This window comes from Lepidochelys kempii, chromosome 5 (genome assembly GCF_965140285.1).
Source record: "Lepidochelys kempii isolate rLepKem1 chromosome 5, rLepKem1.hap1, whole genome shotgun sequence".
Classification (NCBI taxonomy): Eukaryota; Metazoa; Chordata; order Testudines; family Cheloniidae; genus Lepidochelys; species Lepidochelys kempii.
Window position 1 is genome coordinate 98629756 of NC_136384.1, and position 60948 is coordinate 98690703.

Genomic DNA, 60948 nt, shown 5'->3' on the forward strand with positions numbered 1-60948 from the left:
TGTGAGCTTAGAAAGTGAACATGGAATTGTAGCAATATGAATCTCAGGCTATCAGCCCAGATAGCTGTACTGCTTGTCGTGTCCACATCCAGTGTTAACAAGGTTGGGAGGTATAATGGCAGAATAGGTTAGCACAGTAATGGGGTAGGCTACCATGCACTGACAAGCACGATTACTTACCCCATGGCTGAGCAGGAGAGTGTGTTCTCCTACTGGGTTAAGGAAGCAGCATGGCTGTGAGTGCTGGCAATTGTAGACTTTCCACTGAAATCTTCGTATGCAGAAGGAGCACTACTGCAATCACCATGGTTACCGACTCCCACAGCCAAAAATAGGGAATGCTACCCAACACTGGAGTATAATTGGCCTGTCCCAGTGATATTGTACGTTACACTTGTGCTTGACAACATTATGATTCCAATTGCTTTATTGCATAGGTCTGGTTTTAGATGTGGAAAAACATAGAAACTAATCAAATCTTTGCTGACCTGCAGATAGAAATAATGAAATAGAAGAAACCAAGTCCCTGAGCACCACTTATGCCCCTAATGTAGCTCTCAAGTGGTGCATAGAGCATTCTGCAAGCCCTCTGCACTGGGGTGAATGTCACCCTATAGCCACACTTTGTAACACAAAATAATTTGTTAGACCACTAGCTGAGGTAGTCCAGGGTCTTGTCTCTGACACTGGCCAGCACAATATCTTTCGGGGGCAAAGGGCATGAAAACCCACGATGGAATAACCTGTACCAATTAAAAGGATCCAGAACACAAGCAATGCATCCCCATTAATAGTCACTGCCTATGATTAGCAACTGCATGATTAGAAAAGTATCCGGAAGGACACTAAGGATGCAGAATGGTGAGGAAAAGGGAAAGTGTGAGACAAGAGCATAAGTTTGTTGTTTTCTTTTTTCTATCACCCAACCAGACTGATGCCTTTTTCCCCTCTTTCTCTTTTCTCTCCCTATAATTCTGTTTTCTCCTCTGAAAAGCAACCTGTGACTAAGAGGGAGTCAAAGACAGTAACTCTAAGAAAGCAATTTTCTTCCGTTCTAATTCAGTTTGAGCTTTGAAAGTTCTTGAGAGTCTGCATAGAAGCTAGTTGATGCTTTGGAAAAAACAAATATCGTTTAAAGCCTGATTAATATATTCGTACAGCACGTTTGCCACTCGTCTGTAGAAGTAACAAAATTCTCCCAGCCGACTCTGTGATCTGGCCTGCCTACTATTTTGCTATGCTAAATGCTATTAAAAACATTTGTCCATCCAAAATGGTCCTGTTGGATCATATTAAAGAAGTTCTGTATTAAAATCACAAATGAGTTTGATTCCCCATAGTTTCAATTCCAGGGTATTACTAATTAAGAGGTCTCTTGGTTTTTGGTACTGTTTCTCCCCCTCTATGTGTGAAACTTGCAAGCTGCTAATTGCGTTAGTACATTCTAAGACAGAGTCTATTCTCAAAGCAATTCACAGAGAGAGAGACTCAAAGCAATACTCTAACAACAGAAACAGCACCCAGAGACTCCCCACCCTTTTGTTGTATTAACAATTATGATTAAAATAGAGATAGAGGATGTATGTGGATGGATGCTTGGTGTGGATAATAACTGAATGATCAGGGAGGTGCCAGCCTAAGAATCCAGTGTCCATCGGCTGAAGAAGGCATCAAGTGGAAATAATCAGAGGACCTCCCCCGGTGGGCAGACTGGAATCCACCCAACAGCCTCAAGAATGGGAGAACCAAAGAACAAGATAACATCTTGGAGCCGTCAGGAATGTGCTATCTGCTGATTGATTCAGCAACAGCATGATGAAGCAATTCCCATAGACTGGCATAGGAAGAAATTCCTATAAAAATAGACTCTAAAAAGTGAGAACTTTGGGGTCTGATTCTGCAAACCAACTTCCAGGAGCATCAGATGAGTATCTGACAAGGCCCTGCTCCCTCCTCATGTCCAGGCCACCTGGCCAGTGACTTGGCATGAGCAACTCTAAAGCTGGTAACTATGATAACAACCTTGCAGAACCTGTGTGTGTGTGTGTTTGTATGAATGAATGTGTGAATAAATATGAGATTGAATGGAATGTTATAGCTATAACTAACTGCTTACTATGATTCTTTCTGTATTCACAATAAATGTGGTATTTTGCCTTTTTCCCTTTAATAAGATCCTGCTGGTTTTTATTTTATTGGTACAACATTTTGGTGGAGAATGCGGGCAAGGGGGAATATTGGTAAAAAACCTCAGTTATTGTAAATATTGGTGTGCACACCGCCAGCTCTAGTGAGCTAGGCATTTCTATTAGGTTAACCAGACCTGCTGGCCTCCGAGAAGGTAGCAGGGGACCTGCTGGCCTCCGAGAAGGTAGCAGGAAAAACAGATTAAACCAGACCTGCTGGCCTCCGAGAAGGTAGCAGGGGACCTGCTGGCCTCCAAGAAGGTAGTAGGGAAAACAGATTAAACCAGACCTGCTGGCCTCCGAGAAGGTAGCAGGAAAAACAGATTAAACCAGACCTGCTGGCCTCTGAGAAGGTAGCAGGGGACCTGCTGGCCTCCAAGAAGGTAGTAGGGAAAACAGATTAAACCAGACCTGCTGGCCTCCGAGAAGGTAGCAGGGAAAACAGATTAAACTAGACCTGCTGGCCTCCGGGAAGGTAGCAGGGAAGAACAGGTTAACCGGACCTGCTGGCCTCCGAGAAGGTAGCAGGGAGAAATAGGTTAACTGGACCTGCTGGCCTCTGGGAAGGTAGCAGGGGACCTGCTGGCCTCCGGGAAGGTAGCAGGGGAAAAACGCATAGATTAAGCTATGATTTCAGAATCTAGGCTGTGTCACTTGCTAAGTAATACCAGCAGTGACAAAGAGATTGAAATATCCATGTTAAGATGTTTAAAAGAAAACAGGGTAAGCCAGTACTAGAGGGAGGAATGGAGTCAGAAGGAACTCCAACCTCACCTTTTGTTAAAGAAATTACACCTTTTAAACAAATCCTTCAAAAATTTGGGCACAGTCCTTGGACTAAACAAGCCCTAGCTGATGTCTGCACTATTTCGGACCTAGAGGATAGATTGGCTCAGTATATCCTCATATACAAACCTTCTAGTGCTGCCAAAAGAGATGCAGCAGCAATTTGGTTGTTGTGGGAGGCATGTAAGGATTCTTCCCTCCGCTTGTCTTCATGTAAAGAGGAAAAGGCACAAATGGAAAAGGGAGCAGACAATTGGAAGGTGCTGGCTACAAATATCCAAAGCCAGCTGAAAATAGTGAAAGAGGCACTCCAGGAATACAAAAAGAGTGAAAAAGTTAACTCTGCAGAGGCTGGAGGGAAGCTATTGGACACTAGAGGTTGTACCGAATGGACTCCTCAAAAGTGGGTGTGCCTCACCTTGCCTGTTGCCCCAGAACCTTGTGGTAAAGATACATCACTAGGATCATGTATGTGGCATGAATTGGAATCACAAACTCAAATTGCCTCACAGTACTTTCTCTTGAATAGGCTACATAGAAAGTGACACTGACGATTATAAATCTTAGTGCCAAAAGGGGGATTATGTTGGATCATATTAAAGAAGTTCTGTATTAAAATCACAAATGAGTTTGATTCCCCATAGTTTCAATTCCAGGGTATTACTCATTAAGAGGTCTCTTGGTTTTTGGTACTGTTTCTCTCCCTCTATGTGTGAAACTTGCAAGCTGCTAATTGTGTTAGTACATTCTAAGACAGAGTCTGTTCTCAAAGCAATTCACAGAGAGAGAGACTCAAAGCAATACTCTAACAACAGAAACAACACCCAGAGACTCCCCGCCCTTTTGTTGTATTAACAATTATGATTAAAATAGAGATAGAGGATGTATGTGGATGGATGCTTGGTGTGGATAATAACTGAATGATCAGGGAGGTGCCAGCCTAAGAATCCAGTGTCCATCGGCTGAAGAAGGCATCAAGTGGAAATAATCAGAGGACCTCCCCCGGTGGGCAGACTGGAATCCACCCAACAGCCTCAAGAATGGGAGAACCAAAGAACAAGATAACATCTTGGAGCCGTCAGGAATGTGCTATCTGCTGATTGATTCAGCAACAGCATGATGAAGCAATTCCCATAGACTGGCATAGGAAGAAATTCCTATAAAAATAGACTCTAAAAAGTGAGAACTTTGGGGTCTGATTCTGCAAACCAACTTCCAGGAGCATCAGATGAGCATCTGACAAGGCCCTGCTCCCTCCTCATGTCCAGGCCACCTGGCCAGTGACTTGGCATGAGCAACTCTAAGGCTGGTAACTATGACAATAACCTTGCAGAACCTGTGTGTGTGTGTGTGTGTGTGTTTGTATGAATGAATGAGATTGAATGGAATGTTATAGCTATAACTAACTGCTTACTATGATTCTTTCTGTATTCACAATAAATGTGGTATTTTGCCTTTTTCCCTTTAATAAGATCCTGCTGGTTTTTATTTTATTGGTACAACAGTCCCTCTGTCGTTTGTTCTCTTACCTAAGCAAAGAGTGATTTACACAGGAAGTAGACGTTTGCTACTTCCTGTTTGCTCACCTGTGCAGAGGAAACCATTGAGGGGCAGAGCAATAGCACAGCAGACTGGTGGAAGTTTGAAACGCAGGGTACGGTTACAGAAGACTGGCGCACACACACTGAGTGCAAAGAGGGCATGGTTTAGACTCTTTGGGACATTTCCCAAGCCAATTCACCCATCCCTACTTTCTTTTTAATCATCAATTTCATGGTACGTACAATACCTGAAGTCCAAATTCATTCCTATCTTCATTCAATGGCCCTTTTTAAAAGAGGAAAAGACACATTTTTTAAAAGTGTTGGCCGGTTCTTATGCAATGAGGTAAAACCCCAAACGTTATTTTGTTCTACACACTCTACACCAATGTGATGTCCAATGCTATTTCTCGCATTCTGAGGTGTTATTTTCTAGCCCTTTGTGTCTGATCATAAATTAGACTTAGCTTGTAAAAACATGCAATTTTAATCTTACCTTTCTGGCAGTTGACATTGAGGAGTTATGTATCTCAAAGGATCATAAGCATTGTTGACATTACACTAGAAAGTCAAAGTCAACGATCCTGAAAAGGAAACGCTCTTTCAAAGTTTAACAAAGGAATAATCACATACTCAATCCAGCACGTTGCATAATCAGATTTTTAGAAAGCATTAAGCACATCACTTACCTATTTAAAGATTAGGATTTACACTGTGCTAACTGAAATATTTATGTACTTTCTTTCGGTACTAATAATGCCATGGAGTCTTTAATTTAAAATGTTTGTAAACTTAACTTGTCTGTCCTCATTTATGCGGTTTATTGCTTTTGACGTGATGAAAATGTGTTTATTTCTTAATTCACACGCACAAGCAGAATGACATCGTCATGTGTGATGATCATACATCTGATCTGGACACCTCTGCATATTCCATAACATAATGGAACAGTGCTTCTGATAGCTGAACTTCTGCTATAATACCCACTCCACAAAAGTCAGCTAAGTCAAGGCATGTGCTGAATTTTTTGCACAGTGGTTACTTTTTGGGTGGTATATCTTCACCAGAGATCTGAGTGCTAATAAATGTATCATTTGTTTGAAAAAGCAATATCTTAGATTTTCACATAATTGTTCATTTACAAATGTCTGATATCAGATGAATGCGTTGAATTAGAGTCTCCCATCAAATTGGAGACTGTTATAAATACAGAAATACTGTGCTATTGTTGCCATAGGGATGGTGTGAGAACACAGCAAGAATTGTGACTGGGATGTTGGGAGAAGAGGGAATCCACGTGACCATGTTGGGTTGAAAGGATGAAATTCACCCCTGTGCTGACAACCGGCCCAAACTCAGACTTGGCACTGCAAAGCTGCCCTATTAGGACAGCTGGAGATCCCCCTTGTCATAAGAAAATCACCAGTTGCCTGAAGCTGGCATACTTTCCAGTAAAGGGAGCATCTGTGGGTGTGGTCAAGAGTGGGAGGGGCATGGCCAGAGCATAGTGTGCTCTGCTTATCCTGTGCCAGCAGGAATGGTGCCCATTCCTTCCCAAAGTGAAAAGTCAGCGCTGTGCTGTTCAAGCAAGTACAAATATTTATTTTTTAAAAAAGTGAACATGCCAAGTGAATCTGAACAGGCTGGTAATACTGATTCAGCTTGGGTAAGTAGTTACCTCCATTGATCACAGACCATAGCATAAAACAACTAAGTTGTGAAGGGAGCAAAATAAGCAAAGTACCACATTTTCAAAAAGTAGCGTGTAAATTAGCACCTTCTACATTTCTACACACAGGTATCTGTGAATGTAAATCCCACTGCTCATGCAGAAAATGACCATCCTTTCACTCCAATCTCCCCCAAAAATACACATCTGAGAAGCCAGTGAAAGATAGCAAGCTCTCTACAGATGTCGTGAAAGGAGAGCTAGGAGCCATACTATCACAGTGTCTTGGAACTGATTGGTCACAGATAGCTCAGTGGTTTGAGCATTGGCCTGCTAAACCCAGGGTTGTGAGTTCAATCCTTGAGGGGGCCATTTAGGGATCTGGGGCAAAAATTGGGGATTGGTCCTGCTTTGAGCAGGGGGTTGGACTAGATGACCTCCTGAGGTCCCTTCCAACCCTGATATTCTATGATTCTATGGTTGCCAGTCTCACATGCATCTTGGCCTATAATAGCTGCAGAGAAATTGTAAGCACAAATTGAAAAGGAGAAACTAAGTATGGCATATGGATGTACAGATTTTATGACTTTCTCTTTGGTCATAGCCTCAAAGCAGAAAAAAACACCTAGGATACAGCGACTACTTTTGAAAAGTGAAAGTATGATCACAGACAGACACTGTTTTTGACCATGAGACTGAACAGTCTGTTACAGACAAGGACTTGTCTGATGAGGGTTTGCAATGCAGCAGATTGGAAAGATTGCTGAAATGCCCTGAGAGTCTGATTGAGATGTTATGTTTTGTGAAAGCGACTTGCAGGGCTGTTAGGTTAGTTATTATATTGGTCATAGGTGATTAGCTTAATTTAATAGTGTTTTAGTTCAGTAAAGGGATCTAAAAAAGGGAAGATGTGCGATAGAGTAAATCATGTAGGTATTGCAAAGATGCCACACTTCCTGTACACTGTAGATGCCGTCTTTGTTTTCCCTGTCACCCTCCCTGCTGGGCCCAGAAACAAAGAAGCCCAGGATACGGGAGTCACAGGCTGCAGCTACACAGAGCAGTAGGAAGTTTGTTACCTCACTGTTCGATAGGGAAGCCTCTTACACTGGACATTCTGGTACTTCCGGGACTAGCATGTGCCTGCCTCTGCTGGAGTAATCTCACCCCTGCCAGTGATCTCACATGCACCGTAAAAATCAGTTCTCCTAAAGGGCATCCCCCATCAGATGCGAGCCAAAATTATGTCTTGTTTTGTCTCAGTACCAGAAGGGGGCGGGGGGGGAACAAACCGCTCAAAAAGAGGAGTGTCCCAGTTCAAAACGGAACGAGCAGTCGCTCCATTGCTATATATAGGTCTGTTCATAATAAAAGGTTTATCTTGACACTGCTCTGCTCATCATAAAGTTCCTAGTTTTAACCTGTAGAGCCCGAAATGGCTGGAGTCCCAGTGACCTGAGACATCATCTCTTTCTCTCCCTGTGATGTATTGCCACAGAGGTGGCTCAGCTGGAGCTTCCTCAGTATACGTGAGGAGCTGCTGGCAGCGTGTTCTCTGGGAGGTCTTTTGGAACTTGCTTACCACAGTTGCTTTGCCAGAGCCCAAATTCACAACCAGCTGGGCATGTGACAAAGGCGCTTGAGGGTGTAGGCTGAAGTGGGTATATTGATGGGCAGTCCTTTGTTTGGGCCTGCAAGGGTTAATGAGCTTCTGTGGGCCCACTCAGCCCTGCCCTGTTATACCTGAACTCACTGTCAGGTGATGAGGGGGTGGTTAAAAAGGGAAAAGGGCAACTCAGCAGGGGTTGAGTGCAGGTATCTTATCCTTTGCTCCTTGAGGAACTGCTCCTGAGACTGTCGGAAGGAAGGAAGGAAGGAAGGAAGGAAGGAAGGAAGGAAGGAAGGAAGGAAGGAAGGAAGGAAGGAAGGAAGGAAGGAAGGAAGGAAGGAAGGAAGGTAGGCAGGCAGGCAGGCAGGCAGGCAGGCAGGCAGGCTGGCTATAGAAGTATTATGTTTGTTTGTATGTTTCAAAAGACTACTGGGGTATTCTGTGCTACCTGGGTCTGGCCTAATGAGACTGTATGGGTAACCCTGACCAAGGAGGTGGGGAACTCCCTCAATAAACTCTGTGGAATTTTGTCCCCTGCTTGAATTTACCCTGTGATTCCTCTTAGAGCCTGAAGAGCATAGACATAAAGTTCATGCTGTGATTATTTTTAATTAAGGAGATAAATGGCTAGAGCATGGGCACAGTACTTTTTGTTGCATTTAAAAAAATCTAATAAACTGCCTTCCTGGCATGTGAAGCTGCATATGTGTAGGGAGAGCAGAGTCTGAGTTGTCTGACAGATCTGAGTATTTTGTCACTTCAAAATCAAATATAACCAGCTAGCTTTAAAAGGATACTTTGTTTTTAATCTGCCTTTTCAAGCTGTAAAACAACATAAAGCACAACCTATGATATGGGCGGGGTGTTGTGTTAAAAGTCTCTAAATTGCTTGTTGGATGTCTGTTTTCTTGGGTGCTTAACCTGAGGCCCCTTTAAAGGGCCCAACTCTTCAGAAAGTGTTGAATGTCCACCTTATGAAAATCCGGTTCCTTTAAGATGTCTCCAGTTTGAAACCCAGCAACTGAGACACCCCAAATCACTAGTCACTCTAGAAAACACTGGCCTTAATTATTGTATACAATTAAGACCCCTCTTTATTGCAAACTCTTCTTTGTTTTAGCGACACCTAGTGTCCTAAATGAATTTCTGTGGAAGTCACTAGTATAAGTGTGGATAAATGCAAAACCAACAAGGCTTTTCAGATGGTTTTGACTTTTTTTTGTTATAACCTGTAAGTGCAGTAAAGAATTCTCCTATTGAGCAAACATGGCCTCCCAGCAATACACCACAAAACTCTCTAAGCAAATATAAATATGTACAGTACTTTAAACTGAACCATTTTTTGGTTAGATTTTATTTTTTGTTCCCCAACATACTATTTCCTATTCCCCTTAAATAGAAAAGAGACCTCCCTTACCTAACCGATCCAGTCTTCCTTTTGTTTAGCATACAGTTCAAAATCATAGAAAGGCAGTGAAGTCTAGTGGATGAAGTATTGGACTGGGAGTCAGAAGGGCTCTGTTCTGCTGCTGACCTGTGGATGGACCATTGGGCAGGCTACATGTTTTCTCCTACTATTTGTGTCTATGCAAATAGTTAACTCCTTGGGGTAGTGACTGTCTCTCCATATATGTTTGTACAGTGCTGAATACAATGGGATCCTTACCTTGATTGGGACCTCAACTTGACTGATTAAATTAAAAAAAAAAAAGTGTGGAGAATTATTACTTCTATTACAGTAATTGGTTGAACACCAGAAAGCAGATTAAAGGTAAAAATCTTGCTGAAATCTCTTGATGTTACTTCAGTGTTACAGCCAGTTAACAACTTCTGTAACTCTCCCCAAGATGAGTAAATCTAGTTATATTTTAAAGTATTTTACCTTTGGCAAAGTGAAAAGCAGTCCCAGTTGTACAATTATAACATGACTCTATAGGGCTATTAAAGCAATTACTTTCTTACAACTGAATTTTGTTTGACAATGCTACAGCTATGGTTCAGCATGGGTGAAATTACAGAAATAAAATAAATAAACCTGTTGAGCCAGTCTGATGACCTAGAAGTAACACAGTACACTGTTACCTAGAGGATCGAGCTTAAACTGGGTTCTCACTCAGTGGAATAATCTGTTGTTGTTTGTTTGTTTTTTCCCCCCCGATGCATTGTCCCTTGGAATCCAGCAAAAGAACCACTAGCTATTGAATCGCTTCTCTTAGTTGATCCTCTCTGAAAACAGCTTTTTAAAAAATTAATATCCTGGAGCCTGCTTTCAATGCTTGTAAAATCTGCTGGGGGGCAATAGATGCTAGCTTGTTTCCAGGCGGATTATGGCAAGGACACTGGGGCATATATTATGCTTATGTGTATTGCAACAGTACCTAGAAACTCCAGCCTCATTGTGCAGTTGAAGGGAGGTAATTTTGTGTTTGTTCTAGTGCTATCAGCAAGGTTCAGATCTACTTACAATAGTCTGTTTTTTATGTATCTTAGTTATAATGAATAATTGTGCGTCTAAAGCACAGAACTTGATGACTTTTTTTGATTTTGTTCTTGACTGCAGGCAGGTCACTTGTGCCCCAGTTTTCTTACTTGGGTGCCTAAAGTTAGGTACCAAAATCCATATCTAAGTAAGTGGTGCTGCAGGTGCAGAGCACCACTGAAAATCAGGACATTTATTTAGGTGCCTACAGATTTAGATGTATAGTCTTCAGCAACAAGTATGAGTACTTGGATCAAAGTTCTGACATCCTCCAATCCAGGCCTTTCTTCATGCACTGAATTCTGGATCTTCTTCCCATGGCTATCAATAAGAACTTTGCCATTGATTTCAGTGGAAGTAGGACTATCTATAACTTTTAACGGGTGAATCCGCTGCCTGACTCTTCAGTGGATTTCATTTTCAACTCCCCATTACAACTGACTGTAGTGCAGTTGGCATGATGCTTCAACATTGAGATACAAAAGCCTATTTGTGCTTTTGCACTTACAGCTCTCAAGGTAGTTAGGCAGCTATCATCCAAAGTTTGACAGAAGTACCCTGGCTAGAAGCAGTGAATCCATAATTGATTCTGTTAGAAAAATTCCTTTTCACATAAGGTTTTTTTTAAATTATTTTATTCAAGTCAACAGACTAATTGATGTGAATCACTGCTGTCTCCATAAATTATCCTATTGTAGAAGGGAGAGTCACCCTGCATGCCAGACTTCTGGCCTATCATTTTAAGAGCTCTTCACAGTGCTCTGTCTAGTCAAGGAATTGATAAAACTCACCTACTGTACAAATATCTGGTTACAGGAATTCAAGTGGCTGCAGTACCATGGCACTCCAATTTTTCATATTAATTGATAGGGAAGAAAAATATGGATTTGAATAATGCACTGGACTTGACTCACAAGATCTAGGTTCAGTTACTGGATCTGCTGAAGACTCCAAACTCATCACTTTGGGCAATTCACTTGGTGTGTATCCATTTTCTCATCTGAAAAATGAAAGGGATTCCATGTCTGGCTGGAACACTGGCTTGGCTTTAACCTTTTTCTCTTTGCTAATGTAAGGATTTTCTGACAATGTTTCAGTTGACTAATAAATCCTGGTCTGAAATAAAAATTTTAAATGAATCCACATGTTCCATAGAATCTCTAGGGACAGTAATTCCATAAGAACACAACAGTAGGGATCTATTATCGACCACCTGACCAGGACAGTGATAGTGATGATATGCTATCAACATAAAAAACTCAATAATAGTGGGAGATTTCAATTATCCCCATATTGACTGGGTACATGTTGCCTTAGGATGAAATATAGAGACAAACTTTCTCGATATTTTAAATGACTGCTTCTTGGAGCAACTGGTACAGGAACCCACAAGGGGAGAGGCAACTCTCAATCTAGTCCTGAGTGGAGCGCAGGATCTGGTCCAAGAGGTAACTATAACAGGACCGCTTGGAAATATTGACCATAATATATTATTTAATATTCCTGTGGTGGGAAGAAGACCTCAACAGCCCAACACTGTGGCATTTAATTACAGAAAGGGGGACTATGCAAAAATGAGGAGGTTAGTTAAACAGAAATTAAAAGGTACAGTAACTAAAGTGAAATCTCTGCAAGCTGCATGAACACTTTTCAAAGACACCATAATAGAGGCTCAACTTAAATGTATACCCCAAATTAAAAACCACAGTAAAAACTACGCCCTGGTCTACACTAGGACTTTAGGTCAAATTTAGCAGCGTTAAATCTATGTAAACCTGCACCTGTCCACACGATGAAGCCCTTTATTTCGACTTAAAGGGCTCTTAAAATCGATTTCCTTACTCCACCCCGACAAGTGGATTAGCGCTTAAATCGGCCTTTCCGGGTCGAATTTGGGGTACTGTGGACACAATTCAATGATATTGGCCTCCGGGAGCTATTCCAGAGTGCTCCATTGTGACTGCTCTGGACAGCACTCTCAACTCAGATGCACGATTGTTTGCTGTTGCTCTGACACAGGGAGGGGCGACTGACAACACGGCTTGCAGGGTTGGCTTACAGGGAGCTAAAATCAACAAAGGGGGTGGCTTTACATCAAGGAGTATTTCAGGCAGGACTTCACGGAGGGTTCCAATAAGAAATGGTGCACCTAAGTTATTGTTCTTATTGGAACAAGGAGGTTAGTCTGGCCTCTGATTGATACATGGCTAGATTTACCTCGCTGCACCTTCTCTGTGAGTGACTGTAGTGTGACCTAGAGGAATGAGTCCCCTAGACGGGGGGCGAGGGGGAGGGTTGCAAATGAGTACAAAACAAATCTGGTCTATTTTTTGTTTTGATACACTCCATCTGTCTTTTACATCTTTGGCTGGCAGCAGACAGTGCAGAAGGACTGCATGCCATCCACATCTCATGGCTGCTCGGTAGAAGATGGTACAATAGGACTGCTAGCCATCCTCATCTCTTGCCTGCCCAGCAGAAGATGATGCAATAGGACTGCTAGCAATCCGTATCACCTGCCTGCTCACGATAAGATGGTTCAATAGGACTGACTGCAAGACTAAAGAGAATGACTTGATCAAGTCACTCCAAATTTAGTCCCTGCGCCCATGTCTGCCCAGGCGCTCCTGATCGACCTTACACAGGCGACCAGGAGCACCTCGGACATGACGATGGCGGCTACCAGTCCTATTGCACCATCTGCTGCCACAAAGCAATGGGTTGCTGCTGCTGTGTAGCAATGCAGTACCACGTCTGCCAGCACCCAGGAGACATACGGTGACAGTGAGCTGAGCAGGCTCCATGCTTGCCGTGGTATGGCATCTGTACAGGTAATTCAGGAAAAAAGGCGCGAAACGATTGTCTGCCCTTGCTTTCACGGAGGGAGGGAGGGAACGGGGGCCTGACGATATGTACCCAGAACCACCCGCAACAATGTTTTAGCCCCATTGGACATTGGGATCTCAATCCAGAATTCCAATGGGCAGCGGAGACTGCGGGAACTGTGGGATAGCTACCCACAGTGCAATGCTCTGGAAGTCGACTTTATCCTCGGTACTGTGGAAGCACTCCACCGAGTTAATGCACTTAGAGCATTTTCTGTGGGGACACACACACTCGAATATATAAAACCGATTTCTAAAAAAACGACTTCTTTAAATTCGACCTAATTTCGTAGTGTAGACATACCCTATAAAAGAGCCACCGTGGCTTGGCTTAACCATGTAAAAGAAGCAGTGAGAGATAAAAAGGCATCTTTTAAAAAGTGAAAGTCAAATCCTAGTGAGGTAAATAGAAAGGAGCATAAACACTGACAAATGTAAAAATATAATAAGAAAAGCCAAAAAGGAGTTTGATGAACAGCTAGCCAAAAACTCAAAAGGTAATAACAAAATGTTTAAGTACATCAGAAGCAGAAAGCCTGCTAAACAACCAGTGGGGCCTCTGGACAATCAAGATACAAAAGGAGCACTTAAAGACGATAGTAATTGCAGAGAAACTAAATGAATTTGCTTCAGTCTTCACGGCTGAGCATGTTAGGGAGATTCCCAAACCTGAGCCATCTTTTGTAGGTGACAAATTTGAGGAATTGTCACAGATTGAAGTGTCACTAGAGGAGGTTTTGAAATTTAATTGAGAAACTTAACAGTAACAAGTCACTGGGACCAGATGCCATTCACCCAAGAGTTCTGAAAGAACTCAAATGTGAAATTGCAGAACTATTAACTATGGTTTGTAACCTGTCCTTTAAATCAGCTACTGTGCCCAATGACAGGCAGATAGCTAATGTAAGGCCAATATTTAAGAAGGGCTCTAGAGGTGATCCTGGCAATTACAGACTGGTAAGTCTAACATCAGTACCAGGCAAATTAGTTGAAACAATAGTAAAAAATAAAATTGCCAGACACAGAGCGTAAATTGTTTCGCAAAAGTCAACATAGTTTCTGTAAAGGGAGATCATGTCTTACTAATCTATTAGAGCTCTTTGAGGGGGGTCAACAAACATGTGGACAAGGGGGATCCAAAGGACATAGTGTATTTAGATTTCCAGAAAGCCTTTGACAAGGTCCCTCACCAAAGGCTCTTGCGTAAATTAAGTTGTCATGGGATAAAAGACAAGGCCTTTCATGGACTGAGAACTGGTTAAAAGACAAGGAACAAAGGTTAGGAATAAATGGTAAATTTTCAGAATGGAGAGGGGTAACTAGTAGTGTTCCCCAAGGGTCAGTCCTAGGACCAATCCTAATCAACTTATTCATAAATGATCTGGAGAAAGGGATAAACAGTGAGGTGGCAAAGTTTGCAGACAATACTAAACTGCTCAAGATAGTTAAGACCAAAGCAGACTGTGAAGAACTTCAAAAAGATCTCACAAAACTAAGTGATTGGGCAAGAAAATGGCAAATGAAATTTCATGTGGATAAATGTAAAGTAATGCACATTGGAAAAAAATAACCTTAACTATATATACACAATATGATGGGGGCTAATTTAGCTACAACTAATCAAGAGAAAGATCTTAGTCATTGTGGATAGTTCTCTGAAGACGTCCATGCAGTGTGCAGCGGCAGTCAAAAAAGCAAACGGGATGTTAGGAATCATTAAAGGGATAAAGAATAAGAAGGAGAGTATTGTATTGCCTTTATGTAAATCTATGGTACACCCACATCTTGAATACTGCGTACAGATGTGATCCCCTCATCTCAAAAAAAGACATACTGGCATTAGAAAAGGTTCAGAAAAGGGCAACTAAAATGATTAGGAATGGGTCCCATATGAGGAGAGATTAAAGAGGCTAGGACTTTTCGGCTTGGAAAAGAGGAGACTAAGGGGGGATATGATAGAGGTATATAAAATCATGAGTGGTGTGGAGAAAGTGAATAAGGAAAAGTTATTTACTTGTTCCCATAAGAAGTAGGGGCAACCAAATGAAATTAATGGGTAGCAGGTTTAAAACAAAAGGAAGAAGTTCTTCACTCAGTGCACAGTCAACCTGTGGAACTCCTTGCCTGAGGAGGTTGTGAAGGCTAGGACTATAACAGGGTTTAAAAGAGAACTGGATAAATTCATGGAGGTTAAGTCCATTAATGGCTATTAGCCAGGATGGGTAAGGAATGGTGTCCCCAGCCTCTGTTTGTCAGAGGGTGGAGATGGATGGCAGGAGAGAGATCACTAGATCGGTACCTGTTAGGTTCACTCCCTGTGGGGCACCTGGCACTGGCCACTGTCAGTAGACAGGATACTGGGCTGGATGGACCTTTGTTCTGACCCAGTATAGCCATTCTTATGTCTTGAGAAGGCTGCCTGATCTCACTACAAATACTTAGTGAGATGCACTGGCCCCTGAAAAGGGCAAAAGTCTCTGACCAGGAGTCTAGCTCAGCAGAACCACTGGACAGAGCTCACTGTGTGAAACAGCAGTGCTGGTGCCCAGAGGCTGTCTTGGAGCCATTGAGGCCACATGGCCAACCCTGGGGGAGTCTGTTACACAGAAGAGGTTCCTCCAAGGGACTACTTAAAATGTAGTGTGGCACAGATCTTATGGATCAGTGACATGAGTATAAATTAATGTGAGGCATAGCTGCCATCACAAAATTATCTCCACGTGTAGGTACCTAGACACAACTGCCATAGAAAAAATCTGAAGACTGTCCCTTCTTTTGTAATCCTAATCTGGTCACTTCAGAGGTCTTGCACAAGACTTACACTTCAAAGAGGAGAGTGTATTTCTCCCCTTCTTTGCATCCTTGTCTAAATTTACTTGGAGCCCCATAATGGTGTGTTATACCTGGAAATACCCAGGTATAACCAGTTGCCTGCCTCCCTCCCTTCAACTAAACAATTTCTTTACAAAGAATCCAACTCCTAGGAAAACTGCATTTTTAGAGACTCTTGCTTCAATGTACTCAATTCATACTTCAGTCTAGACTAACATGGCAATTAGTCTGGTTTACTTTTTCTTTACAAGATTTTGAAATGATGATTTTGATGTAAATGTATCTATCCTGTTAGTCTCACCTAGAGTGAAGTGGTAACTTTTCAGATCATGTCTACCATAAGGAATTTTTATACTGTGGATAGCAATTTTGGGAACTGAAGCATGATAGCTTTGGTTGTGGCAGTTTTCACACCATTATCAATAAACCCCCATTCTAGGCAAGTCTAATCAACAAGGCATGGAAAATGGTTGCCAAAGCTGTCTAAATAGCAACTCCCCACACTTTCAACACTAGTGCAATGAAATCAGTGCTGGCAATGGTGTAAAAAAAGCCTCAGTGTAACAATGTATGTCAGATGGTATGGCCTAGGTGAGAGTCAAATGTAGCTTCCCAACCATAAATCAGTTAAATGTTTGAAAGAAGTAGAACTAAAGAACAAGTCCTCTTTTTTTTTTGTATTCTTGTTTTGCCCTGTCCATCACCCATCGGCTCACTGGGGCTTGTCCCCAGCATTGATAGGCTGTCACCACAAGAGCAGAAACCTTCCACTAATTCTCAATCTTGTGGAGACTGCCAGTTCCATGACGTACTTTCCTACAACTTCAGGATTTCCTCTCACCTTAGGCTAAAGGGCCAGACCATTAGTGAGTTTTTTCCCAACAATACTGTTGCCTACTGAAAGGATGTTTTGTCATACTTAAATCACTCTCCTGAGTGAATTTCATATCCAATGAACTTCCTTGTTTCCATTTCAAAAAACCCTATTCTGTAATTAATTCCAAATTACCTATGAAAACTAGGGGGTTTTCAAATCCTTGTTTTCTCTATACCTGTATTGCCGTCAGTAAGCAGGAAGGAAGGCAGTGTCATACTGAAGCAGACGTCAGTGCTGTCAATGGAGGGACGTCCTCTGACAACAGTGTGGTTTGACCTATAGCCCAGACTTCAAACACCATCTACTCATTTCCCATTAGACTGTACATCAAAAGTTTCAAATCTGTTTTCCACTTCTGCCACACAGTCTTCGAATATCACTGTGTGCTGAATATTTTTCTTAAACTACAGAGTTTGTAGTTTATTTGTAAAACCATTACATGAAAGAGCTCTAGTGGAACAGAAAATAAAGTAAGTATTAGTGCCTTGGCTTTGAAACACATTTTCAAACTGTGTGGTGTTTTTTTTTTCTTTAAAAAGGTTACTGACAGTAGATACAGCTTCATGTTCTGTTACTCGCCCACTATGTATATGAAGTTCAGTGAAAGATTCTCACACTCAGTCTGTTCTCTTTTTATGCTGGGTAAATGGGTCAGAGCAGAATAAAGGGCCCTTAAAAACTATAGGGAATATCCCCCTAGTGTGTGCATTGTGAAAGACAGCCATAAGACTTCCATAATACACCTGGTATAGGGGGCATGCCAGAGTGGCAGAGGGACACCTAAGGAGTGTATACACTCCTTATGTAGTGTAACACACATCCCAGTCTGCAATCCAGAAGGCCTAAGAAGGCTGCTGTATCTTAGACGCTCCCAGCATAATTTAGGCAGGCCCTCGGTCTCTCCAGCTCTAGAAGAAGCCCAGGTTCAGAGGGTGCAAAGTGGCTTAAAGCTGTCTTAGCCCTTCATCCCCTAGACTGAGTTCTGACTTAAAACCTCTTCCACAGGGCCTGATTCAGCTCATACCAGTGTGAGACCACTAGAAGTAATTCCATTCACGTCAGCGGAGTTGCCTATTACACTAGTGTTCTTGACTAAATTCAGAAAAGAGCTCATACTTCACATGTATCTGAAACAGGCACTCTTAAGTTTAACCCCAGCAAATACCTCATATTTTACTGTCCTAGATGCTTAAGATTTCTTTTTCTCCTGCTATAAGAATGTAAAGTAAATGGGAGTTAGTCATGTCAAAACATGCAATTACGATCTCCAGATTTTCAAATGCAACACACACACTACAGAATATCCTTTTAAAGACAACTTTATGTAGCTGCGTTTAAAAACATGTTTTTTTTACTGCAGACAAATTAATTACAGGGCATCTTCATAACTCCAGCTGCTGGAGTTATGAAGTCAGAGTGTATGATTAATTCTCACACTACTTTATCCAAACCTGATGCTAACCATCAAATGAGCCTGGCTCCTGAATTCAGCACAACTCAGGATCAGACCCAAGTGATCTTTTGCATGAGGCAATCAGTCTTGTGATTGTTAGCAGTGGTGCTTGTGCAAAGTGCAACAAAAAAAAATTGTCCAGCATCAAAGTATTTCCTCTGTGGTCAAGACAAAGTTTAAACCCCCGTACATATCTATATAAAACCATCGAGAAACAGTATATGCATATTTGCAGGAATACTAGGTAAGACAGGAACTATCTTACTGGAACAGACCAGACATTCATCTAGTCTTGTATTCTGAGTGGCTAGTATCAGACTTTAACACCAGAAATGATAGCCTAGTCTCTCCTCCTGCACAACACAGGCCATAGGAGTTTCCTGCTTCAAGTTCAATAGGTATGATTCAGGTAAGCGCATCTTCAGGAGTCTTGATTTTAAGAATTCTGAATGATGGAGAATCCATCACAACCCTTTGCAAGTTGCTGCAATGGTTAATTACCCTTACTGTTAAAATTCTGCACCTTATTTCCAGTCTAAAATTTGTCTGTCTAGCTTCAACTTCCAGCCCCTGGACTATATTATCTCTGATAGTTTGAAGACCCTTCATCAAAATTCTGTTCACTCTGTAAGTACCTTCATAGGGATCTTAGCAAACAGTTATGGGAATGACAAGCTAAATAGACTCAAGGAGCTCACTCATGAGAGAGCATATCTTCCAATCCTTTAATCATTCTCCTGGCTTTTCTTTGAATCCTCTCTTTTTTTTTTGCATGAGATTACAAGAACTATTTCCCACAAACCCATGTTGATTGACATTAATTATATTACCCTTCTTTAACAGTGCCACATGAGCCATTCCATTATTTTGCCTGGGACTGTCAGACTTGTGTTATGAAGGAGCACCTATTTTACCTTCTCCAAACCCCTTGTCATTTTTGCACTGGGATATCTATCATCCCCTAATCCTTTCAACCTCTCCTTGCATGGAAGTCTTTTTATGCCTCTCCCAACTTTTCTCCTTTTCCATGCAATTCTCCTACTTTCCTCAAAACATTTTTTGGAATCCAGTGTGGAGTTCCATGTATAACAAAAAAGCTCATCTCCTTCTCCAATTTAATAATTACAAGTTTTGCAATTAGTTTCTGCATCAAAACTGGGTAAGAACTACAATAACCTACTCCTTACCAACACCCCACATATATGCTTTAGTGTCCAGTATCCTGTCTTCTGACTCCAGCACAGGTATGGAGGGACTATCTACTTTCTGTTTATAGAGCCAAATAAAATACCTGCTTTTACTGTCTTCTCATTTCTGCCCCCCCTCCCAACCCCCCCACCAAAAGGTGTCATGGCCACACTGACTAGCTCGCCAGAAGTTACTATCCAATCCAGTAAGTCTCACTTCCCTACTGAGGAGGACAATGCAGTCTCCAAAGCACTCAGAGCTTTTAAAAGCATTTCCCTCTTTATACTACTACTTCCTCTCTTACTTGTGTTTAAATGCAAATTTAAACTATTGTTTAAACAGAATCTTCAAGTTAGGGAAGAGAATCTTCTACAAGGCTGGGAAATGTTTCCATACAATATAATGTGGTTGGCCACACAGAATAGGTTGGTTCTGAATGCTGCTGCTCTTTATTCCTCATTTTTTGCCCTTTCTATGCTCAGCGCTCCCTGGCAGCCTGCATGCAATTTCTTTTACAATTTAGATTCTATGGCAATTGCTTGGCTAAAAAAAAATCCATGGTAGTAGTTCCCACCTACTGGGAGCCAGCCCTTGTTGCCTTACGTGGGCTAAAAAAACCACACATGCTTTGGGCTCCACCTCTTAACTTTCCAAGTGGGGTGTGAGGAAGTTCAACCTCTGGCTCACTGCTCCTATAATCGGACAGGGCATCTGGGATGGCACTTTGTTTGGTAGGTCAGTTGTGTACACTGAGCAAGGTCCCTTAGAACTGGGCAATTCTATAATGAGCCATATGTGGTTAATTTAAATGCTCTCTAGTGTAAAAATTGTGGTTAATACTTTGTCCCTTCTGGCCTTGGAATCTATTGCCATAGCAGATGAAACACTTTCTAATTCCAGCAGTATTTCCGGGTGCAAAGCACACAACCAAGAGGTGCTACTGAATTCAAGTAATAAAAGGGTTATTCTAGTCCAATACATTTAGTTAAGCATTCCCCATTAAGATGTTCTAGTCCATATTTTATAGTTAGTTATTTCTCCATAATGTAGAAAACTGATTTGCTTTAATTTCAGAAAGGCTGTTCCTACAAAAACACACGCGTGAACTAGATTAGAGTTCAAACCTGGCAATAGTGCAGCTGAAAAATAAATGCAGTTATATGTGACTGTCACTAGAGGACACTATTTATTTATTTCTCAAATCATAACGCAAACTGAATTAGAAATACAGCTCAAAGGAAAAATCAGTTGTGTGAAACTATACCCTAACCAAAAACAATAGGCCTGTGGTCTTTACACACCGAGAATCTTCTAAAGATACAAACTTGTCCCTTAACATTTTAAATGTTAATGACACGACTTCAGTTGAAGTACTATTGCTTACGAGAGGTACCCGAACAGCATACAGATCCTCTATTTACGCACAAGAGATGAGCAGCAAGTGTGGGGGTAGTGGTAGTAGTCCACAGAACCCTGTTCTGGAGCATATTAACATGACTAAGAAAGTAGCTTAGTCTCTAGACTCATTCATTAGCACTATTTTTGACAGTTTACCTTTCCTTCCTGTGCTAGGGCCATTTGTCCATAATACTTTGGCCTGAGATCTGTAACTCACTTTGCACAAACAACAGAATAGTCACCACATGACAGGCATTTCCGATCAGGATGATTTTTAAAACCAGTGACCTGGAAGTGGAAAGGCTCCATAACTCCCTGCATACCAGAAATTGACAATTTTTTCTTGCGGAATCCCACTCTTGCATAAAGATTTGTGATAAAATTCAAATATAAAATGGAACATTTATATTAGCAGTGTGTCAAGCACTCAAATGTCAGACTGAACTGTCCTCGTGGAAATACTAGGTAGGTATCACTTTGACTTTTTTCTTCAGTTGTACAGTCTCCTGACTAGAACTTTAGCCTTTCATATAAGATTCTACAGGAACAGTTTCAGACGTCTGTCCTTTCAAACTTCATATTTTTAAAATGTTCCTCGAGCATGTCAGGATTCTTATCATCCATGCCATCTAAGTCAATATCAAAATCCAGTTCATCACTTTCCTCTGACTCATCTCTTCTACGGAGCGTTCTTTGGCAATTTCCAGTAGTCTCATTCTCCGTCTTCTCTGGTCCTTTACTGATCCTAAAAGGAAACACAGAAGTCTTATTTGACAGACTTTCAGGATCTAATTATTAAACTGGGAGTGGAGCAGGGGGAACTTTTGGTTTTGTGGTTTTAATAAAAATAAAACCACTCTATGGGGGGGGGAACACGGGGACGACAGATCTATCCATCTATCTTCTATCTATCTAATCAACTGTTGTTTGCCATAAGCCACATACCAGCAAATTAATACATGATGCTCAGTAAAGGGAAACTGCTGGCCCGAGCAATAAAAACACTAAATAGCATAGTTGCTATGCTCTCTATCAACCCTTGTTTGGTTTCTTTTTTCTGCTTACTGTAATACTGAATAATCAGATGACAAATTAAATTCAAACAGTAAATTAGCTTGTGCATATTTTATGGTAATTAACTTTAGTCCATTTTAGAGGGCTTAGTTCCAAAGTATATGCAATTACCCTTTGCAACTTAAAATAAAGTCTTATTGGGTCTGATCTCATTCCCACTAATGACAATGGGAGTTTCACCCCTGATTTCTGTAGGACTGAGGTTGCTGTCTTCTACTGAATCCTGTCCCGATTACTTAAGGAGCATACTAACATAAGGAAATGTGCCCTGAAATACAACAGAACAATGAAAATTTCCAAACCTATTTTGTTAAAAGAATGCATGAGATACAACTAGTGCAGGTATGTAATCAAACTTTCTGAGAAGTACTTACGGAACTACAATTTCTTCTTTCTTTCCACATTTAGCACACACTTCTAATTCACAAGCACAGGATCTGCAAATAATATGGTAAGAATCCTTTACAGTCTTTTGGAGGCACTTCACGCTATTAAGAAGGAAAATATTAGAATGATTGGCTAGTTAGCAAATTGGAATGTTCAATTAATTCTTAAAACTTTCCAATAACAAGTCTAATTGTTTCATAGACCCCAAAGTGGGAGAAGACTACTTTCTATAATAATAAAGTCCTATGTATATGCCAATCTCATATGTAATATTAAAGAAATATGTTAACTAATTGACTCTACTATCATATTTCTCTAACCTTTTAAATGTCAGTTTTGGAAAATTAAAACAAAAGAATTTGTTTTAACTGAATTTAGTTACTGTAATCTTAAATGTTCCCCCATAATAACACACATCAGTGCAACTCCACCAAAAATATTCTTAAAACATTCCTTTTTCTTTTAATCTGTTTAATGTGACCTGCACATCAGTAAGCATTCTATTAGCTAAAATTATATATTTTGGCCTGATCCTGCAATTAGATCTACATAGGCTGAGCTCTGCACCCTCACAGAGCTTCAGTGACATCCATTTATAAGGAGCAGTTTGTAATAGTGGCAGCCTTTATTTGTATATGTTGAGAATAACGAAGATCTGATAAATGCCAGAACCATCTATTCTATCTCAGTTACTGAAGAGAATTTTTGAAAATAAAGTTGATTTAATGGTCTTCCATCTCCATGAATGACTAGAAAAATCTACTAGTGAAAACGGTTTGTCACCTGCATAGAGGCCATTTGTATTTTATACAATATATTCCTATGAAACAAAACACTTTATTTTAAAGCCTGATTACAAACAAAAGTTCTGCCTGCATTAAAAAAGTGGAATTAAGCCCTAAAAGGGTTTCTTTAGGCCCCTGTCCAATAGCGGTCAGATGCCTATTCATTTGGTGGTACTGAATGAGGTTTGATAGGGTCCAAGATTGAAAAAATAAATTCATTTGGTTAAAAATTCCACCCCTTTCCCCCCAGTTTATCTTGTGTACTGGAAAAACAGAGATGTTTCCCTGTCCCTGACTGACTTTGCAATCTTGGGACAATCACTTATGTTTCTGTGCCTCAGGTTTGTCTATTTAGAGGATTAGGATAATTAGGTCCCTCACAAGCACTATGATGCGTAAGGCTGTTTAGGTATTTTAATGAAAGGTGCTATATATGTAGTTAAAAAAAAAAAGACACCCAATGGTTTGCATTTTTAAGAGAACACACTTTTAAAATTTTTTTTAAAAAAGTAAAAACATTATAAGCTTTCCTAGAACTTCAGACTACTGAATTTAGAGCTCAATACAATATGGATTATATCTCTTCTACACACGAAAATGAAATTTCCAAAAATGGTAATACACCCCCCAAAAGAGGTGTACAAATTATACAGTGATTAGCTGTGAAGTAATTGTTGACTCACCATTTCTTCGGTTTTGATAGTGGTTTGTATTTGCTGAATTTTACACGCCACTCCAAGACCTCCTTACAGTGCTGACACACTCCATCATGAAGCTTTGCATTAATTTTCTAAAAAAAAAAAAGTTGTGCTTGAAGTGTCGTCTTTTATAAACCAACCAATTAGCAACTATTCATCAGTTTAGTTTAAAAAAAAAAAAGCCTCTTATGAAGTAATTCCACCCATCATCTTTTGATATCCTGCAGCTACAGTACTGGGGGAAGATGTATTCTAATGGCAGTGCAAGAACAAGGAGTTCATCTATTTACCTGTTCTTATGTTAGTAATAAAGAGACTGAACACTTCCAAGCATTCCTAAAAATCAGTAAAGGTAAATGTTGCCAGAGTACTTCCATTCAGAGTAAAATGCATGTGTTTGGTACAGAAATGGATTTTGAGAGACCAGCTTTGCTCACTGAAGACCGTTACAAGCTTAATACCTATAATTTACACTATATTAGGCTTTAGCAATGATAATGTATATTAAGTTTTTTCAAACTTTTTTCTAAAAGCACAGAGGAAATGGAAGTGCCACATCTTATACCATCAGGAGGACACGTCTTCCATATTATGAACTTCATTCCTATAAAGAGTTCCTTCTGCTTTCCTTCCACATTTAATTTCATTTTTAAGAAGGAATGAATCAGTTGAACTAGAGAAGTGTTTCCATGATAAGGGAAAGCTTAGTATAGGTACATGTTGCAAAAGAAAGTTGTCCTATTCACTGAATTAGGTGAGAATACAGTACACATGAAACAACACTGGTTGCCCTAGAAAGTAATTATCCAGGGCATAGGAAACCTTGGCTTCCTTAAACAGCTCCCCTTTCTTAGACTGAATCAGGCACATTCTTTATATTCATTCCTTCACCTTGGACTGTCAATGACATTAATTCTGGTAATGACATCAATCCACTAAGAACTGAACTGAGAAATCAAATCTGTTAATATTTTTAAATGGAGAGACTGAATAATGGGTATTACACAGAAGTATGCTACTCATTTCTTGTTCATGAGCGGTTTCATTATAGAAGCCAGTCTCCATGAAAGACTGACCACAGATTTTCTTATCTTTTATGTTCAATAAAGTGTCAATACTATTTCTAAACACAAGAGTAAGATATCATGTTTGAAATATTTGAGTGGATAATTATATTAGCCATGAATGCTACAAGCTATATGAAGAAAACAATGAAAAATTTAAGGTTTTTTTCAGAATACTGAACACTTATGCTTTTGAATAGTTTTCATACGTTTGCTGTAAGCAGCTTCAAAAGGAGACAATGGCAACCATTTAAATGACAACTGCTATATTCAATTATATTAAACTGGAAATAATGGCAACAAAGTCAATTGACTATTGAACCACCTCTAAATATTACAGTTCAGAAGCATCTACTCATGATGGAACAGAAGAGCACACTAGCAGTCTGCCCAGTGGAGCTATGGAACAGTATCTCTAGCCTGGGCTCCTTTCTTTCTACCTGCTTCTATTTCATAGAGCACACTAGTAGAGCTTAGAGCAGAGTTCTCACTCTTCACATCCTCCGCCAACAGAGTGAAAAGGATCCTATTGTTGTTTCTACTGTGATAGTGCCAAGAAGCCCCAGACCCATTGTGTGCCCCCGCCCCACCAAAACTGCCCTACTTTAGACAGAGCGTGTAAATGACTGTTCTCTCACATAAATGTATATCATGCCAAAAACGTGAGGTTATAAAAAGCGGTATGCTATGTTGAAGAATTTCTTGCAATAGTAGTATTTCATAAAGCAATTCAGATGTAGTAATTGTTCCCCAATCTCCCTGCGTCCTCTGCCTATTTTAAGGTTTTGGGGTTGTCTTGTTTTGGGGTTTTTAAAGTAAAAATTGGGTACTTCAGGGTCTCTATGTTCCAAGATGTTACCATTATAAAATGGAAAGATGGGCATAAGTGACAGACTTATACAATTTAGCCTCTTGGTTTCATCCCAGTAGTCACAAGGTATACATGCCTTTTCTCCATTTATGTTAATTCACAACACTAACTGTGTATGCACATGTAATGATTTTTAAAATGAGGTAGGCCTAGAGTAGCTGTCCTGGTAATAGGCACAATATAAAATAAGTAGCTATTAAGTTCCATTATATTAGCTATAGTGCCTGTCATCAGAATAGCTACTCTAGGACTACACAATTTAACATTTTGTATACTTCTTCTTTCAAACCACCAACAAATTCTACATTTTAATATTACAATGTCAAGCACTCAAAAGTTAGCAAATGTCCTAATTAAGATTGCCTGTGCATATGCATTTTGATCCAGTCCTTAAATGACACTTTTTTCCCATGGGACCTGCTGCCTCATTCAGGGAATGGATAGTCATTCAACTCCCCATCCCCTTAAATCCTTCACATAAAATGTGTGGCCCCTGGGTAGGTCTTAATGTATGCCAGCCACCTTATCCTTAATACAAAGTCTTTAATTTCCTCATTGAAGTTTTCTGTGGCAGTCCCACATAGTAGCTGAGTGCATCACAAAAAGTAATTCATCTTCACAACACCCCACTGGTAAGTAACTGGGATTATTCTTTTTATAGCTGGGGAACTGAGGCAGAGTAAGGCAAAAGTAGTCAAGAGTCCACTGTTTTTTTGGAGGGTGGGATGGGGTGTCTAATTTGAAGATGGCAATGGGCTGATTTTTTTTCCAGCATACTTAACATTTTTATAGCACTCTAATATGTTCAAAGCCAGACTCCAGCTATGATTGTGAGAACTCACCACTTCTGTATATCTGTCCCCAGATGTCTCAAGGTGACCCAGAAAGTGAGTAACATACAATTTGTGGCCAACTGAAAAGTTCAGTTTAAATGATTTGCCAAGCATCCTAAAGGAACTCTGTGATAGACTCAGGGATAAAATCCAGTGCTCCAGGGCAACGTTTAACTGCCTTAAGCATGAGACTATCCTTTTCTGACATTTCACTACCTTATTCTCATATCTTTCAACTTCTGCACCATGACGTGGTTCTTACAGACAACTGCCTCCTTTACTACACAATTCTGCTTCAACCCAAAAGCACAGTCCATCCTGCACACTGAGCAAGGCAAGGGTTCTGTGAAAAAACAGTATCCTGTAACTAGTATGGTTGCCAACGGTCCAGGATTGTCCTGGAGTCTCCAGGAATTGAAGATTAATCTTTAATTAAAGATTAATCATGTGATGAAACCTCTAGGAATATGTCCAACCAAAACTGGCAACCCTAGTACCTAGATATCATGTATCATAATGCATATGCACAAGGTGGGACTGAAGTAAGGTTGCACAAGTTGTAATGAGTCACCTTACCTGTGGGGTTAAAATATTAAATATGTAGAGTAAGTTGTGTATTCTAACACTCATAATTTAATCTTCCATACCTACCTATTTAAGATAGATGTCCTCGTTAAGAGTGCAAAGTAGTAGTTTCCTTAGTATAGGTTGTTCGATCTTTTAATAAGCCTCAGGATGAGTGCATGTCCATTTTATCTACTGAATCGTCACACTTTCAGGAATACCAACTCTAAGTTCTCTGACCTCCTTAGCCATTTTTATTCTACCTGAATACAAGAAGCTTACCTTCCTTCCTACCTGCTTTAAGCCCAATCAATTTACTTAGTAGTTTTGAATATTTTTGCAAATATTCTACACTATAATAACCCCTACCTCTTTAGTAACAATTTTTCCCACAGTCCTGCAAACAAGTTGAGAAATAAGACCCAGACAGCTATTTCCCTTTAGTCTTCCATTGCAACTAACCAACTGGAGAGCACACCCCCACACCCAAAATCGATTTTATTACTATTCATATCTCCTCCTGATGGGTACAATTCTTGGCTCTCCCACACATCACAGATGTGACCTAGAGGCCCTACCCTTACCTTCATCTCCTCCTCCTTTTGCCTGAGGCCTTATTTCCTTTGGGAAATTTGTATACATGGTGATTGTTTTGGACTGAGGTAGCTCCACCAGCAGTAAAAGTAATCTAAACAAATGTAGACAAGAAGCTAATGTTTTTAGTCACCATGAAATCTAATCCATTGTTTTCCTTGGTCTCAGGCTGCCCCAGACACAAACTTTGAACCATGATATCTAACTATTCACTCAAGTCTTCAGTGCTGATTCCCTCCTAGAATTGCTACCTCTAAACTTCTTAAAAGGGGACTTGGAGTGATGGCAATGCCTCTTCCTCTACTTTTCAATTTTTTTTAATTTTTTTTTTAAATGGAAAAACTTTTCTGTACCAAGTCCAAAAATCCTTGGCTTCCCAGACCATGCTCCCCCTACCACCTCAAAACAAAAAAAAACCTCTCTGAACTGGATTTTAACATGCTCCAAAACAGGACTTAAAGGGACTGGAGCCACTCCAACTCCACCCTGGAAGCTGTAAGTTTCTTACATCTTCACAGACTGGAGGTTACTTGTGATCCTCGCACGCCCAAGTGGTGAACTTCAGGCGGACTGAACATCTGGTGAGTAAATGCTCCTCACCAATGCATCAAAGGTATTATGTATAGTAGCCTTACAGACATTTGTCTCACATGAAGGGCAGTTCTTAAACTCAGTCTTTCCCCCAGGATCTGCCATTACAGCTGACAATAATATCATGGAGTTAGAAGGGATTGTTCCTATGCAAATGAGAAACACTTAAATACTACAGGTTTTAATTAAAATTATGCAAATAACTACTGCAGCATAAAATGATTGGAGAATGGACACATCTAAGCAATTCATCTAATTGTCATGTTTAGATTAACTAAAGCTTTTCAGGCCTGATCCTGCTCAACTTAAATCAACATCCATTTCACCATTCTCTTTAATGGAACTGCAACTAACCCTTATTTTCTTAACATGGAATATATTTGTATTTAAGTATCTATTATATACAATGGCTTTTTAAACTTCTGAAAAGCAGTTTATCTATCTTCATTCTAGGATTAACTTTCCACCTTAGTACAGTAAACATAAAAACTTGGTCTCAAAATATAGTGGGTTTTTATTCTAAACTAATTATATTAGTAGCGCAGGCAGCGCCACTTATGGTCAAGTTTGCCCAAAACTTCACATTATAAGACCTAGCTTTCAGATGCTTCCAACTTTGCCAAACAAACTGATGAGTCTGTTTTCCATGCTGAGTGTTTGCCTAAGGCAGAATGTTTTGAAAAAGTTTCAACTAAGAGTTCAGCCATTTCTAGGAAGATTAGGGAAAAACACTATTGTTCAATCCATGTTTTTTTTTTTATTTACAACCGTTTCATTGAGAAGCTGTAGTGCCTTCATGCTTTGCAGCATGTACACAAAATTTGGCAGAGCATTTTAGTATCGTTAACCATTTTTAGTATGTTATGGAGGTACAACACTACACTTCTGAGTTGAAGGAAGCTCATTATTGTTAAGCAGTGTACTTTTAAACAAGGAGTCGGCCTCTCTTACAGATACTTCACTAATTTCCAATAATACGCTGTGACTGGTACTGGAAAAAAACATTTATTACTGGAGTGATGACAAAGATCAGCTCAGCAATGTGTAATGTACTTGGAATGCAAAAGGTCATACCCAAGAGAATTGCAATGTATGTAATAATGCTGAAGAACACATACTTTTCCAAGTACTAGTTGGAAATAATTCATAATTGATGGATAAATACCTGTTTGTGAAGCTATGAGAAACCCTGAGTTCATTTTAATGGAGACATAAAGCACTGAACACTATAATTACCAAACAAAAGAATGATGCTCATTTCCTGTTGGCAGCAGGTTTCCTGTATTAGCTCTGTTCGTGCAGAAACCAACTGGCATACAGCAATGAAAGCAATCAGCGTATTGTATATATTTTTTTCTTTTCTGAAGTACATTTAGTTTTATACAAGTAACACAGGCGTACCAGTTAAAGATAAACTCTTCCCCCATCCCTCCACTTCATTAGTGGGTGCCCAGCCCTGCCCATATTAGTCATAGTTTAACTTTTCCTTTTTACACTGAAACTCCAAAGTTCACCTTAAGTTAAGATCAGGTGACAAAAAAAAGCTATGCCTCATATGCCCAATCTTCTGCATTTCCAGCAACATATGCTTGAATAATATGAAACTACAGAGCTCCCATCTAAGGTCCTCTCCCACAAAGACATGCACTGAGTAGTACCAGTGATTTTTATTTAAAATGAACAGTACACATGAGAACCTTTAATAAAGGGTAATATAAATTTAATACAATTGAATTTTGTTTTGCAGCAAATCACTTTACAATTTGAAGAACTAGTCCAATTTCTTAATAGCTAAAGTATCATTAACATTTGTCTAATTATCTCATCTTCACTGGCATAATTAATATTTAGTTATATTTGAAGATTCCTTTTTCTTTTGGATTTAAGATTGGCATTCAACATGTGTGTGATTTCTCTGACATTTGATACTCCATTCAAAGCTTTTTAAAAAAAAAAAACCTCAGGAAAACTGTCCACTGTTAATAACCATTAACAATTTTCAAATATTTTTAGTCAACTTATGATAAAATACAATGGAAATAAATGCATGATGCCTAAACAAGAAAGTAATTTTATCACCTTGGGTCCCTAAAACACAATACCACTTTTTTTTTTTTTTTTTTTTTTTTTGAGTAGAGCAGATTTAAAGAGTAGAAGTAGTTTGGAATAGGGGCAGGAAAACGTTTTCAACAGACTGAGCAGTGCAAGTGGAAACCCCTACCAGACCTATAGTGAAACACATGAATAAAGAGAAGAGACCTGTATTATAAAACCAAAGTGAGCCCACAGATGTGTAGCTGGATTTGCAGTCCATGAAAGGCAGAAGCAATCCAAAGCTTTGAAAATCAAAAGGGCAATTTCAAATCCGATACAGAAATGGAAGAGAATAGCAGCTTGCCTGTGCTTGTAAGTCTGTCTGTCCCCTGTCCTCTGATGCCTTGCCAGCATCTCCTATGCCATTCCAACCTGTTGTGTTTGTGCAGCAGACAAAGTGAAATGTAGTAATCCGTAAGAGGGCTGGGTTGAGTGGAACCACAAGAGAGCTAAACATGTGGGAGCAGTTGCCAGCTACTGTATGTGTTATTTATAGGACTTCTGGCTTTGGAGGTTTGTTAGTTTCACTTTTGGGGCGTTATTTTTTTTTAGCAATTTTGAAGTTTTCTGTAGATGCCCAAAAATCAGAGGGTTTTGGAACTTATGTACTGTATTGAGTAATGTCTTCGTAATATACTCTTGTGTCCTTTAACATTACTGCTGTTTCAAACAGCACTATGTTGAAGTGCATTTGGGAATCTCTACTTTGCAGCAGCAGGGTCTACAGGGACTAACTAATATTCAACACATTTAGTGTGCTTTAGAAATCACATCTCTGTAGTCCACGTTGTGACTCTACACATCACTTGCATCTTAGGGCTTGTCTACACATAACCATTTCCAGTATTTATTGGATAAACACCAATTTTTTGTTTGTATGGAGGGTTTTTATCAGCTACAACCAAAAGTCAGAAGCCCTAGTTTACAGTCAAGGTTTAAGAATTTTAACCAGCCAAAAATTACCACATTGTCAAGTGCAGGGTTTTTTGGAGTTTTTATTATTATTTAAACACATCTAGACTGCAATATGGGGATTTTTTTAGTTTTTTCTATTTAGGGGACTTTTTTTAGCTAAAAACCTAACCCAGGTGAAGACCTAAGTGATACTGCTAAAAACAAAAAATTCTAGAGCCATGCTAGAACTGTGACCTTGCTGTCAACTGAGGGCATCTGACCACTGCACCATGAAGCCTCAGACTCACGCTGGCCTTCATCAATGCGCAGAAGCAGTGAGCATGGAATGACTTCTTCCATTTTCAATTGTTTAACTCAGTTATTCTATTAAAACAGGGGGTTGAATGCAATTCAAATTTGTGTACTATGTTTATTGATCAACAAAGGCAGGAGTGAACGTTGTTCGGTACTTTACAAGCTCCACTGGCTGCCTATAAGATTATTAATGGACTAAAACTCCCAATGGCTTCATACACATTCATGAACCAGAAAGACAGGTTGTGGTGTCCCTGTGAGTGTAGCTAACTGGTCCGTGTCAGTTTCTCAGAGCAGGAAACATTTGCAATGTAGTAGTCACCAGCTAAAGAACGCTCTGGCAGAGGTGATGAGACTGATTACACCCATAAGTGTGTTCAAACCCAAACAAAACAATTTTTTGATAAAGCCTTCCCCCACTAGTAGTATTGACTCAATGTGGAAATTATGAAGGGCAGGGGAGAAGAAACATCAAGAGGAGGAGCAAGAGTAGATTAATACAGGCACATCTCTTTGGAAAAAGTGTGGAGACAATGAAATTATAGCTCTCTTTGGGGTACACTCCCTATTTTATTAGTTATAGCAAGTAGATATTCTGGGGATACCCTTTTAAACTTTAGAATGAAGAGCAACTTCCTTAAAGAGTAGAACTGAAAGTTGTTGGGGGCAGGCATTCTTGAAGTGCACTACAAAATGCTGATCTGAGATTGGGTGCAGTAGCAAGGAACAAATTGTCAGTGTGCATTAATCTCAGGTAGCTGTTTGACGTGTCAGGTATGGGTTCTGAAAGGTAATGTACTCATTGCTATGCAAAATTCAGTTTAACCTTTTGTTTTTACATCTGGCAGTGGTTCCCATGATACAGAACAGAAGTAGATATAATCACAACTGAGACCACAACCTATTCCCAAGCCACTCTCTCCTATGCCACTATAAACAATGACTTCAAACTAACATCCTCTAGTAAAATTCACAAAAGGCAAACTAACAGCCCTACCCTTCATAATTAAAATATGAGACAGCTATAAATAAAGATACACACTAAAATTTCACTACAGAATCTGCAGACTCAGGATAAAAAGTCAGTCCACAACAACAAAAAATTGCACAGCAGTGACAAACTCTCAATATGTAATCAAAGAATGTGAATGTGTAACACTCTGAGTAAGAACTGTAGTATTTATGTAGTGTATAAGTGGCAGAGTCTCATAGTACATTTGCTAGCCATAACTAAAGTACTTCGTAGTATAAAACAGCAGCAGCTTTCCTTTCATACACACCTGGATATTAAATGTTGATAGCAATATAAACTTACACCACATCAGTAACAAGATTAATTCAAGAAATATGTCCAAGTGTAAACTGGTCCCATGTCAATTTAAGGTACTAATAACAGAAAATAAAGGACACCAAATCAGATCACATCTATTGAGAGCTCAATTATAAAATGACAGGCAAGATTTGCGTACTGATCCTGCAACTGGATCAATGCAGGCAAACTTCTGGTCCCACTGGCAGATACCCAGTTGAAGGGGTGGGGTCTTATTTAGCACCCAATGGAAAATATATATGTATTATACTAAAGAGAGAGGAGTTTATAGGTAGGAAAATAATACCCTATTGATTGAAAAAATGAATATTGAATCTTTAAACGTTTAAATGACGGATTTTCATGCTACTAAAACACCTCAAATAAACAGACCAGTTTTCTGTGAGTTCGGTTTGATATGGTTACTTTTTGAGAGTGGGTAAAGGTTTAGTTAATAACTGGCCTATGAAAATACCTGAGTATTTGGGGGAGATTTACTAGAAGATGCATAGAATCTAAATAATTTTCAAATAAATCTGACAAACTGGGTCTGCCTGTTTAATCTCTTATCAGATCTCAAGTGATTCAACCTTCAGCCATCTCATTTGCCATTTCAGGAATCGGGTTGGCTTTCCTGACAGCAGTCCTGCTGGTCTGTGAATGATAAGGGTCGCTGTCTCCAGAACAATAACTTCCCCCAGTATTTCTCTATTTTCCTTGTTTACTACTTCTCATTCCATTCCCCACTGCCACACTTCCTACCCAAGGACAACTGGCATTAAACGGCTAATGCCAATTGCACTATTTTTCACAAACGTATCCTAAAATATATTGTCTAACATCTGCAAGTTTTATGGAAAAACTTGTAAGTACATATTAAATGAACATTACATTCACATAAACTCCGATAAAGTCAAATGTGTTTCTAGAAATGGTGACCTCAGTAATATTCATGTCATCAATATTAAGTCATCTAGCTACAAATACATGTAGTACACTTATTAACTCAGCTCATAAAATCTCTATCAAGCTAGCATTAAGGCATTTAAAGGACAGATACAATATTTCAAAAGGTCCTAGCAATGTTTGCATGAGGTGGTCTGATTTTGTGTGACTGACATAATTCTGTGCTTCATATATTGTAACCTTGGAACCACACCACTAGAATACTGTTTGCATAGATGCAATGTCAACTCCAGAGATGAACCACCTGGCCATCCAAAAAAAAAAAACCACGTAAGATTGTGTATGTTGAAGACTTTTCCTAATCCCATCTTGAAAAAAAAATACTAATTCCAGAATATAAATACAAAGCAATTCACAAAGAAAGGTTCTGACCTTATATTTCAAAATATTAAATACACAACTGTACAATGCAGAGCAGTTGCATTTGGGGTTCTGATTAGGCACTTTAGCTCAAACTGTGAGGTCCCAAATGAACTATATTTGCTTATCTAATCTGATTAGATAGTCTTAACACCTAAATTCCCTCTGAACTGTGCAGCAGGCTATCAAGGGCTGCACAGGTGGGGAGAGGTGCTTCTCCCCCATCCCCAGGGTAGCCTCCACCCCAAACTCCTAGCCCCACCCTCAGGCCCCGCATCCTAATTCTCTGCTCCAGAGCCCTCACCCCCCACTCCACAACCCTCTGCCCCAGCCCTGAGCCCCCTCCCACACTCTGAACCCCTCGGCCCCACCCCGCATCACCTCCATATTGGTGCACATAACAAAATTTATTCCACACATGGATGTAAAAAGTTAGAGGAACATTGTGACACAGTGGCAAACTCCACTTGGTGTATTGATATTGCCTCATTTCTACCCACAGTGAAATATCCTTAAATAGCTTGATGCAGTTCTCAAGGTCTTCCTGACAGTTATTGGTTGCATTTTATATAATTAGGACTGCACCATAAAAAATAAAGGTCAGTGTAGACTTCAATGCAACTAGAACCAAAATATTTATTTTTCTTCAAATTTTTCTTGAGTGCCCATCCTGAATATCTAGATATTTGTACTATTATTTAATAATCATGCTAACCTAAGGATAAATATCCAAACAAGCAATTTACTTGCTGTGACAGGCCGTACCCTTAATTTCATCCTTTTTTACAAGACTCTGATAAATGTTGTACAAAGTATGCCTTATGCGGTATCATCTGAAAATTCAGAATCTACTGAATATTATTGCCCTGGTAAAATGCGTGGCAACACTGTATGTAAAGTTATGAAATTCCACTGTATAAGACATGTTCCAAGCCTAGGAAAACCGCTTGAAACCAGTTCCCCAGAGACAAAAGGCTATCCAGGTTTTCTCACCCGCAGGAGAGTGAATTTGTGTGGGGGGGTGGAGGGTGAGAAAACCTGGATTTGTGCTGGAAATGGCCCACCTGATGATCACTTTAGATAAGCTATTACCAGCAGGACAGTGGGGTGGGAGGAGGTATTGGTTCATATTCTCTCTGTATATATAAAGTCTGCTGCAGTTTCCACGATATGCATCTGATGAAGTGAGCTGTAGCTCACGAAAGCTTATGCTCTAATAAATTGGTTAGTCTCTAAGGTGCCACAAGTACTCCTTTTCTTTTTGCGAATACAGACTAACACGGCTGTTACTCTGAAACCTGTCATGAATAAGGAGCAGCTCAGAGGTTGCATGGGTCAGGAATATGAATCCAATTTCTTTTTTAAAAAGTTTTTGGAAAGAATGAGTCTTTGTTCATGGGATTTTGGTGACAAGGGTAACTTATCTGCCACTTTAATAAAATATAGTTTAATTTTAGAAAACATTAAAAAGATGTTTGACATACATTCAAATACAATTTTCCTAATGATCCTAAAACTGTGTTTAGTGCAGAACTCCTTGAGGTCTAGCTCTCTAGAATTTTTGGTGTCCTAGACAAACTGGAAAATGTACACCCAACTCCTGCAGTGACACCACCACCCCCCACGCTCCTAACAATCATCGTCAGAACTGCTGGATGCCCCAGAAAAGTCACCTGTACTGCCTGCAGAGCTTTCCCTACAACCTACTATACCTAACACCTTGTATTAATTTAATTATCTCCCTTTTCTTATTTCCTTTCCAAAATCCATTCAAGTAGGCTTGAGATATTGACAAGAAATATAAATCCTTTGTTCTTAATGCCACCCGAAATTAGTAATACGATTTTTTTTTACAACTCTATATTAATTAACTTCAGTTTAGAGCAGTAGTTCTCAAACTTATTTGATCATCCACCCTCCCCTTTGTGTCTGTAGTCATTTACACCCCTCTCCTCACACAAGTACCACCACCCAGATCTGAAGACAGAGCAGAGAGCAGCAGCTGCTGGCTGGGCACCCAGCTCTGAAGGCAGCGCCATGCCAGCAGCAGCATCGAAGTAAGGGTGGCAATGTGAAGAGTCAATATCACTTTTCACACAAACTTAGCACCCTATTGCCATCCTTATTTCTCTGCTGCTGCTGCCACCCAAGGAGCTAACAGCTGGAGACACACTGCCTCCAGGTGAGGGATTGAGGGGGCGGGGAAGGAAAACCTGAGGCCGGGCTACCTCCCAGTGAGGGAATGGGAGAGGGAGGAGAGCCTGAGGTGGCAGGGCTCTAGCTGTCCCCTTTATCCCTGCCTCCCAGGTGTGCACAGATTTTCTGCACAAGCCCCAACCACCTGGGGCTGACAGCCAGAGCTGTTTTTTTCTTTAAAAAAAAAAGACAGCACACAGTTTGCGCCTCTCTTGGGAGGTCCACCCCATAGTTTGAGAACTGCTGGTTTAGAGAAAGAGATTAGAGTAGCCAGTTTTGTTTTTGAGCCAGCATATTTTGGTTGTGATGCACTGGCACAAACAAGTTTAATAACAGTCCAGACCAGAATTCAGATTGTTGATTCTCAGTCCATGCATTATCTAGAAGATCAACATCATCATCAAAATAAACAGTCCTAATTAAGGTGCTCAGTGCTGCACAACTCAAAAATTACTACAAACAATTGAAATGTTACATGTGTATATAACCAGTAACTACAAAAAATCATAAGGAAACAGTTTTTATATAAATGTCAATGAAATTAGTTATGAGTAGTTAAATATTTATCGCAGGGTGGTGAACTAGAGCTATGTGAAACTGTCAGGTTATAATGATCAGGGTCCATCTGAATGTTTGATTCAGTGTTCTGTTACAGAGGTGTACACACATGTATGCATCCGATGAAGTGAGCTGTAGCTCACGAAAGCTGATGCTCAAATAAATTGGTTAGTCTCTAAGGTGCCACCAGTACTCCTTTTCTTTTTGCGAATACAGACTAACACGGCTGCTACTCTGACAGGTGTACATGAGTTTTTGTTTTGAATTAATCCTAAAACTGAAAGTAAATCCCAAACAAGAAGTTTGTCAGTTCAGCATTAAGCAAACCTGTGACTGTTGCATGGTTTTATGCGACTTAAGTAGGCCAGAGCCTCTCATAAAGTTCAGAAATCATTCAAAGACTTTGGTCTGCATCTGCAACAAACAAGTGAATGATCTAATGGCAAAGTTTCCCATCTGTAAAATGGGGATATCTACCTAGCTTCCAGAGGTGGTGTTAATAAATTAAGGCATATGTTTCTAAAGTGCTGAGACCTTGAGCTATAACAGTATTATTACACAAACCCTATATTTTTGGCGTGAGCTAGGCTGACACAAGGCCCCTTTACCTTCCAGTTTAGGCAGGTTGATACTGAGCCAACACGCTGAGAACTGAAGGCCAAAAGCAGCTGAAGCGGAGACCAGGAGCTATCCCCTCCCCTATTAGCGGGCTGGAGAGAGCGTTCAGCCCCATGCCTGGTTTTTAATGATGCCAGTTGAAGTTATTCGTCATTTCAGCTTGTCAGGCAGCTGCCCATAACCCTAAACCTCCCTTGTACAAACAACGCGCCACCTCCTCGGCCCCCAACCCACAGTTATCAGCTATGGGGTTCCCAGCAGCGCCCCACCCACGCCCCAGCCGCCCAGCACAAACAAGCGCTTCCCCGATCGCCCGTGCTCGGGTTAGAGGTTTAACTGCTGTTTATCGCACGTTAACGACAATTGCTCAGCACGGTCCAGTGGACGGGCACGTGACGGGCTTGCCGCAGCACCTCACGTGCACCCCTGCTCAAGTTCCCCACTTCCGCCCCGCCCGACACCGGGGCGCGCCTCATCCCGCCGCCGGGCCCGCTCGTAGGGGCTGGCTCTGCAGACGGCCCGGGGTCACGGAGACGCTTCAGCGCTCTGCCGGGGGAAGCCCTCGGCGCAGGGGCCCTAGCAGCGCCTCCCCCGCGGCGCGGCCCGGCCGCTCCGTACCTTGCGCTGGGCGCTTGTGTCATACTTGTCATTTTTGAAGACTCGCGAGTTCTGATGTCTCTGGGGCCGCGAGCGGGCCACGTTCCCCCTCTGGGAACTCATCCTCCCGCACCTGGGGCCGCCGCTGCCGCACGTGGCTCCCTGACCCGGAACCTCTCGCCCCACCCCCTACTGCCGGCCTCGTAACCGGATTGGCTGCGGCGCCAAAGGCAATCGAGCTCTCCCATTGGCTGGGACTCGTTGTCAATCGGTTGCTCTGTATGCTGGGATTTGCTCCCCTGTGGATTTCTTGTGCTTCCTCATTGGCCCTAGCCGGGCTGCAAGCTCATTGGTGCGTTGTGGCCGGTTGCCGGTCAATGAGGGCCTGTCCTCACCCTACCGCCCCTTGGCCGCTGAACCGCCCTCTGCCCTGCTCTGCCCAAGCCCAAATTAATTCAGTCCAGTCAGGGAGGCGGGGACGGAGTCTGGTGAGGGCCGCTGAGAAGTCCGGCCCTCGTCCTCGTAGTGTCCCGCCGGGGGTGCGAGCGACTCGGGCTCCGCGCGCTGCTGCAGGCCGCCGCGCCGACCGAGCCAAGCGGAGCCGTTACTCAGCACGTCCCCGGCGTTCGAACGGCGGCGGTTAGGGGGCGCCTGACGGGGCCGCAGCCCCCAGAAGGAACCGGACGCGGCCACGCTACAGAACCAGCGTGAGACGGAGACAGGTGCGTGCTCCGACCCCGGACTCACTGATCGCTCCTGCAGCGCGGGGCCCAGGTTCCAGTTCCGAGCGGGTCCCGGGCGGAGCGCCGCGTCTCGGCGGCGGCGGGAGCTCCGTGCGCGGGGCCGGGCGGCCCGTGTCCCGAGGGGAGTTTGGTCTCTGGTCGGTCTGTGAGGGGGGGGGGGGGGCAGCGGGGTCACCGCCGGGGCACAGCGGAGGGGGGGGCTGGTGGCGCGTCTCTAGCGACCCGTGCCGGGCGGTAGCGTGAAGCGAGTTGGCTTCGTCTCGCTGCGGCCGGGGGGAGGTGTGGAGGTCTCGGGGGCCCGGGGAATGGGGCCCTGCAGGTTGCTGCAGAGGCACCGGCGCCAGGGCGAACGGGAGGGAGGCTTCGCAGCTATGTGCGATCCCTAGGTGCTCTCCCACACTCCCGGCCACGGGCTGTGGTCGCCTCTCTGCGGCCCCGTGGGCGGATGGGGCCAATCTAAAGGGGCACAGCCTCCCTCTTTCTTCTCCTTGGCCGCCGGAACTGGGGAGCCGACTGCCTCCACCCTCTGGTGCGAGCAGCAGGTCCTACGGTTATGCGGAAAGATTCTAAATCAATATTTGAAACACAGCTGCTGCTTATCTCATCTGCTGGGTGGGTGGGTGGGGGAATGAAATGTAGCTAACATGAGGCGAGGTATTTCTAAACTGTGTGTGTTGGGGGGGTGGGTGGGAGTGCTGTAGTGTTTTAGTACCTCATTTCTAAGTAAATTGAGCTATGAAACGTGCTACTATGGATGGAGAGAAATCAAATACTTTATTTTTAAAGTCCATGAATTGGGAGAATGACCCTAAAATGCATATCTGATTTTTCTTTTAGTAGGTTCAGATAGTTTTTATATATATAAATAAAACTAAGTTTCTTGTTTTTATGGAGTAACTAAAAAATGGATATTTGTTTGGAAAATGTGAAGATCACTCTTCGGTTGTCCTGATTTGACCGTTTTTTAGATTTGTTAATTTTCTGTGGAAGAAAAAGTATGAACAGAATGGTGGTAAAATAACCCATCTTGCAAATAGATTTCAGTTACTTTCAGAATGATATTTAAACAATTAACTATACTAAAACCAAAATATAAATGCAAAAACACAAATCTGTTTTAAATAGTTATATTTTTCTTTAGTATTTGTGTCTTAAATGGTGTGATGAGGTATCAGTTTGAGGCACTGAATTGCCAACAATGCAGTGTTTCAGTGGCTGTCAATGTGCAGATTGTTTTAAGTAGAAGAATACTATAGAGTAGTGTCTTGCATACAGAACACAAACATTATGTAATCTGACTTAATCCCACATTTGTGTATATCTGGGATCTTCTGGGGATTGTTTTTCTGTTTGTTGTTGCTATCTATTGTTTGTTCTGACTCTCTCCCCCTCCCCCCCTCAAAATAGACCCCTAGAGCTGTTTAAAACATATGAAATATCCAGCAAGAGTGGCTGCTACCAGTTAGGGAATTCTTTATTGGACAGTCAATGCAAGATAGGCTTTTTCTCATACTTTTTAATAATACTGAGTATAGTAAAACCATACAGCCACAAGAACATAATGGCCATACTGGGTCAAATCAAAGGTCCATCTCCCCACTATATTCTGACAGGGGCCAATGCCATGCTTCAGAGAGAAATGAACAGGGTAGTTATCGAGTGATCAATCCTAGTTTCTGACAGTCACAGTTTTAGGGACACCCAGAGTGTGTGGTTGTCTCTGACCATCTTGGCTCATAACTGTTGGTGGACCTGTCCCTCATGAATTTATCTGTTTTGGTTTCAAGCCCAGTTAAAGTTTTAGTCTTTACAGCCTTCCCTAGCAACGAATTCTACAGGTTGACTGTGTGTTGTGTGAAGAGGTACTTATTTGTGTGTGTTTTAAAACTTCTGCCTATTAATTTCATTGGGTGACAGCAGTTCTTGTGTTATGTGAAGGCATACATAACACTTCCTTATACACTTTCTCCATGCTATTTATGATTTTATAGACCTCTAACATATCCCCACCTTAGTAATTTTTTTTCTCTAAATTGAAGTATTTTAAATCTCTCCTCATATGGAAGCTATTTCATATCCTAGTCTCTCGTGTTGCCCTTCTTGTACCTTTTCCAGTTCTAATATATCTTTTTCGAGATGGGGCGACCAGAGCCATATGCAGTATTCAAGGTATGGGCGTACCATGGATTTGTATAGTGATATTATGATCTATTCGGTCTTATCTATCCCTTTCCTAATACCAAGGTTCGTTGTTCATCTGGTTTTGACTCCCTCAAATACCTCTAATTGGTGAGGCATGGTTTCTGTTTGCAAAAGTTATGTTGACTCTTCCCCAACATACCATGTTCATAGCTATGTCTGATCATTCTGTTCTTTACTACACTTTCAACCAATTTGCCTGGTACTGAAATTATGCTCAGTGATGTGTAATTGCCTGACTTGCTTCTGGAGCCTTTTTTAAAAATCAGAGTTATAGTCGCTATCCTCCAGTCATCTGGTACGAGAGGCTGATTTTAGTGATAGGTTTTATACCAGAGTTAATAGTTCTGCCATTTCATATATGACTTCCTTCAGAACACTTGGGTGACTACCATCTAGTGACTTCTTAGTGGTTAATTTTATCATTTGTTCCAAAACCTCTACTGACACTTCAATCTGGAACAGTTCCTCAGATTCTTCACCTAATGAGAATGGCCCAAGGGTGAGACTCTCCCCACATCCTCTGCAATGAAGATTGATACAAATAATTCATTTAGCTTCACAATGGCCTTGTCTTCCTCGAGTGCTTCTTTAGGTATGATGATTCTAAATAGTTTTCCAGGAATATTTTCATTTAAAGGCAAAAAAAAATTAGTCTAATCCTTTATAGTGATCAGTTTTTAGTATAGGGTAGTACATATCTTCAAGAAGTACTGGAAAATAACAGAATAACTACATTGTGTGTGTGTGTGTATTTATTTTTAACTTTAGTTTTCAGGCTTCCTCCATGTTCTTCTCTGCATCCATTGTGTTCGTTCATTCTTTATAGCTCTGTTGGTATAATGTCCTCTATCTTTTTAATTGGGCACTAATTTCCTATAGTTATTTCTCATTACATTTTCAAATATCTTATCCCCTTTCCAGTCAAATTAGTTAAAGGATGTTTGTTCATATATATTTGTTCCACAGTAATTCATTATGTAACTGGAAAGGGATTTTAACTATTGGATTGTTGTGTAAATTCTGTTGTAGTTTTTAGTCCTCATTTGTCTGCTTTCAAAATTTTAGGAAACGGTGAAGGAAGTATTGTGGAATAGTCTAAATCTATGCTGCTAAAATAAGAATGGGGGAGGGGAATGAAAACAGTTTATATATGTTGCACAGTGTAACTATTGCATATTTTTAGTATTGTCTTAGCTCCCCCACCAAGAACATTGCAAACAGATATTCAGATGCTTAACTTTATTCATATCAGTAGTCCTTCTGTAGTAGCCAGTGGGACTACTCACATGAATAAGGTTATGCACAACACGGGTGTTTACAGTATTTGGGAGATGTCGACTTTGGGCTTGCCTCACCACACAGCTTTTAGCAACAAGGCTGTGTCGACTCAGCCTTGTTGCTAACAGTCAGCGTGTGTAAACGCTCTTTGTTGGCACTTTTGCCGACAAAATATTTCCAGCCTCGCGAGCAGCGTTAGCTTTGTTGGCAGGAGAGCATTCTTGCTGACACGTTCACACTGCCACTTGTGTTGGCAAACCTTCTGTCTTTCGGGGGGGTGGAGCTTTAAGTACCCACGAAAGACCAGACAACTTTGCAGTGTAGACATACCCTTAGTTAAGCTTTTAGGGAAGGAGATAGTGGGTGTGCTACTTTTTATGGGTCTGGGAGGAAAGAAATTGACTATGTAAAGCAATTACACTTGAAGTGTTCTAAGAGCCCAAGATAAACACTTGGGATGTTGTCACTCATTAGACTGATCTATCTCTTTTTCCCCTTTCTCCAGCTCTACTGAAAAGGTTAATTGCTGAAGATTGGATTAGATTTTAGCTGGCAAGGCAATTTGAATGTTCTGCTTTGGTATAACAGTTTATAATTCATCTGAAGCTTAGAAGAGATTAGTTTTAACAAGCAGGCTATTTATGCTTTAAAAACGGTCCAGTAAAGAGGGGGGTGGGCAAGTTAGTTCTATGATTCTGAGCCTATACTGGTGCAATAGTGCAAGCTTATTCAGTGAAGTTTTAAACTATACCTCAGAAATTTCTACTTTGTAGTAAGATAAACCTAAACCTTAGATTTTTCTCATATTTTTAAATATATTTAGTTTCTTATTGTTCTGAACTTTGAGCACGTATCTTGGAAATGCTGACACTGCAAACATACTTGTACCTTGTTGAACTTCCTTGAGCTCTATATCTTAACTTGCCAGTGACAAGTACAATGTTTCTCCTGTGCTAGGTATCCATACTTACTCCTGGGGGAATTCTACACCACTGCGCAAGCACAGAATCAATGTCCCCTTTTTTTACATCCCATGGCAGAGTAATTGATTCTGACTGGGAGATGAAGGGAAGCTGAGAGGAGTCACATTGCAATTACACCTTTTGTCCACCAGGCACTACTGAGGTTCCAGAAGAGAGGGTAGCTGGCTCATGAGCTGGAGCAGCCAGCTGCAGAGAGGGAGGGGGCAGAGGCTGTCTTCCTCACAGCACCCTGCCCGCAGGGACAGATGAGGAGGCATGGGATATGGGAGGGATGGACGGATGTGTGTGTGGGGGGGAGGTGTCACACAGGACTGCTGGGGTCACACAAACTGGGATTCAGAAGGGCTAGTGGGAGGGGGAGAGGCAGAGGAGCTAGTGGGGTAACATTGAGCCAGGGGCTGAATGGGAGTAGGGGTGCAGAACCACATGGAGATGGGGAGAAGGGTGCAGGGCCGCATGGGGATGAGGAAGAGTGGGGGTTCAGGGATGTGGGCAGGGGGTTGCTGAGTTGGGGTGCAGGGTCACATGGGGACATGTGCAGCTACGCCTGACTGAATCAGGAAAGGGAATGCAGGAACACATGGGTACAGCAGTAGATGTGCCTGACTGAATGGGAGAGCCTGAGGGAGGCTCCCCAACTCGCTAACAATCCCTCTCTCCCATCCCCCCAAAACACCTGTTCCATACTTTCCACACCCAACAACCTTCCAGATTCCCTCCCAGGATCCTTTCCAGCAATTACTTCCCTCTCCCTCTGCTCCTATGTTACCCCTGACTCCCCCAAGTGTTTGCACTGCTTGTGAGGGGTGTGGGAAATGTGTTTCTGTATTGTAGTTTAAATGAATTATTACTCAAAGTTCTGTATTAATATGCCTAGTAAGGAATCTGTTTGTCATAAAACAATTCTCGAATCTTTTTTGTTGCCTGTATTGATACAGACATACTTTCTGACAGGTATTTTGAAATAAAAAATACCAACATAATTGAAACTGGCATGATTATATTGTGTTGTGACAAATAAAATATGCAGAATTTTAAATATTGTGTGTAGAATTTTTAGTATTTTGGAGCCGAATTCCCCCAGGAGTACATACTGCAAAAACTATTGGACAGTGATAGTGATGCTCCCAACCAGCTCTGAAGGCATCTGTATCGATCACCTGAAGAGAAGGGTACCTCTTTCAACACATTGTGGTAACATACATCGCTAAATATTTGACCTGGAATGGGGAATACTCATGTCCAAGATGTGGTTACCTGGTTATTATACTGGATTCAACCACACTTACGATGGTGGCATGTAAAGCCTTACAAAAGCAAGGTGAGGGATGTGATATCCCACTGACAACCCATGTGGGAGTGAAAAATATTTACATGTATAATGGATAGTGTAAGTATCCTGGAGTAACTGTTGAAATAATTTTATACTGCAAAGCATTATATTTAGAAGTAAATTTGGACACAGCCAGTGGGTTACACAAGTATTTGTGAGATAGCAATGGGAACGGTTAGCATCAGGATTCTTGTTTTCTACTCCAGGGTCCGTCATTAGATGGTGTCTAGTTACAAATAGCATAGAAAACTGTAACAATGCTCTTATTTGGGTCATTTGAGGGCTTTGAACCCAGGACCTCCGAGTTTGGCTTGTTTCTAAAGGTGTCTATTGCTTGAGCTAAAGAACCAAATCTCTTAGCATGGAAGTACCATCAGAGTCATAACCCACTATGAAGTGAGCTGTAGCTCATGAAAGCTTATGCTCAAATAAATTGGTTAGTCGCTAAGGTGCCACAAGTACTCCTTTTCTTTTTGCGAACTCACTATATGTTGCTCGAGTTAGTGGGGGGTTACACAAGCATCTGATTTGTCATGTTCCTGTTGAAAGTCTTTGTGGCAGAGTAGGTGGGTTCTGTTCCTAGCTCTGCCTGAAGTGACACATGCAAACTGTCATTTTATTTGTAAAATTGGTGACTGACCGTTATCGCCCCACAAGGTACAAAGCCTTTGCTGCTAATAAAGTTTGTAAAGTGACATTGCACTCCATATGTTTATGGAAATATGCTTATGAGTGTAAATTTAATGTAACTGGAATATGCTTTATGCAAAAGGCCTTTTGTAAGGTATCATTACAAAATTTATAATCTACTGAGTGTGTTCATCCTATTTGTATGAATGTATCATTCTTGTATCTGAAGCAAGAAATATGAAGTGTTACTCTGAAGTTCTATTCTAACTATGCAACGTGTGGGCCATTAATGGTGGCTTGGAATCTTGATGGCTCCCATTAACTAGAACAATTGGTGGTAAATGACTGTTTACTTGTAAGCCGTCTTGTATACCTGTGTGTCAGCCAGTGGGTAATGAAGTCTCACCGGACATGTGAACATGTCACATGATACTGGAATCCATCTTAAACCTGGGACTTTTCCATTTAGAAGGAAGGGTGGGAACTCAGACAAAGGATTCCTGCCTTGTGCCAAAGATATAAAAGGGGGTGGAACAGAACAGAGGGGTGGCCAGACATGAGGAATCCCCTAGTTACCACCTAAGATGGAGCTGACAAAGACCATACCAGGGGAAAGGATTGGGCTCAGAGTAGGAAGGAGTCTAGTCTGTGAAAGAAGCTTATGGAACATCTGAGGAAGAGATTTACCTGTATTCAGTTTCTTAATGTATTAGGCATGTGTGTTTGTGTTTTATTTTGCTTGGTAACTTACTTTGTTCTGTCTGTTATTACTTAAATCCTACATTTTATACTTAATAAAATCACTTTTTTTTATTAACCCAGAGTAAGGGACTGTTACCTGGGGGAGCAAACAGCTGTGCATGTCTCTCTATTAGTGTTATAGAGGGTGGACAATAAGCTTTATACAGTGTAAAACAGACTTATTTGGGGTTTGGATCCCATTTGGAACTGGGTGTCTGTGTGCTGAAGATAGGTGACTTGCTGAGCAGTTTTTGGTGAAAGTCTGTAGCTTTGGGGGCGTGGTTCAGACCCTGGGTCTGCGTTGCAGCCGGCTTGCGTGTCTGGCTCAACAAGACAGCGTTCTGGAGTCCCAAGCTGGCAAGGAAGATGGGCTCGGGGTAGTTTCAGCACATCAGGTGACAGTCCCAAGGGGGTCCCTGTGACCAAACCTGTCACAACTGGCAGTTGGCAGAAGAACTGGGATTGGACTCTGGGCTTGCAGTTTAGTTGTAAATTCTGCTAAGCTACAGTACTCTCTGTATGGGGAGCCTGTCTCTGGTTTTGCATCCTTAAAATAGTCTGAAGGCTGAAGATTTTCATGTCATGAGATTCCCTGCAGTAGGGGCCAAAATCACGTTACTCACGATAAGTTTGAAATGGTTGATGACACAGTAGTGATTCTTGGCTAACGAGATCCTTATTCCTTTAGCGCATTGGAAACCGTGTTCTGTTTAATGTTGTTGGCTTTTCAGTGATTGTCATTCTAACTTGAAGTTTTTGGAAGGATCAGTACCATGCTTTCTGGGCCAGAATACATCATGTGAATAGTTGATTTCTAACGTCAAAATTTTTGTACTTGTCTTAAGGAATATAATTATTCTTTTAATAAAAATAAATTCTCATGATTAATGACATTAATTTTCCTCTATTGGTTTTCAAATTTCACCTCTAATAATCTAAAGTTATATTTTAAGACGTTAAAAATTGTTGTACACAAATTTTCTTGTTACAAGTTGATAGTCTGTTTTAAATTTAAGATTATAAAGAGTAACCTTTGTTGTAAAACATTCTTCCAACATGCTCCTGTAGTCTGTAATTACAATGACATGTTTAATTTTACTCCATGTTCTTCTATGGAATTGTAATTAGAAATTTTTCTCTTTTCCTATTTCAGAATAGAAGATGAATAATCTTTCCTTTAGTGAACTGTGTTGCCTGTTCTGTTGTCCACCATGCCCAGGAAAAATTGCTTCCAAACTGGCGTTTTTACCTCCAGATCCTACTTACACACTGATGTGTGATGAAAGTGGTAGTCGCTGGACTCTGCATCTTTCAGAACGAGCAGACTGGCAATACTCCTCTAGAGAAAAAGATGCCATTGAGTGTTTCATGACTAGAACCAGCAAAGGTAACAGGATTGCCTGTATGTTTGTGCGTTGCTCACCTAATGCCAAATATACTTTGCTCTTCTCACATGGAAATGCAGTTGACCTAGGTCAGATGAGCAGTTTTTACATAGGACTGGGTTCACGGATTAACTGCAACATATTCTCATATGATTATTCTGGATATGGCGCAAGTTCTGGGAAACCAACAGAGAAGAACCTGTATGCTGATGTTGATGCTGCTTGGGTGGCTCTTAGGACAAGGTAAGGAGTTAATTGCAAATTGTTTTTTGCTGTGCTTTACAAAAGTTTACTTAATCTATGCTAGCATGGAGTCTATTCCCATCTTAAAATACTGTATTCTAGCATTATCAAATTCATATTAGATCTGGGTGGTCAGACTTTGCCACATTTCAAGTGAATTGCTTACAAAAATTACTGCTATATGTTAAATCTATTTTAGGTTCCAGTTCTGTAGATTGGATCAGCTTGCAGGATTGGGGTATAAATGATTATAGATGGCTTGAAATTCTAGTGCCCAAAGGCAGATACTTTTGGACCAGTCCACTTAACTAACCTATGTGTATCCCACTTCCGTTGGAGGATTAACAGATACCAATGTTGGCAAATGTCAACCAAACCCACTGCTCCTGGAGTGATATCACATTTGATCTGAGAAAGTTGTCTTCTGTTTTCCTTGTAATGTTCTTTGTTGGTGTGCTGGTAACCTGCAGCAGACTCCTTTCCCATTTCCCACATCAGACCTGGAACTTCAGCAACAAGGAACAAGTAGTTTAAGGGGCTTGTGAGGTACCTTGATGTTGTGGGGGAGGGCCATGCAAAACCTTGGGGCATGCAAAACCTTTTCTAAAACCTTGTAAATCATATCTTGTATACATTAGAGTATTTTAAAAAACAAACATATGGACTGTCTTGCATAGACAGAAGAACAAAATAGTATAAATTGCTAGTTGTGCATCTAAACTGTAGAAAGTGCATTGTGCTTGAGAAATAGTATGTGATTGTTTTAGACACTGGTCAGATTTTTCTCCTGGGTTTGGTGCATTTTGCAGTGCTCTTCCAGAGCAAAGCTAGTCCTAAATCCAATATAGCCTGCTGTATGAGGAGATCGTCTGATGATGTGATATCACTGTCATAGAATCATAGAACTGGAAGGGACCTTGAGAGGTCATCTAGTTTAGTCTCCTGCTCTCAAGGCAGGACTAAGTATTCTATAGACCATGCCTGACAGGTGTTTGTCCAACCTACTCTTAAAAATTTGCAATGATGGAGATTCCACAACCTCCCCAGGCACTTTATTCCAGTGCTTAACCACTCTGACAGGAAGTTTTTCCTAATGTCCAACATAAACCACCCTTTTTGCAATTTAAGCCCGTTGCTTCTTTTCCTATCCTCAGAGCTTAAGAAGAACATTTTTTTTCCCTTCTCCTTGTAACAACCTTTTATGTACTTGAAAACTGTTATGTCCCCTCTCTTTGCCAGACTAAACAAACCCAATTTTTCCAATCTTCCCTCATAGGTCATGTTTTCAAGACCTTTAATCGTTTTTGTTGTTGTTCTCTGGACTTTCTTCAGTTTGTCCACATCTTTCCTGAAATGTGGCCCCCAGAACTGGACACAATACTCCAGTTGAGGCCTAATCAGCACGGAGTAGAGCGGAAGAATTACTTCTTGTGTCTTGCTTACAATACTCCTGCTAATACATCCCAGAATGATGTTTGCGTTTTTGTTTTGTTTTTTTTCCCCCTCAGCAGCGTTACACTGGCTCTCATAATGACCCCCAGATCCCTTTCCGCAGTACTCCTTCCTAGGCAGTCTTCCCATTTCATATCTGTGCAATCGTTCCTTCCTAAGTGGAGTACTTTGCATTGTCCTTACTGAATTTCATCCTATTTAGTTCAGACCATTTCTCCAGTTTGTCCAGATTATTTTGAATTTTAATCCTATCCTCCAAAGCACTTGCAACCCCTCCCATCTGCAAACTTTTTATAAGTGTATTCTCTGTGCCATTATCTAAATCATTGATGAAAATATTGAACCGAACCAGACCCAGAACCGATCCCTGCGGGACCCCACTCATTATGCTCTTCCAGCATGACTGTGACCCACTGATAACTACTCTCTGGGAAGGTCATAAGAGACAGTATCAAAAGCCTTACTAAGGTCAAGATGTACCACATTTATACTGCTTCTCTTCTCTCCCTCTTCCCCCTCTCCCCCCCGAGGTCTCCATTCTATAATGTCAGATGCCTTGGTGTGCACTAGTCAAAATTTATCCTAGTGTCACTAATGAAGATAAATGGTGGTCAAGGACTTGTAGCATCTAACAGGAAAACATTTTTACCAGAAAACCTGGCCTCTTTGTTGCATGTGAAAGGCCTATATAGTGAAGTCCAGGCAGGCTTCACCTAAGCACCTTTGTTCAGGCATTAAAACTATCTAGGGCACCAGGCCCACAGGAATAAGTAAATAACCAAAGAAAATAGTCATCTGACTCCCTAAGTGCCCTTGCATGCCTTCGCAAAAATGCTAACGTGGATGGACAGTATTGCAAGTATGGTCTTTCAACTCATTTAAAAAAAATGGTACAACCTAAATTTCTGCCCCAGGAGGAATCAGGGAATGCAGGCAGCTATCCTAGATCTCCTCTGAATAGGTGCAAATGAACCTGTCCCTGCTCTTCAAAATCAAAGCCTTCTTCCATGTTGTTCCTAGGCCATCCCCAAAAGAATCAGAAAGCTACAGCTATCAGGATGCACTTCACCGCTATCTCAGCTTTTCACACTCATGCAAGGGTTGACAGTAGTCACTCACTACAGTAACCATGTTGATGAAAGTATTGTTGTACCACCTGCACCATAGGCTTGAATCCTATTCTCACAAAGCTAGCGCAGCCTCTGTTCAAACTTAAGTCAAACTGTTCTCTGTACCATCTATCTTTTGAGGACAGTAATCTTCATAGCCATCACACCAGCCCAAAGTTTTGTGATATGATTCTATTTCTCCCAATGTTGTGTTCCATAAGAATAAGGTAATTGTGTCTTTATTCATAATTCTTGTCTAAATTGACCCCTGATTTCCATCTTAATGGGGCAGTTACCCTGTTTAGATCTCTTTCCCCTCCCCCTGTCCCCCCACCTCATTGATATTTAAAGGAGCTCAAACTCTGTATTTTAGATGTTTGGAGGGCCCAAAGTTTGATCCTAAATAGACAATTTATGTTCTAGTTCCCTATGCCTCTCAGGCAGATGAGGGAAGACCAGGGCTTTGCCAATCACAGCCCAAAGGTTGTCCAAATGTTTGACACTGTGTATTACTCTTGTGATCTTGCAGATATTCAGCCTCCTAGAGATATCTGTTTATGCAGAACTAGACACATGGCAGTTCTTATAGTGTGTTCTTGCTCTGTCATTATCTTAGTATTTTTCAGAGCTGCTAATTGAAACTCTATATGCTCTTTAAGTGGCAATGTTTCCCTCAACTTGGTCTCTAAATCTGAGGCCCAGTTTGGGAGAACAGTATTAGTCATTTCTTACTAATACGCTCAACCTGACACTCAAAACTGATGCACTATTTGGGAGGATATTTCTGTACTCTGTTAAACTAGAACTTCTCCACCAACCCCAGTGGAGATTGTACTGTTTACTAAACATCCACAAGTGGGAACAGAGTAAGCAGAGGCCACCTTGAAAAAGCAAATTACTTACAGTAACTGTAGTTCTCTTAAATAGAAAAGGAGTACTTGTGGCACCTTAGACTAACCAATTTATTTGCGCATAAGCTTTCGTGAGCTACAGCTCACTTCATCGGATGCATTGAGCTGTAGCTCATGAAAGCTTATGCTCAAATAAATTGGTTAGTCTCTAAGGTGCCACAAGTACTCCTTTTCTGTTTGCGAATACAGACAAACATGGCTGCTACTCTGAAACCTGTAGTTCTTAGTGTTTATGCCTAGTACCCACCCTCTCTTCAAATCTTTGGAGTCTAGTGTTAAGTATTGCCATTGAAGGACAGCAAGAAAAGAACATAGAAAGGAAATGTGGCCCCGACTGACGCTACTCTCTATATTCCACGTTTGTATGTCCCAGTTATCCACATGTGGGAATGTGCAGCAATGCTCTTGAGCTAACCTTACTGATAAGTAGCTTCTCTATTTCAGTTTGTAAACTTTGAGGCCAGTAGCAGCTGAGAACGCTATGTAGACAGTATGTTCAGTCATTGTAGAGAAAAATTACTTTGTACTATTCTTGAACTACTTTTCCCAGTTTATAGTTGTGGCCAAATCCCTTGGCTGGAGGAAAGAATTGTTTAAAAAAAAAATTGGGAAAGCAAGGGAAAATTGAGGAATTTACCCTCCAAAAATGTATTTAATTCTGTATAATAATTTGAGCTTTCACTTAAATTTTTATAGAAGGACCTGCATTTTTCAAAAATAAATAATTTAAGAAATTTCTGAATGCAATAAATTAAACACAGCCCATGTTATTTGTTTGAGGATTCCATATGCTCTTTATTGAGAGTTTGTGTAGCATTCAGTTCTCAACCTGGGGTTCAGGACCCCTCAGGGGTTGCGAGGTTATTACAGGGGGGTCCATAAGCTGTCAGCCTCCAACCAAACCCTGCTTTGCCTTCAGCATTTATAATGGTGTTAAATATATAAAGAAGTCTTTTTTTAATTTATAAGAGGGGGTCACACTCGGAGGCTTGCTGTGTGAAAGGGGTCACCAGTGTGAAAGTTTGAGAACCACTGGTATAGCATATTTCAGTCAGGCAAATGATGCAATGAACATTGCCTTATCTTACATCTAAACAATTATATATTGCGGAATAAGGAAATGAGAAAATGATGGGTAGGTGCTCAGATGTTCAAGTATATACACAGAAATAACAGGGGGGGTCTTTAGTGTGGATAAATTGTACTGGTGCTCCAAAATACATAATTGTGTATTTTCTGCATGGTGGATGTTTGGGAAGTGATTCCAGGATGTATTTCCCCATTTTGTCTTATAGCTGATAAATGGATTTGTCCTTCAGCCATTCCTTATGTCCAGGTGTCTTATTCTTTTTCCCAGTGTTTAAGAATTATACATGTGACTATAATCATAGCTACTATTTCCCTAAATAATGGGTGAGATCGCAGTTCAGAATAATCAAAAACATAGGCTAGCTTCTAGCCAATATTTTGCTGTAGTAGGGCAATACTTTCTATACTCCCTTTTTGACATGCCCAGCTGTGAACAGTGGATTTACATCCTAATTTCTGAAGTTTTGAGGAGTCAAATGAAATCTGTTTCATTTTTACAATCTGTAGTCCTTTTAAAATTGATACCTGGTTGCACTGTACCCATTTTGCTAGCTTTGTTTTATATTTTGACTACTAGCTTCTATGTTTAAATGCAATGTTTTCTGTCTTGGATTATTGGGAAATTGTTAAGCCACTCAGTGTTGGAAGTATTTAGAAGGTTTCCTAGTAGTTTTTTTTAAATACAGGATGGATTTGGAGACTTTCTGAAAATGGAAGTTAACTATATATTCCATCACTGCATATACCAGCCAGTCGTCATACAATTGTTTAGCCATATTTTGTATAATATGGGCCAGATTCTTCCCTTCCCTTTCTTATCCCTCTTCATAGGTTCAGAGATACAAAGGGGTGAATCTAGTTGTATCTGTTCAGCTGAGAACTCCCCTGGTACGAGTGTTCTCATCAGGCTTCTCTGCCTCTACTTCCCCCATAGGCCAAATGTATGCAGGGGCATGGCCAGTGCTTCAGCTCTTCTCAGCTGGTAGACAGTCCTTTTTAGGAAAGTTGCCAGTTGGCATATGTTCAAGTTGTCCCTGTGCTGGTCTAGTTGACACTGGGACCAGGGACAACTGAGGCAGAATCAGAGAGCCAAAACCAACTACCCGAGTGTCCTTTCTTTCCTGTGCTAAGTTAATCTTGAATGAAGATTTGTCTCTGTATCTTCATATTCTACTTTAAATACCTGTCTTCCCGGATAAGCTCCCCAAAGTATCTGGCTAGGTATATGTTCACAAGTACCTGATAGTAAGGCCAGGTCTACCTTTAGAAGCGCTTTGCTGGTATACTATAACGGCAAAGTGCTCCTTGTGTGGACACAGTTTGATACCAGCAAACACAGCCCCCTGGTCACCTTCCCCACAAAATAAGCTATACAACTAAAAGAGCAGTTTTGCCAGTATTACTGCATTCATACTAGAGGCTAGAGACTTCTGACCAACGTAGCTATGCTGGCAACAGTTTGTCATGTATACTTAGCCTAAGTTTCGTATGTATTGAATTGGTAAAATTAAAAACTTTTTACAAATACCAGTGCAAATGTACACCATGCTACTGTATTAGTTACAAAAATTAAAGCAGAGTTCCTAAAGGGAGTGGCTTCTCGTATCTTCAAGAGGAGCTCTGAGTTTTATTTTTCTAAGGCAGACAGGACTACTTTAAAACATACTGACAGACATCTTTCTCAACGTATCAATGTTGCACAACGTGGGGGGGGGAATGTCTAAACGTGTGTGATACCACTATTTCAACATGTGAAAAACAGGGTCATTTTTTACACAAATTGCATTAAATGGTGAAATACTGTTTTATTAAAACCTTTTTAAAAAAAAAAAAAGAAAAAACCTTATGGCTATTTTTTCTCAGTTTTTCTATTTTCTTCTGTGATATTCTAAAATATTTCACTACTTTAAAGCTTCTGTTTGTTTTCCATTTATGCTGTTTGGGTTTATTTTGTGTTCGTCCTTTATTTAGATTTTTCCTATGCACATTTGCATATCCACTTTTCCAAAAGGAAAACTAAATAGGGCAACTCACATTTTCAAATCCATTTTCTAGTTTCCTTTTTCTCCATTACTTTTCTCTACTCCTTCCCACTGTACCTGTCGGTTCTTAATTCTGATTCAGTTAACCCCTTTCTTCAGTCTGACCTGTTCTCTCTCTGCCAAGCCCTGATGCTGCTTCAATGAACTTCCTAGCAGTCAGACTGTAAAGAGCTGTGTAGCTCTGGCAAGGGATGGGAGGAGTACTTATCGTGGCAATTGGTGCTCATTTGGTTCTTTCCCCTTTAAGGCTTCCAAGCACCAGTTTATGAATTGCTTTTCAGTGGCCATGCTCTTATGGGAGTGAGTGATGTAGAGCAAGGTTGTTGCACTGGATGCCTTTTGGTTAGGGCAGCAGAAATCTGGGTTCTGGCTCTGTTACAGTCTGCCTGTGTAGCCTTGGACAGGTCATTGAATCTCTTTCCCTTGTTCCCCATTTGTAAAATGGGTGTTATAGTTACCAAAAGTAGACTGTTAATCACTTCAAGACTTTGAATCAAGATAGATGTCTTCTTATAAAAAAAACTCCAGATTGACCAGAAATAATGGCTTGATAAAGGAACTACTCCATGAAATTGTATAGTGTATTATGCAGTTTGACAGATTAGATGATCATAATGGTCACTTCTGGCCTTAAAAAATCTGTGAATGAGCAGAGCACATCTCACTGCGATTTTTGTCATCACAGACAAATGGGAATCTTCTTGCTCCTAGAAGGTGGCTGTAGGAATCATTTATCCCTATATAACAAGAGTAGCTGGTTGTCACTCAATTGAGTATGCTAGTAGCAACTAGCATAAATAAATGTTGTGCTCTCTTCCTAAGCTCCAGGGCCCCTGCTGCTGCTGACAGCTTTGCAAAGCTGCAGCAGAGTGAAAACTAACTAATCTTGCCAGTTTTGTTACGCAGAAGTGAAACTCTCAAAAATTAGGTCAGTTTCACTCTGCCTGGGGAAAACTGAGCTGCAGCAGAGGCAGGCACTAAAGCAATTTACTGGGGAAGAGAACTTAAAATGGAGATACCAGCTCACAGCAGCCACAGAATAGAGTAGCTGTGACTTTTACCACAGTGGCTAGGAGGCTCTGGGGTGCATGGAAGGAACAGAAAGGGAGGATCTTCTGCCTTACAGCAGCTAAATAGGGTTCAGTGAGAGGGGGCTTAATATATATATTGGACAGAGACAGTATGAAGGATGGAACCCCTGAACAAGCATCCAAGCTCTCCCTTATCTAGATCAGTAGTTAATCTGTTTCAGTATCTGGTCTCTGGCCAGTTACCTAATGCCTCAAAGAGAGAGATGCAAGAAACCTCAAATGGGACAATTTATGTAGTAACAAGCCCATATAGGAAGTCAGTTAATGGTTAGCTTATTCCTTGAATAAAGCATGAAGGTTTTATATGCCTTCGAAATGTTAAGGTTTTTCTAAAATGTGATCTTAACATAGCTGGATGTTCTTACTGTTCATATAATCTTAGTCTTTTTTTAATCTTGCTAAGCTCTTGGCCTCAGTGGTATCTGATGAGGATGAATTAACAGACTAATAGCGTGGTTTGCAAAAAATGCTTCCTGTCATCCGTTTTGAATTTGTTGCCTGTCAGTTTAATTGAATGCCTCCTTATTGTTGCATTATGAGAACAGCTAAATAGAAGTACCCAGTCCACTTTCTCAGTACCATTCATTATTTATATCATGTCTCTCCATTATTTGTTCTCTGAACAGTTCCAGTATTTGCCATCTCTCTCCATTTGAAATGTTTTCCATTCCACTGTTTCATCACCTGGTTCCAAACTCTTTCTATTTTTGCTACATATTTTTGAGAGATGGTGATCAGAGTTGAACATATTGTTCCATAAAATGGGTTGTATTCTAAACTGAGTGAAGAAGCTCTTGGGTAGCAGAGAGAATGCTTTCTCTTTTCCAGCAGGAGTGACAGAGGTTGATAATGGTCTGTGTGTGAGACTGGAAAGCCAATATGAAAGATGGAGAGGACTGAGCAGGATCCAGAAACACTACCCACTTTGCAATTGTAGCATCAACCTCTCTTCAAACAGGGAGGGGCCTGGGCACCTCTCCAGGGCTTTGTTCCTTGATCTGACCTGAGGGGACCTGCATAATTTTTCACATGTTCTTTGGCTGGTTGGTGTCTGGTAAATTTTTTCAAGTCCTAATCATAAGCCTTTTTTCTGGAGTTTAAAATTTGATGGTACTAATTTTGATGAGCTGAAATTTGACATTGCCTCTGTATAGGAGGATTTTATTTCAGAGTTGGGTTTGTGGTTTAACAAGGTGATGCTTCAGGTGATGCCTCATTTTACTTGTACGTAATTTTTTAAAAATTAAGAGTGGCTGAGTAATGTTGTAACTGACCATCTTCTTTAGCATCCCATGTTTGCTGCATATCAAGTATTAACAGCTCTTTTGTACAGTGTTTATTCCATTTGCCACAACCTTGTGTAATAGTGTTTAATGAAGTACTCCTACCTTGATATTTGATAAAAAGGGGTGGGAAAGGACTATACAGCCATTTAACAAAAATAGATAACTTACTACATTTTTGAAGTCAATATCAGATGTCTTTAAAGTTTACACTAGGGGTTCTCAAACGGGGGTTGGGACCCCTCGGGGTTGTTAAGTTATTATGTGGAGGGGTTGCGAGCTGTCCGCCTCTACCCCAAACCCCGCTTTGCCTCCAGCATTTATAATGGTGTTAAATATATTAAAAAGTGTTTTTAATTTGTATGGGGGGGGTCACACTCACAGGCTTGCTATGTGAAAGGGGTCACCAGTATAAAAGTTTAAGAATCACTGGATTAAACCAATAAAAGATTACATTATCCATAACTAGGGCCCTACCAAATTCACAGCCATGAAAAACATGTCACAGCCCATGAAATCTGGTCTCCTGTGAAATCTGTGTAGTATAGAGGGTAAAAGCAAACAAAAGACCAGATTTCACAGGAGAGACCAGTGTTTCTCAAATTGGGGGTCTTGACCCAAAAGGGAGTTGCAAGGTTGTTGCAGGGGGGGGTTTCACAGTATTGCCACCCTTACTCCTGTGCTGCTGCCTTCAGCTGCCCAGCCCTGAAGGAAGTGCCCCATCAGCAGCAGTGCGGAAGTAAGGGAGGCAATACCATACTATGCCACTCTTAACATCTGTGCTGCTGCTGGGGGCGGCTCTGCTTTCACAGCTGGGATGCCATCCAGCAGCTGCCACTCTCTCACTGCCCAGCTCTGAAGACAATGCCAGCAGTAGCACAGAAGTAAGGGTAGCTAGCAATACTGCAATCCCATCTATATTAGCCTTGAGATCCCCTTCCTCCAACCACACACACACAACACACACTCCTTTTTGGGTCAGGACCCCTGCAATTACCACACCATGAAATTTTAGATTTAAATAACTGAAATCATGAAATTTATTATTATTTTTAAAATCCTAGGACCATGAAATTGACCAAAATGGACCGTGAATTTAGTAGGGCCCTATCCATAACTTAAGTATAGTGAGGGGGGGGGGGGGGAGAGAATGGACTGTGACAGCAGCATGAGCCTTTTTTGTGGTTACCGGGCTTTATGGTTAAACATATTTAAGTTTTGTAAAAAAAAAAAAACAAGATAGTTTGTCCCAAATTAGGCATGTCCCTAACTTTGTTAAATCTGATGTAGAAAGCTGCCTTAATTCAAAATACTCTGTCATCTTGGAATACAACAAACACTTCTGTTTTCTGTAGCAGGCTAACTAGTGGACATGATTCCAGAGTTCTGACTTTATCCATGGTGCTATTGCATACATGTAGCCTTTAAACAAAAAACAAACCCCCCATATTTCAGTATCTTTCCAGACTTAAGACGACAATGTTTGGCAAATACAAAACTGGTAGTAGAAAAGCTTTACTGTCAAAATTCTAAGTCAGACAAAAGTGGAAGATTGAAGTACAGGAAAGTAATATTACAACTACGATATGTGGTTCTCTTACTAGTCACTTTTGTTCATCCTACTTGGTAAATTTTGATCCACAAATATGATTATTTTTCTACCTAATTCATGTAACAAAACCAATTCAGTTTATTTTAGTGTATACCAGTTTTTAACACTGTTAATGTTATAGGTACGGAATCCGCCCTGAAAATGTGATTATATATGGCCAAAGTATAGGAACAGTACCATCTGTGGATCTCGCTGCTCGGTATGAGAGTGCTGCTGTAATTCTTCATTCTCCTTTGACCTCGGGAATGCGAGTAGCCTTTCCTGATACGAAGAAGACCTACTGCTTTGATGCGTTCCCAAAGTAAGTTGCTACTAACATTCTCAGAATAGGGAAGAAAGTAATCTTGCAAATTCTTTGCAGTTGTCCTTTAAGGTAATGTAATATAAACTCTAATATCCTCTAATTACATAATTTGTTTGCCAGAAGGTGGGAATGAGTGACAGAAAATGGATCACTTGATAATTACCTGTTCTATTCATTTCCTCTGGGGCACCTGGCATTGGCCACTGTTGGAAGACAGGATACTGGGCTAAATGGACCTTTGGTCTGACCCAGTATGGCCGTTCTTGTGTACAAAGAGTGAATCAAGACATGGTGAATCCAGAAACATTTGAATACATGAAAAAAGATTAACCCATAGCCTAAGGACAGGTCTACACTAACAAGTTAAGTTGACCCAGCTATGTCGTTGAGTTGTGAAAAATCCACACCCCTGAGCAACATAGTTAAGCTGACCTAACCCTTGATGTAGACAGCACTAGGGATAATGGAATAATTCTTCTATCAACCTAGCTACTGCCTATCAGGAAGGTGGATTAACTACAGCAATGGGAGAACTCCTCCCATTGCTATAGCAAGTGGCTACACTGAAGCACTACAGCTGCAGCCATGCTGCTGTACCTGTTTAAGTGTAGACATAGCCTAAGAGTCTCTTATTCTTGAAGGTTAAGTGTGTAAACTTGACTGCTCTGTGTTCATGTTTGTTTGAATCTTTTTTTCTTGCAGCATTGACAAAATTTCTAAAATAACATCACCAGTGTTAATAATCCATGGGACTGAAGATGAAGTAATTGACTTTTCGCATGGCTTAGCATTGTTTGAGCGTTGCCAGAGACCTGTAGAGCCACTGTGGGTAGAAGGAGCAGGCCATAATGATGTGGAGCTTTATGGACAGTACCTTGAACGATTAAAACAGTTTGTATCACAGGAACTGGTGAATTTGTAAAGTACTTTATATATTTACATGCTTTTTCATTTCACTGCAGAACTGCACACTTTGATAAATACTAACATAAAACCTGAAGGTTTTGTTTTCAAATCATGTCAGTTGCCTTCATAAATGTACAGGTAATGATTTGTGAACATAATTAATGAAGGTTTTAATACCAGTATTATAAACTGGAATAACATGATCATGCAGTTCAACTTGTGTAGTTCGTATACTATGTGTGAGTTTTCTTTTTAGATGTACAAAATATCACAAGGAGTACTGTATGAAATTTTAATTATGTAAAATCAGATGCTGTAAAAGTGTTGCCAAATGCTTTAGCATATCAAACAAATTTATAAATATTTTTTAAACATCTCAAAATGTACTGTGACTTATTCTGTTACACAGGTGTACATTAAAAATCAGACTTCGAAACAGCTGTACTTGTAAAAATACCAATAGCCATGAAATTTAAGCAAATATGTAATGAAAACATAGACACTCACTGGAATTGGCCCAGGCCCTGTTTTATAGGGAGCAGGTCAAAACAAGCTTTTTTTGCTACAGTGCATTATATCTTATGTCTTGTGCTTAATTTGTTTTTTTTATCTGGAAGATGAGGTTTAAATCTGCCTACTCATCTATTCCTTAGCTAAAGAGGTTATTCTGTAAAATGGAGTCATAAAATACCACTGTTATAATAAATTTCATTCATATGCTCACTACTGAGGTGTAACTAAATATTTTAGTGGTTTGTTTGAAACCGGTAAGGTATTTAGAGCTCGTTTTAAATGTCAATTCTGCGGAGATGCAGTATATGGATAGAAAGAATTCTGGAAGTTTGTCTAACTTTCTAATGAACAAATGAAAGCTTGCAGTCGTCAGTTCAGGTTTACTTTTGGGTGTTTATTAGTATGCAACCTATTGTTTTTTATTACTGTATGATAATTTTACTAATCTGGTCCTGAACAGTGAAGAAAGAGAATGTTGACACTTTTTTTTGTATTAACTCATAGTGAAATAAATTTTGTAAGTTGCCTTTCCCTTGAATGAGTTTTGCTTGAATAAAACTATGAAAGATAATGACAAACTTAAAATTAGATGTAGCCTAATTTGTAAACATAGTAATATTCCAAGAATACACACTGTGCTTCTAATTTTAAGGCCTTATGTAGTTTGTTCTTGTTTTTGTGATTGTCCAAAACTACTGTGTAATTAAATGTATTATCAAATATTGTGAATGATTTGGTTCAGATGTGTTAACTAACAGTAAATAATATTACACAATATGCTGTTTATTTTTTTTTCTGAAAAACTTCAACATACTAAACAACTATCT

At 40.6% G+C, this 60948-nt stretch overlaps 2 protein-coding genes across 3 annotated transcripts; one reads left to right on the forward strand and one right to left on the reverse strand.

Annotated features, from left to right (window-relative positions):
- Window positions 1–18167: 18167 nt before the first annotated feature.
- On the reverse strand, window positions 18168–38462 carry C5H9orf85 (chromosome 5 C9orf85 homolog). 2 transcript variants are annotated; one of them, XM_073345147.1, is made up of 4 exons: window positions 38293–38462; window positions 23833–23939; window positions 22352–22465; window positions 18168–21648 (listed from the first exon to the last, which is right to left on the reverse strand). In XM_073345147.1, exons 1-4 carry the CDS (start codon window positions 38392–38394, stop codon window positions 21456–21458), a joined length of 516 nt encoding a protein of 171 aa, XP_073201248.1. In that variant the 5' UTR covers window positions 38395–38462; the 3' UTR covers window positions 18168–21455. The 2 variants fall into 2 exon arrangements, 1 of the variants encoding a protein (XP_073201248.1); XR_012159075.1 differs by having other exon boundaries at window positions 21623–21648; window positions 22352–22414.
- Window positions 38463–38603: 141 nt separating this feature from the next.
- ABHD17B (abhydrolase domain containing 17B, depalmitoylase) lies at window positions 38604–60648 on the forward strand. The gene is made up of 4 exons (XM_073345148.1): window positions 38604–38993; window positions 47335–47809; window positions 58520–58699; window positions 59405–60648. The coding sequence occupies exons 2-4, from the start codon at window positions 47343–47345 to the stop codon at window positions 59622–59624; spliced, it is 867 nt and encodes a 288-aa protein (XP_073201249.1). The 5' UTR covers window positions 38604–38993; window positions 47335–47342; the 3' UTR covers window positions 59625–60648.
- The last annotated feature ends 300 nt before the right edge of the window (window positions 60649–60948 follow it).

Coding starts and splice junctions, on each gene's coding strand:
- C5H9orf85 (XM_073345147.1), bottom strand. CDS start 38,394: ATGAGTTCCCAGAGGGGGAACGTGGCCCGCTCGCGGCCCCAGAGACAT. Junction 22,466..23,832: donor CTATCAAAACCGAAGAAATG/GTGAGTCAACAA, acceptor CCTTCTTAATAG/CGTGAAGTGCCTCCAAAAGA. Junction 21,649..22,351: donor AAAGAAGAAATTGTAGTTCC/GTAAGTACTTCT, acceptor GTTTCCTTTTAG/GATCAGTAAAGGACCAGAGA.
- ABHD17B (XM_073345148.1), top strand. CDS start 47,343: ATGAATAATCTTTCCTTTAGTGAACTGTGTTGCCTGTTCTGTTGTCCA. Junction 47,810..58,519: donor TGGGTGGCTCTTAGGACAAG/GTAAGGAGTTAA, acceptor TTAATGTTATAG/GTACGGAATCCGCCCTGAAA. Junction 58,700..59,404: donor TGCTTTGATGCGTTCCCAAA/GTAAGTTGCTAC, acceptor TTTTTCTTGCAG/CATTGACAAAATTTCTAAAA.